The 72,089-nt window shown below is 33.5% G+C and overlaps 3 protein-coding genes across 4 annotated transcripts; 2 read left to right on the forward strand and 1 right to left on the reverse strand.

The window, feature by feature from the left end:
* The first annotated feature begins 1,854 nt into the window (after positions 1-1,854).
* On the forward strand, positions 1,855-16,051 carry LOC147407434 (squalene synthase 2-like). Of its 2 annotated transcripts, none has more exons than XM_086436006.1 (14): positions 1,855-2,198; positions 4,301-4,343; positions 5,132-5,221; positions 6,101-6,176; positions 8,504-8,573; positions 9,277-9,420; positions 9,537-9,641; positions 9,823-9,969; positions 10,857-10,932; positions 13,545-13,633; positions 15,452-15,543; positions 15,624-15,666; positions 15,745-15,819; positions 15,899-16,051. In XM_086436006.1, exons 1-13 carry the CDS (start codon positions 2,004-2,006, stop codon positions 15,799-15,801), a joined length of 1,227 nt encoding a protein of 408 aa, XP_086292132.1. In that variant the 5' UTR covers positions 1,855-2,003; the 3' UTR covers positions 15,802-15,819; positions 15,899-16,051. The 2 variants fall into 2 exon arrangements, with proteins under 2 accessions (XP_086292132.1, XP_086292131.1); XM_086436005.1 differs by having other exon boundaries at positions 1,862-2,198; positions 15,621-15,666.
* A 1,206-nt stretch (positions 16,052-17,257) lies between these two features.
* Positions 17,258-23,004, reverse strand: LOC147407435 (SH3 domain-containing protein 2-like). Its single transcript, XM_086436008.1, has 10 exons — positions 22,834-23,004; positions 20,788-20,910; positions 20,614-20,683; positions 20,334-20,485; positions 19,710-19,811; positions 18,451-18,651; positions 18,277-18,339; positions 17,986-18,138; positions 17,796-17,870; positions 17,258-17,534 (listed from the first exon to the last, which is right to left on the reverse strand). The coding sequence occupies exons 1-10, from the start codon at positions 22,891-22,893 to the stop codon at positions 17,418-17,420; spliced, it is 1,116 nt and encodes a 371-aa protein (XP_086292134.1). The 5' UTR covers positions 22,894-23,004; the 3' UTR covers positions 17,258-17,417.
* A 10,064-nt stretch (positions 23,005-33,068) lies between these two features.
* On the forward strand, positions 33,069-34,572 carry LOC147407436 (GATA transcription factor 5-like). Its single transcript, XM_086436009.1, has 2 exons — positions 33,069-33,521; positions 33,623-34,572. The coding sequence occupies exons 1-2, from the start codon at positions 33,093-33,095 to the stop codon at positions 34,256-34,258; spliced, it is 1,065 nt and encodes a 354-aa protein (XP_086292135.1). The 5' UTR covers positions 33,069-33,092; the 3' UTR covers positions 34,259-34,572.
* The last annotated feature ends 37,517 nt before the right edge of the window (positions 34,573-72,089 follow it).

Here is a 72,089-nt window from a genome sequence, read left to right on the forward strand (position 1 = left end):
GCTTGTGTGTGAATATAGAAGATTAGTGGCTATGAAATGCATTAATTTATTATAATAGTAAAGAACACTCTGCATTAATTTGTTGTGCTGTACTTCAATACTTGTACTTTAAAAAAAATCCATTAGTGTTCAAAGCTATTCTTAAGTTTTGGATATATTAGTATTGAATAACATCATAGTTATTCAATTTGATTGAATTGGCCTTTTGGTCGATTATTCGATTAAGAGTGACAGTTGTGAAAATCCATATTAACATCAAGTACTACGCATAAAAGTCGTTCCTTGATGTATGGAAATTAATTGAACCTCGACTAGTAAAATACTGTCAACTTAAATTTTGAAATACATGTGCGTGCAATATGCCACCAATTGATTAAATTTTGAGAACTGCTATTGGGGTGCCAATAGAAGCTTGGTCTATTATTTAGTTAGATTTATAGATTTTTTTGTTTAAATTTTATATGAGCCTAAACATAATTGTAAACAACTACTGAAATTGTTTCTATCAGTGCTACATTGTTTTGCAATGTTGAGATCATTATTTGAGCCAAACTTTGTAATGTTTCAAGAGGATGTTTTAATCTTTAATTGGGGGTGGAATAAGTAAAAGTTGAGGTGCTGATAGCAGTTCTCTAATTTTTTTTCACCATATTTAATAGAAAGGAACCCATATGTAATAAGAAATTTATCCAAATTTTCAATGAGATTCATTTGTGATTGAATTAAATTTATCCAAATTTAATTATTTATATCAGAAAATACAAAGTTGAATTGATTAAGGGTTTTGTTAACGTGTGCCCTGAGGGTACACATTAAATTGCAATAAATACACTTTGGAAATACAATTGAATTTTGTATCTAAAATTTCATTAATTTTTATTTTTATTTTATTATTGAAATACCGCCAGATTCCAATTTCCAAATTGTTTTAATAGCATTTTTAACATGTGTGCTTGGGGCACATGTTAACAAAATCCTTGATTTAAATATCAAACGACTCGATGTGATGGATGGCGAATTTTATAGCACAAATTTATCATATTCCTATAAACATAATTTTTGTGGGATATGTGTTTTGATCCATCTCCTTCACTTGAATCTTGAAGTGGACTTATATGCATTAACATTATGGTTTTAAAACTCGTTGTAGACCGAGATGTATTGTCTGAGTTAACTCGGTATTAGAGTTGTACGAGACCAACTTACAAAGTCACTTTTTTGATCGAGATTTAGGACTCACGTTCAAGTTTTTGATTTTTTTGAACAAGTTGTCTCAAATGTATCGAAAAACTCATTTGAGATGACTCGGTATCGGGTCTGGACGAGACGAGACATAAAATTGAGTTTTAAAATCATGATTAACACTCAACTTAATTGATTTTTATTACAAGATGATTTGTCACCGTTGATCTGGAATATCATTGGTTAGAATCCAAAGGATTACAGAAAGCATTTTGAAGAAGATAACATCAAACATTCTAAACATTCTGTGTATGAAAACAGTAAATTTGTAACTCCTGCAACATGCTGCCCGTGGTTCTTATTCGAATTGCGAAGAAACTATGTGGACCCACTTCACGTGTTGTATTGAAAGCACAGGTTTACTAGAGATTAGTGCAGATTTTCTAGAGCTTAATACTTTCTGATAGAGATTCGTATTTCTTAGAGATCGGTGTTGAATTCCTAGCATCTGAACCGTCTGTCTCTCCCATCTCAAGTCTTAACAACAATTTTGTCGCATTAGAAATTATGAACACTCTACCTACCTAACAACCATAATTTATTTCTTATAGTTTATAGTTTATACTTTATGAACAGTCTTTGGTCCTCTCTTCAATAGACCATTATCTATTTATTTAATTTATTATAAAAAAACGGACTTGTTCCTCCACCGCATAGACCACTAGCACTTACATCTCTCTCTCTGTTAGAGGTTAGAGATTAGAGATTAGAGATCTGTGTTTGGTGCAAGAAGAGAGAGAGAGAGAGAGAGTTGGGAGAAAATGGGGAGTTTGGGAGCGATTCTGAAACACCCAGATGATTTCTACCCGCTTTTGAAACTGAAGATCGCATCAAGGCATGCGGGGAAGCAGATTCCACCAGAGCCTCATTGGGCTTTTTGTTATACGATGCTTCAGAAGGTCTCCCGTAGTTTCTCCTTCGTTATTCAACAACTCGGTGTCGACCTTCGCAACTCTGTAAACTACTCTCTCTCACATCCTTGATTGATATTGTGAATTTTATTCAATTTAAATTAGTATTAGTTTTAGAGCTTGTGTTTGAAATTTTGAAGATTAAATAAATGGCCCGGAGGATTGTGTGGAAGGAAATTTGTGAATTTTTTCTCAAGATTCACAATTAATTTTAAGTTTGCGCTATTTTCAGGATATGTGAGTTCGTTTAGGTAATTCAGATTCGATTGAGTGAATTATTGGAAGATTGGGATTCTTGATTCAGGTTTATTTGGTTTTGTGGCTTGGAAGAAAATACAGGCTTCCTATTGTTCAGTTTTCTCTGGGAATCTTTAGGGAATATCTTCCCGTCTCAGCCGATTGTGGAACACTAATCCCAACAAATATCTGCTATTTACTTGATTCACTTTTTTTTTTTCTTCTTTTGGATCGTTTACTTGCTTGATTGACATAGATTGGTTAGTTTAGTTCATGTGAAACGTTTTATGAATAGAGTGAATTGCATGATCTTCCTTGTTATTTCTCTAAGTTTATAATATTAGAGGAATACAAATGATATATAAAACTGTAGAGAAAAAAAATCAACTATACTACCAAAAATGTGATTAGAAGCGAAGAGCAAAGCAAAATAATGACTAGTGAAGTACTACATTCAAACTAAATATTAAAACTAAAATACCATTCAAATTCACTACCAACACATAGTCAAATGTTCACATTAAGTCAAAGTCTGAAACAACCTATCAACTTGATGACAATTTATTATTATTATTTTATGTGATAGGGTGTCCCCACCTCCTTTGAAAGGGGGATTAATCCTTGTGGATATGCTCTACCACCTCAAATAAGTAATTATAATTCTTTATTATTATCAAGTGGGCTAGTAGATGCTCTGTTGAAATTCTTCATTTTATATAGATAACAAACATTCAAATCATTAAAAAAATAATTATGTTATATTAAAAAACAACACAAAACCTGGTTGACTTGGTCGAGTTTTCAAAATATTGGATGAGTCAATGTGATGAACAATTCACATTGACTATGTCTCCCACTTGCCTCAAAGATCAAGATGACTTGCCTGAGTCATCTCGGTCTTGGATGAGTTCTTAAACCATGATTCTCAAACTTGGGGCAGTTATCACCCTTCACTCTCCTTAATGTATTCCTAAAAAAATTGTTGACTTTTCTTAACTGCATGCCATCCTTTCATCATCCATCACCCTCCTTTATGTATCCCTCAAACAGTAGGTTGATTTCTCTTGCGCTTACTTTTTAATATTTTCTTTTGGTAACATATACGAGGGATCATCTTACTCAAATCAGTTTTTTTTATTTTGCGGTGTGTAAGCATGAAGCATTTTGTTTATTTTTTGGTGTGGAACTTTATGTCAACATATATATGTGAGCAAACTTGAAATAATTTTTGTATAGGTGGGATCTAGTTTGTAAGGGGTGATTGGTTTGCTGTTTTCGATGTATGCTTGAGGCCATCTTATCCTCTTTATTAATAAAAAATTTAATTTATCAAAAAAAGAAAAAAAACAGCACGAAATAAAAAAGGAAGCAACAAGGAAAGCAAAGATCACACAAAACAAAGAGAATTTGCGTGGTTTGGCAATTTGCCTACTCCATGGATTAGATTCAGATCAAATCACTATGTTATTGGAAAAAAGGTTGCAACCCTAGAGATCCCTAGCTACAATAACAATATATTCTTTTGTTAAGTACATTTTTGGGAACATCTTACTTCCTAGATTTGTTTGTTGATTTTTGTGTGTAAGCACAAAGCACTTTGTTTGTTGGTGGAACTTTATGTCAACAAATTTATTCTTTGGGAAGTACCTATGTGGCAACATCTTACTCCCATATAAGTTAGTTGATTTTGCGGAGTGTATGCCTGAAGTACTTTATTTATTGGTGGAACTTTATGTCAGCAAATGTGAGCATATTTTGATTTGATTGCAATCAAAATTAACATATACATGCTTGCATTGACTACTTTAGGGAATGTTGTTGTGATTTTCTGTTTTGAAGATGTTTATATTTTTCTTTGCATTGCATATCCTCCATGCCAATCCATTTGATTTGTTCTTTTCTCTGTGCAGGTATGCATTTTTTATTTGGTTCTCAGAGCTCTTGATACCGTTGGTTTGTTCCCGTTATCTTTGCCTTCATATTTTTCATGTGATCTTCTATAAAAGGCTTTGTGATTGATACACTTTTATTTTCCAGAACCAGGTTTTCTTCCAGAATTCACTTAGCCTTAGTTGTGCTTTATGATACTGTTTCCTGATATTATGCATCATGCTTTTCCTTTTTCAAATTTATTTGAGGTTTCATGCCATCTCATTTGAGGTTTTACATTGGAGTGTTTGAGTAATCTCTCCCTTCTATTCTGATATTGTATCCTAGTAAACTTTCTGGTGTTGACTTCTATGAAATCCATTTCAGAACAAGCAAGTTCCCTATACACCATCTAAACATCTGCAGTCCTTATCCTGCAGAAGCAATTCTCAAATAGTGTTTCACATCTATGTTTGTTTTTTTGTTTTGGTCAAACAATGGAGTCCTGTCAGTTTGATGGTCTTGATTATTAATCTCAGTAACCCTATACAAACCAAATTCCTCATTTGATAGATTTATTCTTAAATTGTTGGAATTGTGTCCTATTTTTCTTCCTGCTAGTGATAAACTGGCAATATGCCTTCAATATATTTATTTGAATGGTAGTTATTTGGTTATACTTCACTCTTTTCAAGCTGTTCCTTCTGATTTAGTGAAGTCAAACCTTATTTTGTATAGTTGACTCTTATGACCTGATTAGTAATAATTCTTTGGGAGCCATATGAATAACCATTTTGTATAGTTGTGCATGCAGTGTTTCTTGTTTTCATTTTATTCTTACCTTCTCATCCAACTCCTATGTTTTTTCTCAGAGGATGATACGAGTATAGCTTCTGACACAAAAGTACCTATTCTGGAAGCTTTTCATCGTCACATATATGATCCCAATTGGCATTTCTCATGTAAGCATTCTGGAAACCTAACACATAAGTAGTTTTTCTTGTCATTATTCTTCCTTGTAGTATTTCTGAACCATTCATTTTACAAGATATCATGTATTCTATTTTTCTGACTGGAGAGCATTTAGGACTCGTGGTTCTAAGATAAAAAAAAAATCACAAATTTGTTCGCATGAAGTTTTTTATTTTGAAATATTAAGTCTCTTATTTCTACTTGAAGCTAGAGTATTTTTTTCTTAGATATACCATAAGTATGGTCAATCTAGCACAGTGGTATGCGTGGTGGTCATGGATGAGGCGAAAGAAGCTGCAAAGTTCCCTTAGAATATATCCAAGGCGAAAAATCAAGCCATCAATTTATCCTAACTACTCAGTCTGACACATTTGTTTGTACAGCGAGAAAAAGAAAACATCTAATTGTCAAGACTCAAGACTCAAGATAAAGATTGATATATTCTTCCCGAAAAGGTGAAAATTGATAACTTGGATGTCAGGACCATCTGAATGGATATATTCTTTCTCTGAAAGGCCTCCAAAGTGAGATCCATTGAAGGTGGTTCCACCCTTTGGATTTACAAAATCAGAATGGCTATGTTGTTGATGGATCCTGTTTACTTTCAACAAGACAGATACATTGGATTTCCCTTATGCAGATTTTTTTTTTACTAGTCTTCATGAAGTAAGATATATTCCCAATGTGATTCCAAGATATATTTATCTATTTTGATTATATAGATTGAATTTTATTTTATTAGTCAAAGGCTTTCCTGTCTAGTCGTATTGTATCTACAAGGGGTCTAAAGCTAAGCAATCTTCCAAAGAAGCACAGTTCATGGCATGTTTGCTAATCCTAGTGTTTTTTTTATTTTTTTTGGTAATAAGGTGGCACAAAGGACTACAAAGTTCTCATGGACCAGTTTCATCATGTTTCAACCGCATTTTTAGAGCTTGGAAGAGGGTACTTTTCCCAGCACCTTTTCTAGTATTTGTTACAATTATTATGAGTTAAAACCTGATTAGATCCTATACATATAGATAATTATTATGAGTTAATAATTATACATTATATATATATATATTATATATATATATATATATATATTATATATATATATATATATATATATATATATATATATATATTTTTTTTTTTTTTTTTCTCTTTTCTCTTTTTTTATTTATTTTAAAGACGGACAGCTTAGCTAAGTGGTAAGACCTTGTGGAGGTTGTTCCCAAGGTCTTAGGTTCAAACCCCTTGAACCCCTTCTTATACTAAATGCTAACTGTTAACCACTAACCCCACCAAGCAATATATATATATTCCTTTTTAGTGATATTTGTTAACAGCCAAGGGCTTTAGAATAAGTAGAACGAAGACTGAGAATGTGGAGTGCAAGTTTAGCACTTACATCCATGAAGAGGATGTCCAGTAAAATTGATTTTCTATAATTCTCCAAAGCAATCAGTCTTGCTACCTTGGGTCTATTATACCCAAGGATGGAGAGATTGAGGACAGTGTTGCCCATGTAATCATAATTGGATGGTTACAATGGAGGCAAGTAGTGCTATGTGAGATGCATACTGAACAGATTTAAAGAAATTTTTTGTAAGGCAACAATTAGATCAACTATGCTTTATAGAGCTGAATGTTGGGTGGTCAAAAAGTATCATGTTAATATATTGAGTGTAACGGAGATGAGGATGTTAAGAGGGATGAGTGGAAAGACTAGGAAAGATAAAATTAGAAATGAATGCATTTGATAAATGTAGGAGTAGCTCCAATTGGGTGATAAACTAAGAGAAGGTCGATTGAGATAGTTTGGGCATGTTCAATGGAGCTAATTATCACCTCAATTAGAAGGAACATATAAGTTGAAGGTTCTAAAAGAGTGAAAGGAAGGCCTAAATGAATATTGATTGAGATTGCGTAAATGGATATGAACTCCTCTCGATGAGCTATCTTGGGGATAAGGCGTCGATGATGGTAAGGATGATTAGTCCTTTTTTTTTTTTATTAACGGGGATTCAAGACACACCCTGAGGTTCATGCCTTTATGTCTTTCATGTTTCTTTCTTAAGCATTTGTTTAACTGGGTTGTACATACGCATACCTTAACTAACAATTACAAGCAATGCATTATAGGTTTGTAGATAAAAACCCCTATATTGTTAGAAGAAAAACTGCAAAACTAGAACTCCTCACATATTGACATATCAACTCTAAATACATATCAACAAGAACATGAAAGCGACTAGCTATCATCTTAGCCTTTTTGCTGCATATAAGATTTTTTATCAACAGAACTGAAACAAAGGAGGTTGAGGAGGTCTATTGTGTGTGTGTGTGTGTGTGAGTGTGAGTATGTGTGTGTTTTTTCCAGGAAGGCGATTTAAACCTAGATCGTGGTATCAACACTCAAAGACTGGAACCAACTTAGCAAGCTAGCACCTTCAAGGAGGCCTACCTATTACATAAAAAGAAACAACAATCCAAACAACACTCAACTACCAATACAACAAATCTCACAACCTCACAATCTCTCTTTACACATAAACGCCCATATGAAATACAGCCTTAAATTCATCAAAAGATTACCACCGAGAAAAAAATTAGGGCTAAAATGCTAGTAATGATCTCATGGATGGAATGCTATCTCCCAAAAATATTGTGGGTATTTTGTTGCTTTTAGACGCCCTAACAAACATCCAAGGAACCAAAGTCTATTGAATCCTTTCTTTGAAGTAAATGCCAAGGCTGACAATGTTAGAAGAGAGATAATACAGACTTGGAAAGACTTAATGAATGTGGAAGAGGGAAATAAAATGGGAGCAAATGACTGAGCTAAAACGTATTGGATCTAAAGATGACTGACCGATTCGCTACTATGCTTGCATAGAGAACAAAAATGTACAAGAATAAAACCTGAGCTATGATATAGTCTGCTGTTAAAATCCTATCTAAAGCAGCCGATACTTTTGTTTTTGGTAAGCCAAATATTATTAATAGAAGAACAGAGGCTGAGATATGACCAACCCAAGAACAACTGCATGATACAATAAACAAAAGGCCACCTTGTATGGTACTCTGAGTTCTCATAAAGCTGAAGTTGCATCACAAATATGACACCAGTTGCATGCTTGTATCCATGTTTCATGAATAATGGGCTCATTTGGCTTCTTATGCTCAGATGGTTTGTGGTTCACGTGCTTACTTTGACATAATTAGTATGCATGGATGTTTTTTGGTTTCACTTTTTTAACTAATTTTTTGGATCCATTTTGCAGCTATCAAGAGGCAATTGAAGATATAACCAAAAGAATGGGTGCAGGAATGGCAAAATTTATCTTGAAGGAGGTTTGTAATGCCTATTTAACACGACTTATATATTGTGAATCAAAGGGTGCACATATTACAGGACTTTTTCATCTTTGTTTTGTATTTCTTCTTTCATATATTTGTCCTTGTTCTTATACCCGATGAAAGGTCGCTGGGGTGAGGATTCATCGTTGCATTTCTCATTCCAGCTAAACTCAGATTCATCAAGCTTTACTTCTTTGGCTGTTTATATAAATTATTTAGTGGAAACATGGGAGAGGTACCATGGAGGATCCTATGAATTGTTTCATGACCAGTTTGGAAGTTACAGAGAGTTTGAGTTTGTTATGCATGATTCAATGACTGCAATCGAATTCCAAGTTCAAACCATGAGTGCATAGTAGAGTTCCATTATAAGTAGCTGCACGTTAGTGGCTCTTCAAACTTCAAAGTGAATGAATCTGGTATGCACATTGAAAAAGCGTCAGTAGAGCATACACATAAAAACTTCCATAGATAATAATTTCTCTCCAATCAACTCAAACTATATATTTACCCTGCAGTATTTGTGACTTGAGCCATGAACACAGTTAAGATTTATTGATTATTAACAATTGGAAGCTACCTTTCAAAAAAAAAAAAAAAACTATTGGAAGCTTGCTGAGTCTTATCCAGCTCATCACCATCTGATACCGGGTATATAGTTCCTTTCAAGTGTATCACTGTTCTCCTTATATTGTAGGTAGAAACGATTGACGAGTACGATGAGTATTGTCACTACGTAGCAGGACTTGTTGGATTAGGATTGTCCAAGCTTTTCCATGCCTCCAGGTTGGAAGATTTGGCTCCAGATTCTCTCTCAAATTCAATGGGCTTATTTCTTCAGGTGGTGCTTTTTGACATAAGGCTACAAGTAACTTGTGTTCTGGATTGGTTCAAATCAAATTATCTATTGGATATTCTAATTCTCTCATGCTATCTGTTTTATCCCCCTAATTGCAGAAAACAAATATTATTCGGGACTACTTGGAGGATATAAATGAGATACCAAAGTCACGCATGTTCTGGCCTCGCCAAATCTGGAGTAAATATGTGAACAAACTTGAGGTGGCTTCCTATCTATTTTCTAGTTGAACTTTTATTCTTTCATATGGATCCGAATTCATTGATTCTGATTTGGAATTTTCATGTTAGGAACACAAGTTAATACCTATAGTTAAGGATTGAACGTCACAAATATCAAGGATATTTTTTGGATTATCATTTGGTTTGTTTTTGTGTAAGTCAGGACTTGAAATATGAAGAAAACTCGGTCAAAGCAGTGCAATGCTTGAATGACATGGTCACCAATGCTTTACTACATGTGGAAGATTGTCTTAAGTACATGGACGCTCTGCGAGATCCTGCGATATTCCGATTTTGTGCTATTCCTCAGGTGTCAAATCTTCCAACCTGAACAGTTTAGTATTTATTTTATTTCACCTGCTAAGTTGTACCCCAAGCTATAACTAAAAGGAATCCTACACTATCTAGTAGCAGATTGTGTTTCACTTTATTTTTTTGTTGTTATTTTGTCCCTGATTGAATATGACTGGTTCTGCTTGATGTTAATTCTTTGCAATATGCAGTAGCTGTATACTGGTCTATCAGCAGTTACTGGAGGTTGACATTAACTTTTAATTACAATGATAAAGCCAACCTAGGGCAAGATGGTTTCGGGGTTATATCCCCAGGTGATGCGGTTGAATTGCTATTTGCCCGTCGAACTTTTATAATCACTGTAGCTTTGGTTTTGGCACCTTGGAATTGCTGCGGCTTCTTTCATAAAGTCCATGATAGATTGGATATAGGATGATTTGCTTAACATTGTTTAATGGCTAAACCAGACCCCTTTTTCTGTATCTGCTTGAGATTCCACAGAGAATTCCTAGTTTTCCTAAGAAAAAGAAAAGCTCCATTTCCATCTAATTAGAACTTGAGTAATTCTCTTTGTATTCTGCTACAACTAAATATGCTTTCATTTTACCAGTAACTCTTTTGGATGTGTTAATTACATGGACTCTAGTTGGAGATGTAAGGTGGAACTTCTGTATCCCCCCTTATTTTTGCCTTAATAGCATCTTTCATTCTGTACCAAATTCCAAAATTACTTTATTATGAGAATGGATTAATACCAGAGTATGGGTAGTACATTTGAGTCAAGTTCCTTACATTTGGTAATATATCGTGGTCTTACATATGATTGTCTTTATTGGTTACTTATTCTGGGATGTTCTTAAGTGAAAATTTTCACATGAACTGATGTTGTGCCACTTGTACCAGATCATGGCTATTGGAACACTGGCTTTATGCTACAACAACATTGAAGTTTTTAGAGGAGTTGTCAAAATGAGGCGTGGTACGAAAACTATCTTCTCTTGGCTATTGAAACTGGAGGCATATTAGATATGATTTAGATCCAAATTCTCTGGTATTAAAAAATTAGCCATTCTGTTCAATGGGATTTCATGAAATTTTTGGTACTTGTCTTATACCTCCTCCCAGCCCACACCCCTTTAGATGGTATCAATTTTGAACTTGGTGTTAAAATCATATGATGCAAAGAACTTAAGATCTTATATTTTGTTGTGTATGTAGATTAAACTAGTTATTTTTTGCATTGAACTTTTATAATTTGCTCTTTATATCTTTCATTTTATGTTCTTCCACAATACAGCTTAATACAGTTATAGACAAAAGAATAGTGGAGTGACCTTGTAACATTGGCACCTATGGAAGTCTCCGTGTAGCAGTGCTTGTGACATCCTCTCATTAGTGTTATTGACTGTGCTTTTATGAGCTGGTTTTGTAGCTTGACCAGCTTACATGAATTGTTTATCCATTTAGTGTTTGGTTGATAATCTAGGATTCTGTGCACCTAGTTTGGTCATGGGCAATTCATGTCATATGACCTGCCTGGTTACCATAGTTGTGCCATTTGGGTTGTGGGTATAAGCTTCCGGTTGTTGATACTTTTGCTTGAACCAGTGCCCTAGGTGCCTAGGAGTGAGGAGCACTGGTGAATTCCTCACCATGAATGTAAGGAAGTAACTCACAAGTGTACAGATTGCATCTGGAGGGTACTACTTTTTATTATGGCTTGAGTATGTGCGTACTAGGAAAGGTGGTTTATTACTTTGATTCACCGATGATTCTATACCATATCGAATATTCAAGCTGGTTGATGGATCATTCTTTTTTTTTTTTGATAAATATAACTTGTATTAATTAAAAGAAGATAGGGAGGCTGAGATAACCCCCAAACAACAAGAAAGGAGAAACAACAAAGCGAAGAAAAAGAAAGCAAAAAAACACAAAAACAACAGGGGGCTAAGCGCCACACATGATTTCCCAATTAAAAACCAAATCTTCGAAGCTAACTCCCTCGAAATCTTTCTTCAACTTGGACCAAAGAAAGAGTAATCCCAAAATCTCTAAGATCACTGAATGAGACGAGCTCTCCTTGCCTTGGAAAACTCTGTTGTTGCGCTCTCTCCAAAGGCCCCAAGTAATAGCAAACGGAAGGATAGCCCAAAGAAGTCTCTTTCTAGAGAAAAATATATTGAATCTCCACCCCTCCAGAAGCTCAAAGAAAGATAGAGGAAAAACCCAATCCATCTGGAACCGAGATAAGAAAAACATCCATATAACTCTGGAAAACGAACAATGAATTAGAATGTGATTGACTGACTCCCCATCCCTAGAACAAAGAAAGCAAAAGTTTGGAGTAATCCACCCTCGATAGATCAAATTATCCACCGTGAGAATTCTACCCAAAGAAGCAAGCCAAATAAAAAAAGACACCTTAGAAGGAACAAGATTGGACCAAACGACAGATGGAGCAAACGAAGTATCCCCCCTCGGTAACAAGCAATAGTAGTAAGACTTAACAGAGAACTTCTTATCCTTTGCCTTGATCCACTCCCTTCTGTCCTGCTCGTTTTCTCTGACTTGGATAGAGTTAAGGAGATTTAGAAGAGATGTAACCTCTGTCAATTCCCAATCATTGAAGTTCCTCCTAAATCCCAAATCCCAAGAATCCGTGCTCCCGTCCCGAGTCAGGCATTGCCTTATGGAGTTATAATTGATGGATCATTCTTATCATTGAAATCATTACATTTTGAGTGGAGTGGCCGCTTCTCTATGTCCAAAATCCTTTCCTTGTGTTGTTGGGGAGAAATACATTTCCAATTTAAGATTCCCAATGCAAAAATGGGGTGAAATCTTTGAGGCCATACCTTATTTCTTTTCTTTTTCTTTTTCTTTTTTCTTGTTTTTTGTTGGGATTTTGCCTCTTTATTATGTGGAAATTTTAGTCTGTGTGTTCTCCCGTGACTTATGTTTAGTTGTATTTGGTTTGGAACTCTTCTTTTTGTTTACCACTTTCTCGTATGATTATTTAAATGAGTTACTAAAATTTCATGACATTAACTGAGGTAGGGTCCTGCTGTACTTTGGTTGGTTTACCTCAACAGGCAAGACTGAGGTAGGGAATAGACGAGAAAGAGTGAAAAACCACAACGATAAACATTATTAGAGAGAGGTTGTTATCTTATATCAATAGAGGCCTCACTCCATCATGTTGGACCATATTATTTTTATGTATCATTATTCCCTAGCCAATTTAACTTGTATAGTTTAATTGAAATGCATTTCCAAACATTGAAGCCTCTCAGTGCAATAAATTTTTTTGCACTATCCATCATCCACAACTACGCAGACTTTTTTCAGGCTTCTCAATGCGTTAAACTAATAAAAGAATGGTTGAAACTTTTATCAAAACAAGTTTCTTGAAATCACTTTTACTCTTAATACTGTGATTAATCTCAAAGAGATCAAAACATTATAGTTGTTGATTTTATTCTGTGCTATACATGAATGCCATGGTTATACTGAAATGAATATGACGATTTTGCATTAATTGGTGTTAATTTCTTCTTTTCTGCTTTGCTTTTTTTTTTTTTTTCCAAGGTCTTACTGCTAAAGTTATTGACCAAACAAGATCAATGTCCGATGTATATGGTGCTTTCTTTGATTTTTCTTGTATGCTGAAGTCCAAGGTATGATATTTCAGTATTTGAGTTTTTTGGAATATATTTTTCATTATTTACTAGCTAGGAATGTATATTAACTGCATATGTTTTACAATTGATATTAGTTTTCTGATCAGATCATTTTTATCCTCGACTCTTCTTTAATGCTGGAGAAAACATTTATCTATTCTAGATTTCAAATGTCCAGATGTACATATCTAGAATGCTCTACTTGGTGTGGAAATTGACAATTACTACATATTCCTTAGCCAATTGTTAGCAATTGGTAGTTTATGTTTTATTCTAGAATTACTTGCTGAAGTTATTGAACTTGATGCCAAACTGGGTCTTTCGTTCAATGGACTTCTGAATCAGGTGTTACTTGCCAACTTTCTAAGTTGGTGAAGCCCGCGACATACCACATACCTAGGTTCAAACCTGTCATCACCTGCAACCCCTATGATATAACAAAGGAAAAAAAAATGCCATGGTAAAGTTACATTACAGTAAGATGTAACATTAGATGGGTTACTGTGCACCGTATTACTTGTTATGTTGTAATATATTGTTTTGATACAATCTAGAATCCACATGGTTCATTGCCAATCCCAGATATTTGGGAAAGGTTTTGATGATGACAATCATGAACCTAAATCTAGCATCAACCTAAAGGGAAAAAAGAAAATTCAAAATGTACTGAAAGAGAGAACTAATACCTTCATGAAGAAAATATACTCAATTTCAAGCTTCATCCTCCCTAAAAACAGAAGGGAAATACTTTAATATTCAATTTCTAAGAACGAGTGAGTGAGGGAGGGAGGCTACTCGTTACAATCTTGACTTTTGTTTGTAGCATTTTGGATCATTCTTGAGTTCTCCTTCCAATGCTTACGTCTGTATTAAGACATTGGATTCTTCGAAGTTACTTTTGTTATTTTGTCCTAACACTGATAAAGAGACCCAAGAAGCCTTTGGTAAGTTTGATAACAAGATGGATTTTGGATCTAAAAGTTTCAGTGCAACTTGTTTTTCCCATTGAAAGTCTAGGCTCAAGAGCCCGAATATTTTGTAATAGCCCATCTTAATAAGAGGTGGACTGCACACATGTTGCTCTTGGAAAATAGCACGTTTGTATTTCTCATTTGCCAAATCATGACCCCCTGTGGAACAAACATCACACTGAAAGTCTACCTAAGACGTGTTGTGAGAGATTCAGCTGTATGCTCCTATGCTCATGCAGGAGTTTCCATGCATGTGGTGTCATCTTTGAGAAGTTGACAGCCACCCATGTGTCCCTGAATACTTTTTTGATAATTAACGCCAAGTAACAAGGATGAGCACTAGATATGTCTTGCATGTTAGATGATTTTTTTCAACACCATGTTCATTCAATGGAGTACTAAAAATGCATGTTCTACGAATTAGCTTTGATCACTAATAGATTACCAATAAAAACCAGCTAGTGTGGTCAAACTTATCATTTCTCGAAGGCTTGGGACTTTATTTCCATCATTTCCATTCTAAGCAACAGCTCCATTTTGCACTGAATATGGTATTTAGTTTGACAACACTACTTTTGTGCACTCACGAACTCTATTTGCATCCATAGAATATGATCAACACTATCATTGCAAACACTGGCAACGATGTGTTGCTAAGGGTGTATTAATAATTCATGGGCCATACTATTGTTTTTGTCAGATCTGTGTATTTGAGTAGTTCTTTTTTGCCTTTTTAACATGAGGGGCAGGAGAAATCAATTACAATAAAAGTTTTATTTACCTTGTAACATTTCATGTAGAAGAACTATTTTTGACACAGAACCATTCGAATTGACTATTGCAGATTGAAAATAATGATCCCAATGCCAACAGAACACAGAGCCGGATAGAAGCAATACAGAAGGTTTGCAGGGGCTCTGGTTTACTAAATCAAAGGTTTGTCACTATTTCTAATTCTTCTCAGGGCACATGATTTTTTAGGTAACTCTGACAATATTTTCTGGGATTTTCAGAAGATCTTTTGTAGTTGAGAGCAAGCCAAAATATAACTCAATTCTGGTAAATCCCTGCCCTAATTTATCTCCCTGACACTATTAACGAAGATTATGAGCTGATTTTATAATTATTTTGATGCAGATAATCATAGTCTTCATTCTACTGGCAATGATAATTGCATTTCTTTACACTAAGTGATCTGTTGATGCAGATCAGGTAAGTGTTGCTACCCAACATTTCTTTGTTTACTTGGGAACTATATTTATTCATGTCTCCGCTTGGTATTGGTGGGCAGGTGCAGGCGGCACAATTGCATCTGTCGTGTAATGAAATTTCAGTTATCGTTATATCGTACTCCATTTTGTATGAAGAAAAATATTTTTGTGTTGTTTTGACCTCTCCATTATCAAATATATGTGCCTGGTACTGTTCCTGTGTCTTGATACGACTCAGCAAATTTTTCATATTAACATTGAGATTCTGGTGCCACTTCTTAATAAAACACGTGACACAACATAAGCTTCTTGTAAATTTCTGTACAACTCGAAACAAGATAAGGTGCGATGTCAGGCACTACAGAATTTTGTGGCTTGTTCAACTGACGTTTATTTTGTTGTTGGGCTTGAATATGATGAACTGAGCTTGTATGGTAAAAGAGCAACAACCGGTTCATGTCATCGGAAGACATTATCTTAATTGGGAAAGACTAGCCTCAGACGAGTTTTGAGACCCTTCACCAAATGAATGGCCGAGTTGGGAAGTTGGTTCTAGAGATTTAAAAATGAACACTGATTTTCTGACACCCCCCTCTGACACATGCCTCCTGTTGTGGCATCTGTTAGAACCATGGATTATTTTCCTCGGGATACAGAACTGCACATATTTATGGGGATGTACAATGGTGTATCCCGAGGGAAAAATCTATGGTTCTAGCCGATGCTGCGTATGGGGGGGTGTGTCAGAGGGGGCATAAGAAAATCACTGACTCTTTAAAAAAATAATGGATCCATATAAATTCAAACTGATAAATTAGTATCGATCTGTATGAAACCTGTGTTTTTTCCTCTCATCTCAGCAGTAAATTTGATGGTGAGTGTTTGAGGTTAGAAAAGTCCTTAATTTCAACAAGTAATGCAAGCCGCAGGGATCAAACCAACTAGAAACCGTGTGTTAAACACCCAAAGTCATTGTTCGACTGGTAAGTCTCTTAAAACTCTCTTATTTCCAGATTAAGGAATGAAAATGGTGTTGCAGATTGGTAAATATAAGTTAAAAGTTCTAAATTGCAATGAGACTACAAGAAATAAGTTCGTATTAATCTCTCATCCCATCCATTTATACTATGGCTATGGAAAGATGCACCCATATGATAGCAGTGAAACCCTAGCCCCACTGCTGTTCTGGTAATAATTAACTGTTACTAACCAAGTCGAGGGTTTGTAAGATTAGTGGGTGAAGGCGAGTTTTGAACCCTACCTACAATGAACTCCTTGGGGGAAACCAAGTACTTTGTGTGGCAAAATATAAAGAAAACAAAATTAACAAGACCCCTTCACCCGTAATCAACTATGTATGCATATGTTAGATAAGTGTCGGACAGAATTTCCATCGCCTGAAAAAAAAATTGTGGCTGTAAAGAAAACCATGAAGAGTGTAAACTGAGAATCTTACAATCGACATCTCATATTGAAAGTATGTACTATTCAACTTAACAAGAATGAGCACAGACTCTTTACATCTGAGTGAATTTTAAAACAAAACGTACACAGGTACAAATGCTAATCTCATCTTTTGTAGTCAACCAAGCATAGATTTTAGATCACTTCAGCCATCTTGCTTGCAAGAACACGTTCCCGCCTTTCAATGTATCCAAAAGGGAACCAACCTGCCTTCCCTTTGCATTCACCTTCTGCCCAACCATTGTTCAATACCTGTTAAGAGCATGGATTGAGAAACAGATACAAATTTCATTCATTATATTTGTGAATCTGCTTAGTTGATTACAGTCTTTTCCCCTAATTCCTTAACTTCAGCTATTACTGCTATCACCATCTTTTGTTAAGAAAGTGTGATATGATATTATCTTCATTTTGATAAACATGGTCAACACGGGCACAATGGTACTCAAGATCAATGCAAATATTAAATATATTTTCAAAATGTAAACATGCAGTAAAGGCGTATCCAAAAACCTTTCGGACGACAACATGATCACCAACTAACAAATTCAGTTCCACGTCAGACTCCGCTTGGTATGAATGCATAACCTACACAAAATGAAGAGTAACAATGTAGAAAGTAAAGAGGCATTAACATCCATTATAGACTACATGATTTTTTTATTTTTCACTTTGATTATATAATGAAACACAAGACAATTACCTCTCCTAAAAAGTACCCCATGACATCTTTTGCTCCATCAAATGTTGAAGAGGCAAAGAAAACATTAACTTCTTCATACGATGGAGGTGGAGCCATAGGGTTGTCCACAACTGGCCTAGGAGAAGTTTCAATTCGTTGATGCTCCAATACCATCTATCAAACACAAAACATCCTGGTTAAATCATAACATTGTTGAAGAAGATTAATAGTAAACATCGTACTAGAGTGCGACATCGAAATGCAAAAGAAGAAGCCATCACTATGGAAGGACTTAGTGAACTTAGCCTACACCTCGCCTTCTAGATGATCAAGTATCTGTAGGACTCTCTGATGATAAGTGCGCTCAGATTCAACCTTCAATGCCAAAGAAAACCAACAAAAGTTTAGTTTCCTAAAATATCTTACATACAATTTTTGTATTTTATATTGCTTACATTAATAGATTTAAGAGTCATAATAACTTACCATGGCAATAAGTCGCGGTAGTGTTAACCTTAGTTGTTGGGCTTCAACAGCTGCCATTGCTGCTGCAGCTTCCTTCCCCAAGATTGCTACATTTGGCTTCAGATCCTGCAGTTTAGCTTCCGCAGCTTCCAGCTTTAAAGTGTTGTCAGCATTGCCCATGGTTTCCCTCACTTTTGCTTGCCGTTTGGAGATTTCAATAGCCTGCCTAGGTACAAAATGAAATATATAAACAGCATATCTTGGAGGAAACCGCAATCTGAGCTTCATCAATTATATAATTTCAATTAATTGGTAGAATATATATCCCAGATTCAAGTTATTAAATTTCGATTTCGATTGCTATTTCGGTCATCTTGAAAATGGAAATATTTCGACCAAACTATAATTAAAAATATTATGAAATGATAGAAATTTTAAGGAAGTTTTCATTGAAAGTTTAGAAAATAATAAAACATAAATGAAAACACAATCATAAGTCACCAAACTATAATAAACAACTATCTATCAAAAATATATATATAATAAACAGTCATATGAATTATATAAATGAAGATTAGTAAAATTTCACTACATGTTAGGCATGGTAACTAGAGTCCAGACTCCTAAAACAACTGTATGCTTATTGAAAATAAGAATAATAATATCCCATAACTACAAATACTTTAATATGTATCACTTCTTTAAACAAATAAACTATTATGCACGAATTATCACATTATTATAATCTATAAAAAAAATTCTCGCTTTATGTATAAATAAGTTACTTTTATATCTAACTATTAATTAGAACATAAATTATTGCATGTGATTACCATATGAATATTTCGATCGAAGTTTACTATTCATCGAAATATTTTCACCGAAATCTTGCATTTTTATACCTAACAGATGATTATTTTGGTCAAAATTTACTATTCATCGAAATATTTTGCAAAATGTATAGTGATTTCTATTGAATATATACATAAAGAAACTTTTGGTTAAATTTCATGCCGAACCTTGTGAAAATGGAAATATGTCGAAATTTAATACTATGCCCAGATTGTTTGTTCAAATCTCAGGTAGAACTTAGAATTGTGAAAAGAATATAAGTTGAACAGAAGAAAATAGTTTGATGAATTTCTCTTAGAAGACCAGAGTGGACATAAATTATGATGTGTGGCATTTGAAAATACAAATGGGTTATAACGTACTAAGTAAATATAGTAAAAGATAACAGGCATCTTGCTGAAAAGAAGTGTAACCATATCCAATTCGACCTGAGTTTCGGCTTCTTGTTGCATTCTATCATATCGCTGAGCAAGATGCCGTGCATTCTCCAAAGGAGCTCCCATCACCATTGCTCTTAATGGCTCTGCAACCTGGATATTCAAGGTGTGGACATCAAATGAGTTGATCATAAAAACAACAACACATGAAGGGGGGTGGGGGGAGTTGATGAAAATTTTGAGGGAAAGACAAGCATCCATAATGTTAGAAATCATGATGCCAACACAGGTCATCAAAACTTAACAAAGAATGTCAAAAACAAGATTAAAGAAAATTTTAAACCGAGGAAGTGGAAATTAGCTTGAGATCAATTGATGTCAAAGTGTTTTTTTCATCAAGAGTCTGCCCCAAGTTCATATAATTTTGCACTACAAGACCTTTTTGGACTCAGAAAAAGCATGTGGTGGAGTTCCTAGAGAGTAAATGAAGTGAAACAAAGGTTCATGACCTTCCTTTTAAGCAAGCAACTTGACTGATTCTCCACTTGATTTGCACAAAAAACAATAATTAGCAGAAAATATTCTTGTCGACCTAATGATGTCCATGGTGAGGACTTTCCCAAGGACTACTGACCAAAAAAAGATGGAAATCTTTGATGGAACTTTTGATCAAACCTGTGTGCTGAGGGCTTTCAATAAATTTCCATGCTCCTTTTCCATTTGTGAACGAGCTCGTCCATAACTTAAAGCGACTTTCGACAATGTATTTCCACTAGTACAAGTATTTTCAACACCATATTTCCTGCTATCTTCTGACAACTTTGTACCTGTTGAAAAATTGTGGTTTAAGCTTATAGCATGGAAATATTGAATTTATGTCAAACTAGAAATATTAAGAAGGATATCAAAACTAGTTATCCAAAAGAAAAACAAAAAGATGCCAAAGCTGAATTACCTATTTCAACTTGTTTGGATCCAGTGACAATGTAACCTTCGACACCACGAACGATATCCCTTTGAAAATGCTGAAAAGAGAAAAAAAAATCATTTAAAGGATGAGAAAAAAAAAAAAATAGACTTATACGTAAATGGAGTAAGACTACAAATATAAAAAAGCAGGTTGGACAACCTTGCCCACTCGGGTTGATATATAAAGCTTCTCAAGCTTTTGATGCTGCTGAAGTTCCACATCGTCAATAATTACATTATCCGAACCTCCATATCCCCCAGATCCAAACTGCTTGAGGACAGCCTAAAGAAAAGTTCAACATAAGTAAAAAGCATGTTGTCAGCAAAGTCATCAAAGAAATAGAATTAGAAACATGTTTTTACTGTTGAACTATAAAGTATAAATAATACAAGAAGCACTTGAACCTCGAAGTCAAATAACAAATAACAATTAACCCAACCCTTGTCAACTGAAGATCTTTATTTTTTTTTAAACCCAAGCATAAAAAAGCATCAACAACTGATTTTGGATAAGCGTGCTGGATATTTTTACATGTGTACCCTCCTAGAAGTATCACACCTTCAATTGAATGAAAGAACACCTTTCAAATATGTAGTGTGAGAGAGCCATGAACAATGTGAGAGCAAATGGGAGCAGATAAATGAGTTTCCAATTACAATTGGTTTACATTAAAGATCACATTTGAGTGTATTTGTTTGCTCTAGATATCAATGAAGTATATTGACATCCATGAAGAGGAATGTCTAGTAAAATTGATGGTCTAAAAATATCCCGAGTTGACAATTCTCATTAACTAGGTGTTTATTACACATAATAATAGAGTGATTGAAGAAGATGTTGCCCATAGAATCATAGCTTGAATGTTAAGGTGGACATACACTTCTAAAGTGCTATGCGACCAATGCATAGCGATCAAAATTAAAAGGAAGATGACAATAGGACTAGCTATGTTTTATGTAGTTGAGTGTTTGTGCACAAAACGGATAATGTAAATAGATTTGAGTGTAGTAGAGACAAGGGTGTTGAAATAAAATTAAGAACGTATGCATTAGAAAAGATGTAGGAATAACTCCAATCGGTGAAAAACTAAAAGAAAGTTGATTGAGAAGGTTTGGGCACGTTCAACAAAGGTTGATTACACCCTAGTCAGAAGGAATATACAAGTTGAAGGCTCTAAGAAAATGACAAAAAGGCTAAAAAAATTGTTGGTTTAGTTAGTGAAGGCAAATATGAACACACTTTACGTGACTTTGAACAGAATTGATTGGAGGAACAAGATTCGTTCAGCCAACCCAAAACCATCAGATAAGGTCATGATGGTGAATTGGTGATGGCAATGACAAGTACAAAATGCAACACATCTGATCACAATGTGCCATACCGGCATACCCAAGTCCACCTTCATTGGATAGAACAAAGAGGCAACTGAAACAAATCTCGCCATTCTGTCGTTGGTATCCCCAAAGAGCTTCATCAACAATGTTACTACAAAACCCTTTCTCCACTTATCCGTGTAAGTCATTCGCAGCAAGATTTCAGATTCTGGGTTTATTGAGTCATTATTAGGAATGTAGGATTATATTTATTTAGTTTTATATTGACGGCTGAGACTTGCCCTATAGTTTTAGATTTGCTTCTTGCACAACCATTGAGATTGCATAGGACTTTGGGGTTTATCATTTGGGGGAACATAAATACTTGATTTAACTCCATTCTCCAAAACTAATAAAATACAATTTCAAACATGCCACAATGAAGTTTTTCTCACTTGTTAGTACATTGTTGTTTTGTAATTGTATTTAATCAAACAAATTCAGTCGATGTGCAATATGATTTCGCGACAATGCGACTTATTTGAGTCCAAAAAAAGAAAAAGAAAACTCAAAACAATCCATAACATATAAATCTTGAATTTCTGACATTAAGGTAACATTCTCTAATCCTAAAAAATAAATCGAAACACCAAAAACTTCCTAAATCAAAGTTTTCTAGATACCTTATTGTGAGTATTAAAAGGTCATGTTGAAAATCAACTACAAATCATTTGATTGAGAGAATGAAGAAACATAACGAAATGAAACAAGATTCAAGAGAAAAAAAAAAAAAAGGAGAAATCTTGCAAGAAATATAAAGATATTTGAACAGATCTTACGCAGAGATCGAATAAAGTTTGGTGTTGATGGAGAGAAGAAGAGAAGAGAAAACCTGTTGTTGCTTGGTGACCTGTTCTCTTAGCTTCGTGGCTTGTTTCCTTATTGCTTCCATTCACGAATAGCAGAGCTTCTCCCGTGTCCGTGAGTGTGTACGTGTGAGAGAGAGAGAGAGAGGGAGAAAGTTTGAAATGTGGGAGGGGGAGTGACAGGACAGTCCTTCTGAACGTCTGAACTAAAGCGTGCAACCACGTTACATATCGCATATATGGTTTATCTGTCTTTTTCGGTAAGGCTGTCATGGATCGGATTAGACCCGAAACTGATCCATTATGATACGGTAGTAACTCAGGGTCCTGATCCATCGTAGCAGTGTTTGTGTTTGGTTGGCGTACAAGCTAAACAACGGAGATATTCGAATGATCCAATTGGTCTTAATATTTTTAGCCCAAGCTCGGCCCATCTAATAGCAAATCAAGCTGAGAGAAGAAAAAAGCCCAATGAAGCTCGTTACTGATCAGTTGGTTTGGCCCGCAAATTTTCTTAAGTGACTTCCTGCTAGCTCAAAACCATTGATGTTTCCTCGAGATACGAGTGAAAAGCATCTATACTTCTGAACGCACCTCCACCTCAGCTCAGTGTCAAATGCAATGTAGCATTGTTCTTCTTATAAACAAAAAGGTGAGATGTGCAAATGCTCATGTATTATAAGGGTATATTTGGAAATTAAAATATGAAGGAAAAGAACTTAGTAGATTACATACTAAAAAAAAAAAGATATTTTTTTAATTAAAAAAAATTAATCATCGTCATATATATAGGGTCGTGGGATTGCAATTTTATTGGTTTTTAACCAAAATAACTCATATTTGATTAAGTTTAAATAACCTAACGTAAATGTGAAGCCATTTGTGGGATCCAAATTTTGATGTCGACCCACTTCTACTCTGTCTTATCTCATTACAATAGTAAATATATAATTATCGTATATAATAAATAGAGTTTAGTTTGATAATTAAACATGACCCTAATACTACCTAAACCCAGTTCATGACGGATGGGTCAGACTATAACATGCCTCTTTGGCAGTCCTTATTTTTTCCCCTACATCGGCTTTTTAAATTAGTTTAAAAATCAATTTTTTTTCCATTTAAATAAGGAAAGTGGTATATAAGTCGAAGAATCAAAGACTATTTAACTTTTATCGTTAATTTGTAAATCACATTTTGATGAGACTAGAATGGAATGTTTTTTGTTGTTGTGTGTGGGTGTGCTTATTGCAGAATACTGTATTTCTATCCACAATATTCACATTTCTTGAATTTAAATAAATGAGAATACTATACTCCGTCTAGGAAATATACTTTCGTCAAACTGTCACATTTGAAATAAAGTTTATCCAGCTAGAGAAGAGAATAATAGTGTTTTAAAAACTAGTCTGAATCGAACAGTCAGACCAGGTTGGACCAGACCCGCTAACTTCTACAGGTCGAGTCAATTAAAAAAAATCCAATTTTACAAAAATCAATTGACCCATCGGGCTCAAGTGGTTCAACCGGTTGGACCAATGATCAAGCTGGGTTTGTGAAAGGTTTAGTTCAATTTTTTTTTGTGATTTTTAACATATCCTTCCATAATTTGATGAATATTTGAATTGCCCTTTGTGTTTTGAAATGTATGATGACTTGCCCCTTTACTTAAGGTCTACTCTTGTAAAATAATGGAACATAATCTAATTTTGTAAGATTTTAATTATTGGATCATTGAAGAAATAGCACTACAACAATCTAAAATTCATACTCAAACCAAATCGAAATACAAAATAAAACTTAAAAATATATTTATTTTTTGCTTGATTCATGCAACTCTTAAATTTCAATTCAAAATCAAAAGTGAAAAGTATCTCCTAAATTTCAAATTCAATTCCAATGAAAAAAAATTATCTTTTTAATTTTTTTAAATTCTTAAAATAAATACATTCTTTTATATATATAATTTATCCCTAAGACATTGGATCATGTTTTTAAAGTTGAGTAACTAGATTTTTGAAAGGAACCCAAAAATTTAATTTATATCTCATTTTGGGTCCAACCAATTTGAACTGACCCGGTTACTTGTACGGGTCAATGACCAGTCCAAATTTTAAAACTCAGAATATCATCCAATCTTCTTTATTGAGGTGACTCTTATTATTTCTTTATTTATGAGATTAATTATCACGTTTTAAGGACTAGCGAGGTTATTTATTTATTTAAGAGAATGTCTCCTCCAGAGAATAGAAAGGAAAAAAAATCCCTAAAAATCACGCACAATACAAAGAGAATCCTATAAGGATCCTTAGAAAATAGTGCATTAATTTGACTCTACGAAGACTCACCACCTGATTAATTCCATCTTAGTCCACATACATGCCTGTTGTAGGCACCATATATCTTCTATGGGACCCCAACCCCAATCATGAATGATGGTTACACTCATCATTAGGGTTGCCAATGGATCGGATTAAGTTATTTTCACATCTTTATTCAATTTTATATTCGATTTTTTACCTACTTATGTTAAGGATATTCATATCTAATTATTTATATATATTTTTTTAAGGATATCCGTATCCAATTTATACCCAATTTTCAAGTGGACATTCAAGTCTGATATCCTAATTAATATGAAGATGATGGAAAAATCTTAATTTTGAATTATAGATAAATTTTATTATAAATTTATCATATTAAATTCAAATAAATAGATATTCAGGTTAGACAGGACACATATTCATAACTGATTCTAAAATTTTTGGGATAAAAATAATTATAAATAAATTTACCTGAATTCTTAAATGGATAAAAACTTGTATCCTCGTAAGTGAAAATTAGGCGACCCATTTACAGCCCTACTCATGATCAATTTTAACGCTCACTAGAAATTTGTTGTAAAAGGGCATTTTTAGTAATTTAATAGTTAAGGCGGAGTGAAAATAGTCAAAAACAAATCACACGGCTTTCCGCCCGATCCATATCCGGTTTAATGTGTATGTGATTAAATGATCTGCATGTGATCGCACCGAAACGGGCGGTGTCCTGTGTACCAGATATCTATCCGTTAATCATGTGACATGATCGTGTGAACATCACCGTACGTGTCAATGCCACGTGTTGACTTGTGAACTGTTCGCTAGTCAGAGTGAGGCTCTTCAAACTAGCTGCCCACGTGGACAAGTTAGATAGGTGGCCCCATGCATCTTGTCAAACGTTCTACTCCGATGGAAAGGAAGTTTTTGAAAGACATTTGTAAAAGAAAATTACATGAGCATGTATGTATTAAGGAAAACGTTGAAGTAACAATAAAATTGACATGATTCTGACATTACTGATGTGGATGTATTTACGAAATCATAAATATTTTTCATTGAGATATTAGTGAAAAGTATATACGATTATGTGTGCACTTCCACATTAACAATGTGAGAAGCGATGTCAATTTTAATATAAAATGGTGGAGATCGTTTGACTCATGAGAAAACACATGATCCCTACCATTTCAATATGAAATCAAATAGTTAAGATTTATGCATATCTCAAAAATATTTGACCCAAGAATAAATCTCAACCATTGGATTTTTTAGTTAAACGGTTTGGGTCTTGTGTTTCGTCCCTGAGTCATTCTTCATAAGAAAAGGAATCATGAGTTAAGGATAAATTAGCAAAATTCCAAAGATAATTATATTGTCCGATGGTATTTAAGACACCTACAATCCAAGGAGAGGATTTATAGTGGGGGTTGTTGGGGGACTTGCCCCCCACAAGAGTTTTCAAATTCTATGAATAAGTGAGTTATTGTGACAAATTTTAATGGCGGATAAAAAAATCTATTACTATTGCTCCCAAACAAATAATAATAAAAAAAAAAAAAAAATTCCACTCTTAGTTGCCCTCACAACTTTTTTTTTTTTCTTTTTCATTCTTAGTCGTTCTCACACAAAAAAAAAAAAAAATCTACTCTTGGTAGCCCCACATGGGCAAAATTTTGGCTCTGCCATGAACCCATCATAATTGAAATTGTAGATTATTTTACACTAAAATTATTAAAAATATAAATCATTTAAATATTAATTATTTTTAAAATATAAAAGTGTCCTTGATTTACAATCATGTGAGATTTACTTTCTATTTACGTTCTATAACGACTGATCAAATTTGCTTGACAAAACTCATTAGATGTTTTTGATATATAAAATATATTATTCAAAAACATTAATATTTTTTATTTACTTTGGTATTTTAGAGTTTAATTGTGAAAAAATAAAGATAAAGGGCAAAAAGGGCCTACATGTTTGTTAAATTATTAATGACAAGCAATTTAATATTGTTGATTATTTTTTATATTCAAAATCACTAGGCATTATATTTATCTTTTTTTCATTTGACTCAAGATTTCTTGACTCCCCCCTCTAAAATACTCTCCTAACGTGGCATGTGTTAGAATCATAGATTTTCTCGAGATATACAATTTCATATCTCCATAAATATATGTAGGTGTGTATCTCAAGGAAATTATGATTCTAGTACAAAAGAGTAGGGGGGGGGGGGGAAGTCAAGAAATCATTATTCTTTTTATTTTATCTAGAAATAAATGAATCTCAGGAGTTGTTACAATTGAGGGGTATTTATGTCTTTCTAAATGTAAATAATATTTCTATAATACACAATTTTATGCGTCCAACGTCATCAGACATTATATTATCCTTTTGTTATTTATATTCAACTGGATCAAATGAGGGCAATTTTGTCATTTAAAAAATAGGTGGTTTAATTTGTAAAGGAAGAATTTGTGATGAAGTTTGAAAGTAAGTTTTCTAAAGAGTTTCTCAAGTTTAGAACACAAATTATAAATTGAATTTGGATTTGAGGTTTGCCACGTCAAAGACTCTTGTATTTTATTCTCCTAATTATTTATTATAACAACCCTAATAAGTTTTGTACAACCACCTCATCAAACAAATTATCATTACCACATTATCCAACAAAATAACAAATTCTCACATTTAACCTAGAAACAAAACTCTTCGTCTCCTCTTCAACTTCATTCGAAGTGTATATATAACAACGCATTCAAATTGTACATCTTATTATAATATTTCATATCTAATATTAAAAATGTTTTTCTTACGTATTCATTTTGAGCAAAAAAATATGAAGTAAAAAAGTATAACTACCTTTCTTGACTTTAGAGTTTGACCTACAAGTAAAGAGTTTGACTTATTAATCAATCAGATAAAACCTGAAATTCAATCTATCATGATCCGATAGCTTCAAATTTGGATTTCTATTAGAATTCAATCTGATAAGATTCCAATCCAATAGGTTATCAGATTGATTTTGTATCAACCATGATTTTATAGAGATCTTTCATGATAAAATGTGAAAAATATATAAATTATAATATATGTGGTTTCATACATAAACTTTATTTTGATAGTGTATTTCAAACCGGGTTTGACTTGATTCAAATCCGATTTGAATTAAGTCATATTGAAGGATTAGTTATGTAATAATTTATTAAAGTGTGTCGAGACACATCAAATCATTTTAATGTTGTAGCTATTGTATTTCAAATCGGATTTGACTTCATTCAGACCCAATTTGATTGTTATTGGATCATACTATAAAGATTCGATAAAAGTCGATCCAAACAAGGGTTTGATTCAATGCTTATCATATTGGTTTCAGGTCTATTCTGCTTCTTATCGAACTTGTCCCAAATAGATCCGATTCGTTTAAACAAGACTTTTTTTTTTAATTTTTAAATTTTTAATTTTTTTGGATTTTATATATTTAATAATATTGTATTTCACTTTTGGGTCAGAGGGATTTGACTCGTTTTGTACACCCACCAATAGAAGTCTGAATTTTAATTCTTTGAACCTTCTTTTAATTTTTTCACAAGTGGCCAACAACATTCTCTTATTATAACACACATGACATAAATTTGATGAGACCTTATGATAATAATTTGATGGGAGCTTGGTTTCTTTAACTCTCAACACACCCCCAACTACTTGGATCTGATTCATGATAGCACTCTTGTCCATTCTTTTTCTTTTCTTTCCTCTTTTTGAATATTGACTCTTTAGTTTACCTTGAAATCCTTTCATTGCCATCGTGGAATTTAGTAAGACCATTCAACGCTCCCTTAGTTGCCTTCTTGGACTCACGAATCTCTAAACTCTCTTCTTATCATGATATTAAAACTCATTTTTATGTCTTGATCATGAGCGAGATCGAGTTGTCTCGGATAAGATATTCGATTTATTTGAATTGTCTTGGATGAGATTACAAAATAATAATAAAAATAAATCTTAAAATTAGAACAAATCGTGTCTTTGAGATGATTGGTCAATTCGTTTTGTTAGTGGACGATAACGTGACAACTTGGACGAGGTTTAAAATCATATTTCTTATCAGTTAAATATGTTATAGATTTGTTTAACACTAACTTAACAACCATAAATAATGTTGGTGAGAAAGAATCTCATTATCTATGGCCACTGGTGCATTTAAAATAACAGTGGACTCTCGTTGGATAAGACTAAAGGTCATTTTTTTTTTTTTTTTTTTAAAGGCCAATATTTGAATGAGTCGTGATAATCTGACTACCCACTTGACAAATTCAATTGATTACCTGACATGACAAGTTTGGGAATCGTAGATCTGTCCTCCTCGAAACTTACAATTTTATTGAGATTCACTTTTTTTAATGAAAAAGTGAAGCTGTGTATCGCAAAGAGCAAGATCTACGGTTCCAAATTTATTACGTCAGGATAGTAGATTGAATTTGCCACGTGGGATAGTCAGATTGTCACGATTGTATTTGAATTGTATGACTGCAACATGCCGGTTGAAGCTTATTTAAAAAATATTTTAAAAAAATAGGTCGGCCCATTGTTACTCTTAGTCAAAGCTTAGGATTGCTTAGTAGCCAGTAAAATCACAACACGTGTTTGAAAAAAAAGAAAAGCATGAATGTGGCCTTAGTGGACTTGGGCTGGCAGTCGTGTTTTAATAGATTTATTTGACTTTTACATTGCGTAAATTTAAATTTAATTTACACTTTCTTTCCATCTCTCTAGGGCTGTTTATGGATCGGGTCCGGATTGGATCGAGATCAATTTGATACTGGTCCAAATAAGAATCAGATCAGACCCTTATTAGATCGAATTTGTAATTGGATCTGAATATTAATATTTATATATATAATCTAAGTAAACCTTATATATAGAGTGACGTTCGAAGGCCCTAAAGAGAGTCAAACATTTTTTCAATGTATGAGTTAGAGGTTTCAGAATGAACTGTTTTTTTTTTTTTGGTGAGGATCTCTATTATGAGAAGATCAACCTCATAAAAAATCAGCTCATTCCGAAACTTCTAACCCCATCAAAAGTGATTTGTAAAAATTAGACAATCCATGATTCTGCAACTTGTGTTTAGAGTTAGAAATTTCAAAATGAGCTGATTTTTTTGTAAGGATGATTTCTTCATCATAGAAATCATTGTAACAAAAAATCAGCCTATTCTGAAACTTCTAACCCCTATTTTCAAAAAATCATTATATTATTTTTTATTCCGACAAGGATCCAATCGGATATCTTATTGGATCAGATCTAGATCAATCATGTCTCGATCCGATAATATCCCTATCAAGGATAATATGTAGATAATATATAATACATGAAAGATGGTGAGTTAATATAATTTCTCTTTATTTACTGTTGATATGTTAAATATCATTTCAATTTGGGAGAAAGGAGAGGAGCCATGCATAAAAAGAAGAGAGAGACAAAAAAAAAAAAAAAAAAATCTTCATACAAGGATGTATCTATTACAATTTTGGGGTGGATCAAACCTTCTTTAACATGTGAGATCAAAGAGCAATACAAGAAAAATCACTCGATTTTTTCAATCGCAAATCCGAGTCCAGAATTGCTTGTACACCTTTCTCTCAATTTCTCTAAAAATTTAGAAGAAAACATTCTAATTCTGTAAAATCATCCCAAATATTATCTTTAGGATTATATAATATAAAAAAAAAAAAAAACTCACACACATAAATAACAATGTTTCCCATAAGGGGTGTAGCTCGGTGGTAAGGTGTAGTGACAAGAGTATGTTCCTCTTGGGAATGAGTTTGAAACCAAGTGTGGACTCTAAATAACCTGCTTAGCTGGAGTTGTGGGCTCACTAACGACCCTAGGGAGACTTGTGTTGTGTTTGGATGGAGAGAAGAGAAGAAAAAGTAAATGAGTTTCTCTCCATTTCTATTGTTTGGATTATTCAGTGGGAAGAGAAGAGAAAAGAAAAGAATTGGAGAGAAGATGAGAGAAAAATATGTAACTTTTTTTTCTCCCCAAAAGTGGAGAGAACTCCTTTTAAAATTTTTATAATTTCAAATTTGCCCCTAAATCTTTTTTAAGATATTTTAAAATTTTAAAATTGTCCCAAATTCTCTCCTATCAATCTAGACATAGTGGAGAGAAATTGAGTTCCTCTTCTCTTCTCTTCTCTCCACTTCTCTCAATTCAAATATAGCCCTAGTCTAACCAATGTGGGGACACTCCCTTATTACAAAAAATAAAAATAAAAATAAAAATGAAAAAATGACAATATCCAATTCCATGGCTCGTTTTCCACATTCTACCTTTTCTTGAACCCTATAAATCTTTGGCTTGAAGGGGCATCACATCTTTCATGTCCACCCAAATAAACCTACAAAAACTACCCAAAATGTCTCCAAGTTTTACTCCTTAAATTTGATGCAAAGAGAAATGGATTTCTAGAGGGTTGAGGGATTTTTTTTTTGAACAACGAGAAAAAATGAGGGTGTCAATTATAAATTCGATTAAGGTATAATTTGGACTCAACACTTGATTTTTTTCCTCCAAATTCAATCGTGTATAAACTTTTGGAAGTTTTAGCAATATACCTATGAAATTAGCGACATTACCCCGTAAAATGTAATATTAGATTTACCCTTCCTCCTCTCACCAAAGTAAACATTCTTTTTTATTGATAAATTAAGAATGAAATTTAATTCTATTTAAAATATCCTTCAAGAACTTAAATTACTAATCAAAATTTCAGTGTTAATTCATCAATGAATAAAAAGGACGCTGGCATTTGATAAGGGGGTAAACCTAATCTTTTATTTTATAGGAGAGTAGAGCTAATAACACCAATTTTTCTGGAGGTATTACTAAAATTCCCTAATTTTTTTTCCACTTATTCTATTATAAATAAAAATACAAGTTAAAAATTAAAAAAATTATAGTGTCCATCATCAGTGAAGATTAGTAGAGAGACACTCCCTAAGATTATTTGAGGGAATTGACGATAGGAAAACCTGTATATTTGTTCCGAATCGTATGAATCTCCATAAATTAAACGGTTTGTTTTTTGGTTTATGTCCAAGGTTGTTGTACCCAATCTTCAAAATTTGTTTGGCCGCCATAATATTTAAAGAAAATTCAATATCAAATGAGATTGGAAAATTAACACGATCACCATGAACAAAATCTACATTTTTCTCTAATCTATAGGCTATAAGTGCTCATTTCAATTATTTATTAAATCACAATATAAAGTGCACTTTTGAGATATACAAGTCTAAGTAGACAGATAAAAATCAAACGATGATATCTTAGTAATGAATAAAGCACATGGATTCTCGAGTACAACACAGTTTGCAGACATATTTCTCCTAAAATCAAATCCTTGTATGCATCATGATTGTTGAGCTTATATAATCTAACATTTCTATCTAGAAGTGTTGTACGAATACTCGTCAAATGCACATGAATTTGATATTTCACGAACACTTCTTAAGAAAAAGAAATTCTCATGCATTGCTCTGTAATTAAAGATCCTAAGTAAGATTAAATAAATAATTATAGAAAGTAAATATATGCAATTTACATCATCAAACTTAAATATAAAAAAAAAATTTAACAAATTTATGATTATGCTTTCACATGATCAAAAGTTAAAACAATAAAATTGGGGATGAACATCAAGGATCAGGATCGAGGAGGTAAAGGAAAAGGACCCACCCACCCACCAAAATGTCTTTGAAGGAAAATTCAAATCTCATCGTGGGATGGGAGGACTTTTTATAATAACTATTCCCTATGGTACAATTGCTCTTCTTCCCATCTCAGCCGTACGATCATCAAGCGTCGTTGTTTGTGAGATTAGAAAAGTCCACGTAAGAGTGAGAGAAACGGGGGCACTTGTTGCGCCCACGCACACTTGCAGCCCTTATTCAATGCCCTACCAAACTCTCCTCCTTTTCTTCCAATTAAACCCTTCTTCTTCTTCTTCTTCAACCTCTCCTCATTTGCTTCCCTTTCTTTCTCTTCCATCTCCATTAACACATAAAGAACAAATGGAGTTTGTCGAAACAAAAGCGTTGAAAACTGATTTCTTTTCAGAGATGGTTGTGAAATCGACCCCACTAGTGATTACTGAAGATTTGGGAACTGGAAATGGAGCAAATGGTGTCTCTGGGGATGATTTTTTTGTGGATAACCTTCTTGACTTCTCCAACGAAGGTGTTGACGAAGAAGAAGAAGAAGAAGAGGAAGAGAAGGATTGTTTCTCTGTTTCTTCTCAAGAACAGAGCTCTAACTCTTCCAGCGGTTTCTCTGTTAAGGATGATTTTGGGTCTGTTCCTTTGAGCGAGCTCTGCCTTCCTGTAAGCGATTTCTTTCTCAAAAAGAAAAGGAAAAAAAAAAAAAACGTTTTTTTTTTCTTTAAATTTATTTGGGGTTTTTCATCAATAATTTTTTTTTTCAGCTGGATGATTTAGCGAACCTTGAATGGTTATCTCATTTCGTCGAGGATTCCTTCTCAGAATTCTCTCTACAAGCTGGAAACCCACAGCAGAAAATCCAAACCCCAAACCAGAACCCATCTGAACCGGACACCAGAACCGCCGGTTTTCCATACTTAGTTCCATCAAAGGCTAGAAGAAGCAAACGTTCTCGAACCGGAGGACGAGTTTGGTCACTTGGGTCCCTTTCGTTGACTGAATCCTCCTCTTCTTCTTCTTCCTCATCTTCCTCTAGTCTTATCTTCCCCAACAACGGAGCGAACCTTGAATCCTTCCAATACTTGGTAAACCCTCCACCAGCGAAGAAGACTAAGACGAAACCGATGGAGGAAATCCAACTGCAACGAAGGTGCAGCCATTGCGGTGTTCAGAAGACCCCACAGTGGAGAACTGGTCCTTTAGGAGCCAAAACCCTTTGTAACGCTTGTGGGGTTCGCTATAAATCAGGTCGGCTCTTGCCCGAATATCGACCGGCTTGTAGTCCCACTTTCTCAAGCGATGTTCATTCCAATAATCACCGCAAAGTGCTGGAAATGCGTAGAAGGAAAGATACGGCTCAGCCTGAATATGGGTCGGCTCCGGCTGTTCAAAGCTTTTGAAATTTGGATAAAAATAGTTGAGAATCGGAAAAGTCAAACCCGGTTTGGACCACCCGGTTCGACTGTACATTTTTAACGTGAGTTAAATTAGCAGCGTAGTTGGTTCGTAGGATTATAACAGATTTTAGCGTTTTATCTTTATTTTTATTTTTATTTTTAAAATGGAGTCTTGTTAGTTAGGTTTTTTACTTTTTAGTGTCTTTAAATCCATTTATTTTCAGTGTTAAAGGAGAGAGAGAGAGTGTCTTAGCGACAGATTTAGATTTCTCAACTATTTGTTTCTATGAAATAGAAGAAAAACAGCTTTTGCTTTCTGCTTTGCAGTTTCGAAAATTTTCGCCTCTTTTACTTTGAAGGCCGTTACAATTGCAGGGACGAAGAATTATTAGAGAGAGAGAGAGAGAGAGAGAGAGAGGAGAGAGATTGGGTTTCTTTATTGTATTTTGTATCCTATCTTATTATCATGTGACGTGCTTGAGTGCTGGGCCTGCAGCCTGTAGGTTCCATCCACGTGCTTCCCATTTCATTTCAAACCTACTTTCCACCAAACCAGGCCCACCCAACACCAATACAAAAATAATTTCATAATTGGCTCCTGGGCCCATATTCTAATAATTCCAGGTGGCATACTTATGGGCCCACTATTCAATGAACATTTTACACTGTTTATGATTTGATTTGAGATATTTTCATGAACATGGTCCATGGTTTGGGCCAACCATGTAGTCGGCTGAAACTTCATCTCTTTCATGGCCCGAAGGGAGTTCTCAATTATCATCTACGAATTTTAAGAACCAAGTATTTATGAGGAATAACTGAACTTTATTTTTGAGATGATATGTTTCAACTTATATGGAAATTAGTATCTAATACTTTTTAGTTCACTTTACATGATTTTCATTTTCTTAAGAAGAAAATGTGGTAAAAAATACAAATCTACAGTCACAAGCTTGTAATTTCAATCCAGACAAGTTGGTTTCACTTACCTCAACAAGTATAGTTTTTTACCCCTTTTTGTAGGTTAAGCTTTCTCCCTCCTTTCTGATATAATCCCCTCCATAATACTTCCCTTGACATCAGACAATTGTGGCTATTATCTTGCATGATCACAGCCTCTATTACGAATCTCTAGGGAATTATTCTATGTCTGGTGTTGAATTATTCCTCCATTAATTTCTCTTCACATTTTATAAAATGGTGCAAGCTTGTAATAGACTAATAATAAAATGATAATGTTGAAGAACATAGTCCCCCAACTCTTGACGGTCCCATGAAATCAATCAAATTTCCGTTGTCCATTTCTAGCCGTTGGATTTAAGTATTTTTTTTTATGGTAGATGAACGGCTTGTTATTAAAGTCCAAAATGAAGAAATACTCAAATTCAATATCCCACAATTCAACAATCAGCCAAAATATTGTGTAAAGATCCACTACAAGGTGGGGAAGCTTGAATTCAAATCAACCTTTATGATCGATCCAAGCTTATTAAACTCCCGGATAACTCTTATTAAATAGATAATTGATTACAAGTAGTTACATAAGCACTCTAAATGATCTGATGTATATAAATTATTACATAACTAATTCTCTAATATATGCTATGAGATAGCTTCGTTTAAAAATAAAATAATAAAGAAAGAAGAAAATTTTCATAGAATTTAATAGGTTAGGTTTGGTACTTTTTTTTATAAAAAAAATAAAAAAAATAAAAAAACAGGGAGAAAATTTTCCTAGAATTTAATGGGTGATATTTAAAAAAATAATTAAATATAGAAGTCATTTCTGATCCTTGGAGTGTTCACCCAACCCAACCCAATCTTAAATTTTTATTTTTTTATTTTTTTATCTTCATTGTTGGACCACATGGCTTGTCTGCTCACCGCTTCTGGCTTGAGGTTGTGATCGATCGAAGTATCACAATTTCTTGAATGGCCCACTATCCAATGCGTTAGTATCCCAAGGGAAATATGAATCTGACGGCTAAGATTGTCTGGTTGGTGCAACTTGCAACTACCACTACCTTTTACTTGAAAGTTGAAAGTCCAAATCAGCGATGGGCAGATTAAAGCAAACATTGTATGGATGGATGGCCACTTTAACATAATGCTAATATAACGTGAGCCAAAAGTTTGTCGGGTAAAATAACATGTGAATGTAACATTAATATAATAATGAAAGGCACCACAATCATTAATGTGTATTCTTTACAGAGAGTTACTATTGCCGCACCAACTTTAACGCCACACTAGCGAATTGCAATTCTTTAATGATTTATATAAGAATTGATGTGACATTAGTAAAAGTTGGTGTAGCAATATCAACTCTCTTTTTATAAGATTTGCTAATTGTATTAAGAGTCGTGTTGGAGTGATCTCAGCAGGAGACACTTGATGTGGTGGCATGTGCATGTCCATAAATATATTTTACTCGTATCTCGAAGAAATGCATCTATTGGTATACGTGCAACACCACATCAAGATGTCCCCGTGTGTCCTTACTGAGGTCACTCCAACATTAATCTTATATTAATAGTCAAGATTTTTTGGTGTTTGGAGACAAATTATAGTTGACTACTAAAATTGAAAAACTTGAATATGATTGATTTTGAAGAGAAATTCCTAGGGATTTTTTATTAGAGAACGAGTAAAATGGCATTTACTTATATTTTAAAATTAATTTGCGATATGAACTTGAAGATAATTGATTTTAGAAAGAAAAATTAGGAAATTGTTTTTTAAATTTTAACGTGTAAGCTGGACTTGAACACACGATTTCGGAGTAGCTTTGCAGCGTGTCGTACTCATACCGACTGCTATTGGGAGACACCCAAATAAGGCTAAATGCATGTATTTATTTATTTTCTTTTTGTTAGTATAGAAAATAAGATAAAGGTCAAAGGAGGCATGTGTCATTAGCTTTAAAACAAGGGGATGCCTCAAATATTAATCAGTTTGATAGAGGGGTATCTAAATCAAAAATAAAAAAAATAAAAAATGAAAGGGGGGTATCAGGTTAAGAACATAGGAGGTATTTCAAATGTTTATAAAAAAAGTAGGGGGGCAAAAAATTGAAGGAGAGATGGGAAGGGGGGCAACACAGCCTAAGGATGTACGTTAAATATAGGGGTATCTCAAGTAATCAATAAATAATAGGGGGTTCCTACCTCACATACAAAATTGAGGGGGGACAAGTACACCCTCCGTATTATTATTATTATTATCTTTTTAATTTGTCTTGTATTATAAACTTGAATAAAAGTTATCTAAATTTAAACCAACAAAGATTGAATTCGCATTCTCACATATATCGATGGGAAAATGAAATCCAACCCAAAATCACAAAATCCCAATTTCTTCTCTCTCTCTCTTCTTTTTCTTTTTCTCGCTCCTTTGCACATGGTTTATCTTATCTCTTTCTCTATTTTTCTTTTTCTTCCTCTTTTTATTTTTATTTTTTTCAAGACGCAATCAAACATATTCTAATTTTCTTGTAGTCTTGTAGATGATATTGAATTGCTCTATAAAGTGATCATGTGTGAGATGGTAAAAGGTATAGTCAACATAGAAGACAATAAGAAAACATAGTTGGAGATCAAAATCTCATTACCCATATGTTGCCTAATTTTGTGTTTTTATCTAACAATTATGATATCAAAATGGATTATAATGTGGCAGGGACATCTAATAATTTACAAGCTACTTGTCTATAAAAGATAATTTTAGATTATCAAATAAAGAGAGCTCATTTTTCCCTCACATGAGAGTGTTTTCTTTCACACCCTCATTCTCTCCATTTTTCTTTCTCTAAATCCCTCATTTATTATATTCCTCTTCAATCTCTGAATAAATTCTCTTCTCAATTTAGATGGGGGTGTTGAATCTACCTCACCCTATTATTATTTTTTTCTTTTGTGTACATTTATGGAAAACCCTACCTGCATATTCACCCAAACAATTCTTAAAAGGTAATTTTATTTTATGTAGATTTTTCAAGAGAATCCCGATCGTCTGCACCTAGGGTGGAGGCATAAAACTCTCCTCCCACATTTCAATACATGCCACATTAGCCATATTTCAAGGAATTAAAGTCTAAAATATCTCATTTTTAAAATTCCCTTGAAATGTGACTAACGTGTCATGTATCGAGTAGTGGGATGAGGGATTGATTTCTCCACCGTGAGTGCATGCGATCCAGACTCTTTGCAAGATGTCTTACATTATCTCAGAAGTGGGCCAATTTTTTATGCTGCTACCTTGACCATACTAGAGTGTCCAGCTAATTTTGAGAGGATTGATCTTCTCAAATAAGAGTCCAAAGTGCACTAAAACCCTTATCTAAGAAACTACTATTCGGATTGGGATAAATTGTAAAATTGGCTTTTGGAGAGTCGATTTCAATGAGCATTGTAAAAGAAGTGTTATATTATATCTTTATTTTTATTCCCTATTCATGATTTCAGATTTATTTTTTATAACTAATGATTTTTGAACTCAACCTGACACCCCGACTCAAAACTCACTAATGTGTCATGCGTAAAGAATCGTAGATTCTTTTACTCGGGATACACAATTGCAGATGGCAGGTCGGTTGTATATCCCGAGGGACATAATCTATGATTCTTTGCCCATACCACGTCAGTGAATTTTTGAATTTCCTGGTCTCATTTTTTTTTCTCTATCCCACGTTAATGTAATACCTTTTTTTTTGTGTGTGGGGGGAGAGAGGGTAATAAAAATGGATTTTTCTAGCTCTCCATCAAACAGATGGCTCAGATAAGGGGAAAAAGGCAGATTTCCTAAGGCTCAATACTAGCTCTAATTTCTAGAGATTAATTTTTTTGTAGGGATTTTTTTAAACATCCCTGGGAGAGTCGAAAATAAACTCTCTACTTTGATATTGAACAAGTTTGATCAATCGAAATTGAGTGGAAAAAAGCTATAATTTGTAACTCAGTATCCATAACGCAAAATGAAGCACCCTCTAATAAGCACATGTCATAATGAGCAATTAACTCTATACCCAAGCCATGTAAAACAAGTCTTATACAATGTTTCAAAATGGACAAGTATTGGCATTTCTAAATGTAATACATGTAGAATAATGTGTGTACAACTAGAGATCATCCTCACAAAAAATCAGTCCAAATACAAGAAAAATGTGTGTGTATATATATGAGTCATTTTAGCAGTCAACTATTTGGCAAATACATTTTTTTTCTATATAGGTTAGTAATTTCAGAATGAATTGATTTTTCGTGAGAATGATCTCTATGATGAAGTGACCAGCTTAAAAAAATCAGCCTATTCTGAAACTTCTAACCCCATCAAAAGTAGTTTACAAAAAATGGATGGTCCATGATTCTTCAACTTATAAATTGGGGTTAGAAGTTTCGGAATAAACTATTTTTTTGTTGGGGTATATATATATATATATATACCTCACGTAAGGAAGGGTTGAGATTTAATCTTTCAATAAATTTCGAGGATTACTTTTGTATTTTCTCTCTTCCCTTTTCAAAGATACCCTTCTACTTTATTATCTTTCTTTTTCTAGCCATTTTTAATAATACATTTTTTTGTATCCCCCAACTTAATTAGATTTCCTCTCCCACCCTTTTTTCAATAATACTCGATAAATTTATTATTTTTCCTCTTTTACCCCCTTAACCCTAAATAAGATGATTGAGCCATAGATCAGGCAAACTCTAGTATGTGGATATATATGGGTCAAGATCAATAATCAACTATTTGGCCAACATATTTTTTCCTATATGAGTTAGAAGCTTCCGAATGAGTTGATTTTTTATGAGGATGAACTCTATGTACTCATTAAGAATCAACTTATTCTCAAACTTTCAATCCTAGTTTACTAGTTGAAAAATTATGGGCAGTCCCTTTTTTTGTATATCATTTTTGTTGGGGTTAAAAGTTAGAAATGAACAGATTTTTTGTGAGGATGATCCGTCCATCCAAAAAGCGTTGGCTCTTGATCTTGACCAAATATATATGGGAGCCGTTTGGCATCCTATCAAATGCCCTACACTTTGCCCTAACAACCACAGTCGTTAAATCTCAAGAGATCCAACAGCTCAAATCGCACCCCAATAACTCACATGTTAATTCAAAATTTCCAACTCACCCTCTCTCTTGTCATGTCTGTTTCTCTACAATTTTCTTCAACTCGACCCTTCTTTTTCGCTCTTTACAACTTTATTCAACTCTACCCTTATTCATAGCTTTAATGACTGCAATGCCCAAACCTCCTTCTCTCCCAGTTACTCTCGCAAATCACCAAACCCTAACCCTTAAGACTCTTTAATCGAGTGGCTAAGAGTTGTGGGGGTGTTGAAGAGCTTCCAATGAGGTCCGCCATTAATGACTCCATCAATCATGATGGAGTTGCAGGGGTTGAAGAGCTTCCAATGAAGTCGGCCATTTATGGTGCTAGAGCTTCGAATGTATCAATCATGAAGGAGTTTCAGTCATACCTCCATTGAGGTCAACCATTAACGATTCCATCAATCATGATGGAGATGCAGTAATTCCTCTATTAATGGAGAGCTTTGAATGCTTGCAAACAATACATAGAGAGAGGAGAGAGATGTGTTAAGCAGTCGAAGATCTCTGTGGAGAGCTTACGGAAGACGAGAGATAGATTTGCAAAGGGTTGATGGGAGAGGAGAGAAGATAGTTTTTTAGAGTCAGGTTTCTGAGTTTGAGAGAGGAAAAAAACGATATTTGTTTCGTGGTGGGGGGTCAATGTAATTTTCGAAAATTTTGAATTGACAAGTGCGTAAGCTATTGTGGCGCGATTTGAGTCATGGATCTCATAAGATTTGACACGTGTGTTTGTTAAGGCAAAAAGTAAGGTAAACATGCGAGTAGGAGTTTCGGAATGGGCGTATTTTTGTGACGATATTCTTATCATAAAGATCATCCTCTATCAAAAATCAGTTCATTACAAAATTTTTAATCATGTAAGACAAATAATAGATGATATATGATTCTTCAACTTGTAAATATTAGGAATTTTTTTTTTTGAATGGACTGATTTTTTATTAGGATAATCTTGTGAGAAGATTATCTTCATAAAAAATAAGTCCATTCTAAAATTTTTAATTCATGTAAGGGAAAACACATAAAACAAATAGTAAGGTGTCAAAAATTTATGATTTTAACACATATCACATTTGGAGAGTATGTCACATGAGTGGAGTGAGAAAAATCAAAGTTCTTAGATAAATTAAATTTTATATTATCATTTTTTTTTTTACATGATGTTCTACAATCATTCACACTCAATTTTTATTTATATATATATATATATATATATATATATCAGTAAGTTGGGGTTAGAAGGTCTTTTTTTTATATTAATCATCCATACTCTTGTACCAGAAGATTGTGCTATCCAATTCTAAATATTCCTCTAAATTATTTAAGGATATGATATTATTGAAAATTTCAAAAGAGATAAAAATAACAAGCGTGAAATGAAAGGATGGGAGAGAACCAGGTACAAGTATATATAAACTTCTATCACAAAGATCTTAATCCCCCTTTTTTGTGAGGGGTTCCAATAAAAAATCTCACCTTAATCCTGAAAAAAAGAAAAAAAAAAACATTCCAACACACTTTTTATTTCATTATTAAGCATTAAAGTGAGAGTGTCCGATTTCATGCACTCACAACGTCCTTCACGGCTTCACCCATGCAGTGAAATAACTTCACTTTTGTTTACGCTCTTGTGCTTGTGATGAATGCTCCCTCCTCCTCCCCTTGAGTGGTCTTCTCCACCACCACCACCACCACCTCCACCTCCTCCTCCTCCACCTCCCCATCCCCAACCTCCACCTCCACCTCCACCACCTCCTCCTCCCCCACCACTGCCACCCCATCCCCAACCATAACCTCCTCCATTTCCACCTCCACCACCTCCTCCTCCACCACCACCACCACCACCACCGCCACCTCCACCACCACCGCCACTAGCCCCTCCACCCTTTTTGTGCCTATTACTGCCCCCTTTTCCACTCCCCTTACCACTACCCCCACCTCCACCTCCACCTCCACCCTTACCACTACCACCCCCACCCCCACCCCCACCTCCACTCCCACCACCACCACCACCACCACCACCACCACCCCCACCCGCACCCCGACCACCAGCACCGTTATTATTATTGATTACAACTTCACTATTATATGAAGTATTTTCTCCAACTATGTCCACATTACTATTGTTTTGATGTTGGAGACGCGATGCACTTTGAGGAATGCCACCTCCCACTTCATCACTTGTCACCCCATTAGCCCACGATGGGATAAAAACAGTAGAAAGAAACAAGAGAACCACCGAAGCTCTCAATCTAATCTCCATTGCTTCTCATTGTCAAATCTAAGGTATACCACACCCTCTCTTATAGTCTTACCAGCTAGACTTGTTCCCCACATAATCGAGTACTTGAAGCTTATAGCCAACTCCATTAATTCAACACTTACAACTCTTTAAAGCTGCAAAAAAGTGGAAGAGAGACTAATAGTGATAAGAGATTCCTTAAGGCGTACTTCTTCCCCACCTTAACGCGTAGGCCGTAGCTGTGGACTCTACAGGTCTCCCACCACTGTTGCACGTATGCACGCACACTAGACTCGCCTCGGCACGCGCGCACAAGAGTGTATCTCTTCTCAGCTAATCTACTCTCTTGCATTTTTTATTTCTTAATAGCCGAGGGACCACGCCTATCTTTTTCATATAGACAACAAATATTCATACAGATAGCAAACGTTTTTTGTTTTTTTATTTTTTATTATACGAGTGGATTCATAAATTTTTAATCAAAAAAATCTTATTTTATAATTTGCATAGATAACAAACATTTTAGTCATTAAGAAATTAATTATTTTATATAAGAAAAAGATGGCTGATTTTCTAACTCAATCTCAAAGAATAACTCAATGACATGGCATGTGCACGAAATGTAATTTTCCCCTCGAGATACGCATTTGCACATGTTTTATGAGAATGTGCAGTTGTGTATCCTAAGGGGAAAAATCTACGACTCTTGCAAGGTCTACTTCATTTGAGTTTTTGAGTTACCCTATGAGGTTGAGTTACAAAATCATTACATTATTAAAAAACATTTGTTATTTGTATAAATATTTGTTATCTATATGAAAAAGATAGATGTGGTCCCTCGGCTATTAAGAAAATAAAAAATGCAAGAGAGTAGATTAGTTGAAATGAGATACACTCTTGAATACTTTTTTCCATGAAATCTAGAAAACTATAGTGTCGGATTGCTAATTTGATAATCCTAGTGGGCCCAATGATTTTGAGTAAGATTTAAAATCTTACTTAGTTAATTGTGCTAATCTCATTCATAAAGTAAGGTTTGTTTCATGACAAACTTGATAAAGTAAGGGAAATTTTATAATAAAATTACAATATATAAATCTACGCTTAAAATCTCTCATTTTATAAACTCAGCAGAGATAAATATAAGAATAGGAGAAATGTTGATTGTTGACCATCAACGTAGGATAGATGAGAGTGCTTTTTTTTTTCTCACTCCAACAGCCATTTGACATGTGGCACAAATGACATTAGCCAATTGTTGAATTTTCATTTTAAGGTAGTAATTACCCATTTTCAATTCCATGGATCAAGTTCAAAAAATATTTTTAAGTTTATTTTTAATATAAGATTTTTCATAAAATCTAGAAGGTTGTGATGTTAGATTGACAATATGGTAAATAAATGGTAATCCATATGGTTTCAATGTCCTATTTTAAGATTTTAAATCTTAAAATTGTAATTTTGTGGAAGTACGGGCAAAAGAGAGGAATTTTCTTTCTATTGTTGATGTCATTTACGCCAAATATCAAATGGCTGTTGGCCCATGAGCAAAAAATCATGAGTTGATCTGTACGTGATTGACGTGACAAGGGCACAAAACCATATATTTTTTCTTAGGATGCACAAGGAAAAGGATCTGTGATTCTCTGCCCTTGCCACATCAGCCACGTATGATTTACCATGTGCATTCATCATTAGTTAAAAATCATTCATAGATGATTTAGATTGACTAAATTCCCAAGTTGCGTCTGTGATTGGGTTGACTGGTCCGAGTTATCTCGGTCTTCGTTGAATTATAAAAGCACGCCCCCATCAATTATAACTACTAACCTACCTAGGTGGTGGACATTCAGCAGCTTCATCTTATAGATTTAAAGCGATCGAATCTAAGACTCTTTTTATAGATTGTTAATTAAACGTTACTAGACAATCGAAGAGATACTGGGTAGTGATCATAGTCATGATCACATAACTCCCAGAATTGAGGACTGAGAGGAAAATTGAAACTTTTTTATTTTATCGCTCCAATTGTTTTGGGACAATCCCTCTATCTGCATATTTGATAATATGACTCTCCAGGTGGCATACTCAATCGATTCCCTGACATGAACAAATTCGGGAATTGTAGATATGTACATCTCCGGATACACAACTACCTTAGGAAACATTTTTTATGGGGAAGTGCAATAGTATATCCTAAGGAGTACAGTTCTCAAACTTGTCATTTCAAGGAGCCATTGGGTTAGTCATATATCATGACTCTATTTAATTTTTGAGTCTTTGATGAATGCAAGTGGTTGGGACGGCTGATGTAGCAAGGGCACATAACCATAGTTTTTTTTCAATGGGATACATAAGAAAAAAAATATTGAAAAAGAAATGCAATCTTTAGAGTCAAGGAAATTACACAACTTTGCCTTCAAATGAACCTTTCTATGCATAAAACTTAGAATATATTTGGCTGTAATGGGAGAGGAAATGAACCTTTCTATGCCTCGCCACATGAATGGGAGCAGATCCTCTGTGGTAAGTATTTCCTTCAATTCCTTGTAGTGACATTTAAGGAGTACAGGTTGACATGTTGAAAAGAAAATCTAACACCACAGCCTTGTAGGGATTACAGTGTATATGAGGTTTTTTTTTTTTTTTTAAATTGAAAAAAAATGCAACTTTTTAAGCTTTATAAAGACTTTGAAAATGGACGATGCCTGAACTCAATTTTAAACTAATGAGATCTTGTGCATCCATGACTTGGCTCTTCCTCAACTGTCAAATGTCACTACAGGGAACTGCGTACAAGAAAAACTTACTATAGAGGATCTGCTCCCCACATGAATATGGGTCATGCATAGTGACATTAATAATGGGCCATATTTTGAGAGAGTCGCTTAACATTTAATAAATGGAGAAAGGATATTTCTATATAAGAGCATCTCCATTGACTATGCTATATTTGCCTATTTCGATTTTATTTTTTAAAATAATAAAGTGAAAAAATGTCATATTTGACTCATGCCTCACTAATGCTTGATCTCAAAAGAATGATATTGATTTGCTTTGAATGACAATTTGGTAAAAAAAATAATTCAAAGATAATATTTTTTATGTTTTCGATGACAATTTAATAAAAAGAATAATTCAAAATATACTTAAACCAATTTTGAGATATTTTAAAAACGATACCAAATATAACATTGTTTTTAATAAATTTCATTTTTTGAGAGACCATATATCACTTGCATTAGAGAATTTTTATGGGAGCTAATTCCAAAATATTTTGGAATTGTTACAAAAATTTGAGATGCTCTAAGTGATTGTAAATTTTTTTGCTCGCATAAAAGTAAATCTTGGATTTCATAGAATCCCAATCAATCAAGCTAACCTATATTTATTGAGGGCATCTCTTATTTACAAACTTACCTTAACGCAGTTTATATGTTGGATTGGTCATCCGGTATTTTGTGAAATCTCAAATTAACTTTTCTGTAAATAAAAAATCTATCATAAGTGAATATATATGCAGAGGAGTGGGCCTCACTCTTTTTACATGAAGTAGAAGATTACAAAATTCAAAAAAAAAAAAAAAAAAAAAACCTATCGGGACAACAACTCTGCATAAAAACCCAAAACGCAATGAATCTAGATCTCAAAATAAATAAAAAATTCAAAAAAAGAAAAAAAAAAATTTCACCTTTCAGTTTTAATTTTAAATTTAAGAACTTCAATCAAGCCTAAAAAGTACTTTTTTATATTATTATTTTTCCCCTAAATCTGATCAACGCCTTAAGTCTATAGGGCTGACGTGTGAATTTGCCAACATGGCAGTCCACATGGGTCCCAACGACCCTAAGTAAAATTTGAAATCTTTCCACGTTAATCACGCTAGCCTCACTCAAAACTAATTCATATTATTTGGTGGACTCCTAGATGGGACCCCACAGCATCTATTTCGTGGTCTTGTTGGTGAACCCACTGTATGGTTTGCGTACCTACCCAGGGCACAGAGAGAGAGAGAGAGAGAGATTTCTTTTGCTTGAAGAAAGAGAATCAAGGGTAAGCGTAGTGGTGGTTGTGACTTGTTAGTAGAATGATAACTTAGTGGAGTAGGGTAGACAACTGAGGGAAGGTGAGTTGGTGGTTGTAGATGCATGTTTGTTAGTACCACACTAACGACTTTCCATCATGATCCCATTTTCATTTTCCAAGATCCCACCAAAAATGTATGTAACCTTAGATCTAAGGATGTATACAATTTTAATAATAATTTTTTGATGCCCCCCTCTAACATACGCCCCCATCACAGAACCGTAGATCATTTTCCTTGGGATATACAAGAAAAAGATTTATGATTCTACATATCCTGGAGCAAATGATCCATGATTCTATGATGGGGGTGTATGTCAGGAGGGTGCTCAGATTATAACAACGCTTTTAATAAATCCAATATCTAAATGGTTCGGCTAACAATAATTTAATGCATAGTCCTTTTTGCCAACAACATTTACAGCACAAACATAATAATATATATATATATATATATGCTTCCCTCTCACTTATGTTATGTTTGTGCTGTATTTTATCGAAGATATTATTTTGGCGAAGGGATTGTACATCAAGGAGTTTTCTAGATTGAACAATTTCAAATCTACTTAAGAGGAAGTGAGATTGAGAGATTGTAACTCTAGCTAGTTTTTTTTGCTAACCAAGTGTCCGGGCCAACTTGTGCGCACCACGACTAATTTTGGAGAGGACTACCACAGCAACCCACCGTCATGGTCCCACAGTTAAATCATGAGAAAAACTCAAGAGGGGAATCAAACCCGTGACGTGCATCTAATCCACATTTCACATGCTCGCCCTTACCACTTAGGCAACCCATGGGTGGATTTTTTATATGAAAAAATTAAAAGTTCATCGTGTATCTTGTAGCCATAAATTTCTAGTTTCTAATTCTCTCCGTTCTTTTCCTATTGAAGTTAATTAGGAAGAATTTTAGGCTGTATTTCACGTTTTGCATTTCTTTGATTGATGTAGTTCTGGCGGATGTGCTACCTAGGAGCGGATTTTCCTGTAGTGATTTGTTCATAGTCTTGATTGAGTCACTTTTGAAAATCAATCACACCCAAATCCTCTAATTTTGTGAAGATAGATCAGATTTGGGGAAAAAAATATTTTCTTAAAACCATGATCAAATGTTTTAAAAACCAATGGTCACTAAACTCCTAAATCTAAACAAAATGAATTTAGTGTTACATTGAAGTGGTAATGTCTTGACGGCCTAAAATTTCTTCACAGAACTAAATGAAAATAATACTATGGAGGATCCGCTCCCATGCTCCCTATACAAATATCTTTCATTTTATTAATTCATTTGTCGAAGGTTCCACTAAATTAAGTGGTAAAGGCTTGAGGAGAGTTGGCCGAGGTTCAAATCCCGTTTAACCCATCTTCACCTCCATTAATCACTAATCCCATGATTGATTAGCAAAAAAATAAAATAAAATTAATTTGCTTAATTAGCAAAAGAAAGTGAAAGGTTTTGGTCTGGTTGAACAGCATAAATTATTTGTAATGCTCTCTCTTTATTTCTATTTTGCATTTTTATTTTGGTTGTTATTGTAATCTCTCGCACACTTTTCTATGATTTATGTATCTCTAATTTTTTGCTAATTTCAATCCTTATTATTAAGGGTCAGCCATATTAATCCTTAATCGTCATTTAATTTGATGGAGAGCCCATTTCCTCTGACAAGACACTTATTTTAATATATTATTTCTTATAGAGAGTTTATATTGCCACACCAACTTTAGACACCACCCCTGGATGTGTGACATTCTTTGGTATGTACATATGAATTGGGGTGGTGTTAGCAAAAGTTGGTGCGGCAATATAATCTCTATCTTAATCCATTCTATTTTGTAGTCTTCTCTCTCCATGTTTAAGATTCTGAACCACACACTTTGTTTTAAGAAACATATTTTAATATATCATTTCTCAATATCTCAATCTACTTCTTTCAAACTTTTCTCTTCCTTCTCTTTTAGAATCCTTAACTTACCAAAATATTTAATATGACTCACCAAGTGACACACTCAATCGACTTCATGATGTGATAAGTCCAGGAACCGTAGATCTGTACGTCTAGGGATACATAATTGCACTTTCCCATAAAAAGCGTATCCCAAGAGAATTATGTATCCCGAAACTTACATATCTACAGTTCTCGAACTTGTCCACGTCATGGAGTTGATTGAGTATGCCACTTGGCAAGTCATATTATCAGGACTCAAATACTTATTAACAAGAAGCAGCCCAGGCTCAACTCATGTCTTCCTTGGCAAAAGGCACCAATATTGTAACCTATCAAAGATTTTTTTTATACTTAAGTCAGTGGTACTTTAAGTACAAGAACAACCGAAAAGTTATCATTTTTATGGATTTCTTTACCTATATGAATCTTCTTTTAGGCAGATCAATAGGACTCTCACATGGAGTGCCCAAGGATCGATTTTTTAGTGAGAAGATCCACACAACTCTTGATTTCTATAACATATAGTTGAGATCAGGACACTTTAACGAAGAAGGAATAAATCAATCTATAGAACTAAAGAATCAAGTTTCACAATTAAATTCTTTGGATTTGTTCTCTCCTCTATGGAGGAAACAACTTCACGCCTCTTGTTCATGGAACCTTAGAACATCCAATGCCCCCATTTATCTCCAAAGAATTTTTATTGATCCTTTTCAATTTCATGCTTTGGTGAGACATATCATGAGAGGGTCAGTTCAAGAGCTCAAGTCTCAACTTAATCAAAGATCCCAATCTATTCGTATCTCGAGGTGCTTCGTGTCATCCATGGTGAAACAACAAAATATTTTGGACCACCCACTTCACAGTGAACTTATAGACCAATTTTTTTTTTTTTTTTTTTTTTCCTTTTTCATTTAAGGGTTAGGAATTTTAGAAGAAGTTGATTTATGTGTATCTGTTAAATGCCAGGTGAATAAAACTATGTAAGAATATGGTTTTTTTTTTAATATAAAGATTGAACCCATTAATAATGCACTTCATCTTAGTCCAAGAGTTGTTGATGGGCAAGGTTTCTGGACTGAATAACTGGATTTAAGTCAATAAGTCTAAGCGAGGCCCAGAATCAAGGGCCCAATATTTTAGGACCAAGCCTAATTACTTGTTTTAAATAATTGAACCTGGCTAAGCTAATTTTCATTAAATTAATTGCAGTCCTATACATTTAATTGTCTTTGTCGTGTTTATACATTAAGCGTAATTTCACTCTATGAAGCCTATAAATAATACCCAAGATTTTCCCCAAAGTTGACTGGAAGAAAAGACCATTGGACCCAACTGGCCCATTAATACTATGTGCTGGGCTTGATCCAAGCTATTGTTCAGTATTGGGCCAAGGCCTGGCTCGTATAGACTTCAGCCCAGGAACTTTTAACATCCCTATTTCTTGTACTCTAAACCATTCTAGGAAGTCATGGACACAAAGATTAACAATTTTGAATGGCTTTGTAATCAAAAGGGAATTGTAACAAGATATCATGCTACATCATCCACAGATGTAGACAATATTAACGAACAATATAAATTATGTGTCATTTTCTCTCTTTATTTGTGATTTGTATTTTTTATAATTATCATTTTTTTTCCGTACCGTACCCAATTTTATGCAAATAAAATGTTCTTGAAGTTATACTTCCAAGCTGATTTCATTAAAATATTGTTGAGGTGATAAAAGAAAAATACTAGCTTGAATGATGTTTTCATGTTTTGGCATCAAATCGAAATGGATCCTAAGAAAACACATTTCTGATCCCTAAGAAATCTGTGTTTTTTTCCTTACACCTTAACAGTATGTTTGTTCTTGTTAGAACAATAGTCCCACATCGCCTGTGGGAGCTCAATCCGTGCGGCTTAAAAGGAGAAGGCACTTAGCTTATGATATTGATTTATAGGTGAATTTCCGCCTATGGGTCTACTTCTGGGCCGTCCGTTGTCTGTTTGGTCTGGTTAAGCCATTTGACTCAGTCTGTGCACTCTGCTTTTGGGTTCCCTTCTCTGTTGACCATGGTTCAGAGGTTGAGTTAAGCCCATGGACCTAAACAGTTCCCTCATTCCTCTGGTTATAGATTATTAAAAAACAAAATTAAACTTTCAATTCTAATTAGAGAGAGAGAGAGAGAGAAAGAGAAGTGGATTATTATGCGAATCTCGAGGTGTGAAGATCTATACCCTCCAACAAACAATAGGAAAACGCGTTTACGCCATTTAGAGAAACAAGGTATTTTTTTAATTTTGGTCCTTTTTGTTTTTAAATAGTTAATTTTTTTTAAGCAATGTGTTTCAAATTGCGACCTTAGTGGAAATGCCACTACAATACATTGAAGATAAAGATAGGAGTTGTGGGAGGATTACAGTTGTATTTGATTAATTTTATTGCTTATTATATGGACTTTGGCAATACCCCACAAAGATATGGATATGATTTGGAAATATGTACTGTTTCATTACAAATTCAATGAACATTTTGGGGCATACAATTTGTTAATTATAGCTTCTTTTTTTTTTTTTTTTGGCACTATAAATGTAAACATTTATAAAAAAAAGAAATAAAAAAAGAGGGCAATAAATAAGGCCAGAAACTAAAATAGAGTAGGTTGGAATAGAATGCTCATTGTGAGTAATGATGTCACATGGGACATTAGGCATTTTAGCATACTGTGAGTCTGATTAATTAATTAGATAATCCTTGCATTTTTAATAGAATGATGGCCCCATGCCACACTGATAGTTGCATCCTAAAAAATGCAAGGATTTCATATATTGGTGGACTTTTGGCCTAACTTTTAGTGGACCTAAACACAAATATTTTTTTCCTTGGTTTCTAACTATTAGAATTGATGGTTTCATCAAGAGTTTAAAATCTTATTGTAAAAGTCTTTTCTATTCATCTCATCGTCTTTGGATATCAATATGGTACCTATCAAAAATTCTTCGATGCGTAAGTTATATTAATGTAAATATTATCTATCAACTTTTACTTATAACACACCAGTCTAAATGTAAATGTTGATTTAATTTCAAAATGATTGGCATGTTGAAAGTAATTGGTGTGCCAATAGAATCTCTCTTTATTTTCTTGTCAAAGATTTCCTTCTATTGTATTTAAGGAAAACCCACAACCAAACAAGCTGAAGAGTCTAGCCCAAGTTTAAAACAAAAGCTAACCCAAGTCTAGCACAAAATTCTCCAAATTAGGGGGGTTAGCCGATTAAATTGACAAATTGGTGAATTAATCGAGGACTCTGACTTCGTTGTGGAGCATGGTGACATTAATTTTTACCCTTCACCTTCAAAATTTTAATTCTTTCTACATTTCAAACGTTGGGTTTTATAGAAATTGAAAATGATGGATTTTGGTGAGAAACCCAAAAAAATATTTTGTTTAATCAGACCCACAAAATATCTTGAAATTTGTACCTGTATCTCTTTCATGGTTGTTGGTAGAATTGGACCTCCTAAAAATGGCTTACGACTAACACCTTGTACCATATATAACAGTAAGGCCCCACAATATGACACACCAACCCTGCCCATTATTATTTTTTCCGCGGAAACCCAGCCCAATAACCATAAATTACAATGAAAAATAATATAATCCAATGGTTGGACATCATTAATTAAGCCGATTTTTAGTAAAACAACAGTACAACACCACCAAAGCCTTATCTCAAAGTTTGGGGTTGATTAAACAATTCATGTTCCTACATTAAATTTTGTCCAAGTCAAATGTTTTATTATTGAAAGTGAGTTCATACCTGCTTTTATAATTTCATCATCATTCTTTTTAATTTTCCTCTCAAGTTTTTAGAATCGATCATTAAAGCATTTGAGACCTCATCAATCAAGGAATACACGATAGAAGGAATTGTTCTATCTTCAAACTTCACCTTCAACAAGTGTAGGTTTATTTTAATAATCTTTTTTTCTCCCGAACCACGTGACATTAAATGATATTTTCATTGAACATGTCCAAACCATCTTAATCTACTCTTTATTACTGTATAGGTTAATCAAAGAGCTGCCAAACATTCATTCATTAGTTCATTAGTTCATTACTTCATTTGAATATCATGGTCATTAGGACCTCCATTAAAGTAATAAACTAGGAATCAAAGTTGAATCAATCACTTTTTAGGAGATCTCACAAGTCAAAAAAATTGAACATGATTACAGGATGATTCCCTATTTCACACTGAGATTTGGTAGGTTTTGAACTTTAATTAAATGAAGTCTTTTTTATGATGTTGGCTATGAAATAGAAAATTAAGATTTAGTAAGTCTTCATTCACATCACGAGCTTGCCAACCATCTTTAAATAAATATATTCTTAAGAGAGCCACAAAGCGGTGTTTCACTTTTCCAGACTTGGAAATATAATAAAGTAGCTTTTTATTTTTTTCCTTCCTTTACTTTTGCCAATCTCAATATGCTTGATGTTGACCAAGCTTCGACAAAACCCCACGCATAGACAAGCTAGTTTTCAAGATGGTGATGGTGGTAGAAAATTAGGGTTGGTCGAGTACTTCTTGGAGTTTCGTAACAATAGAACTCCTAGTTCCCATTGAAGAATTTGTTTCTCATAATCTCATAAAATCAATTGTACAAAGTCGAATGATGACAATTTTGTAAATTATGGATGCCATTAATACATGTGGGTTCATGTGATTAGTCGATTTAAAATTCTATGAAATTTTAAATTAACTTTTCTAAAAGTAATTTTTTTTAACTCTTTTACATGTCACATAAAACATTTTCTGTTGCATTACCCATCAATTTTTTATTATTTTTATTTTTTATTTACTTTATAAACAGGAAAAATTAATTGAGTTGAAAGTATCTAGAACCATGGTAATAAAGCATTTATTATTTAATAGAAGTCAAGTCCATTGTAAGCCAGACTAGGCCAAAGTCCATAACCTCAGCTTGGATGTGATGGCCATTTTATGACTTTAGGGAATTTTCTTTAATTCATAAGGTTCTGAAGGCTTTTACAATTTTGTACAGTTTAGCATCTTTATAAACAATTATCGGTAGTATCCACATGAACATCATATTTGACAATCCAATAGTATGATCAATCACAAAAACCACTTGATTCAAGATTACTAATTGACTAAAAATTTGACTTCCATGAATGGTTCAAATGAATTGATATTTTCCAATAATGATATTCTTCTTAAGTGATACTTACGTAAACATGCCATAAGGGCAGATTTAGAGTGGGGGCTGTGGGGGCACTTGCCCCCACAAGAATTTTTAAATTCCATGGAATAATGTGCTATTGCGACAGATTTGAGCAGCGGATAAACAAATTTACCATTATTGTCCTCACAACTATTTTTTCCACTCTTAATTGCCCTCACAACTATTTTTTCCACTCTTAATTGTCCATACAATTTTTCTTTTCTACTCTTGGTTGTCCCCACATGAGCAAAATCCTGGCTCCGCCCCTGCATGCCAACTTTATCATGGTTCTTGGTTCCATGAGAGTCAATATCTCTCTCTCTCAAGAATTTCAAACCCGAGTGCTTGGTCTCATCAACCACCTCCATGATCAAGAAAGGAATTCACACTGATGCTTCCTCAAAATATCTTTTACAAAAAAAAGGGGAAAAAATTCATTCAAAAGTTCCATCATGATTAGATTTAGAAATCAAGATTAATAGGTCATCATGTACTATTGTCCCTTATTCTAGGAGATAAATAGTTGTGATTCCTCCTATTAGGTGGGTTAACCGACCTTTATGTAATTGGAAAACAAGCCTTTGTTTTCATATGAATCAAATGTTTAGCAACTCCATCAATGAGACCAAACTAATCAATTTCATCATTGAAATTTAGTGCCAAATCTGGTGATAGATTTGTTTTCTTTGAATTTGACAATTAACATAAAATAATTGAACACAGATTTCAATTGGATGATTCTGATCCGTGCTAGAACACTCTTGGTCGTGGAAAATGACATAATGCTTGTGAATCATGAGATAAGCCTACTTGTCGTGCGACTTTATATCAGTCATAATTCCCAAATCTTTACGAAAGCGGTGACTTGATTGGTACATGATCATAAATGTTCATGACTTGTACCATAGTTAGTAATTCTCTTAATGATTTGTAAATTATGCAACCAATACTGTGAAAAGTGAGTGATAAAATTTAGAACTCTAAAAATTATTTTTGTTTTACTATTAGATTTCTCAATCTTGGAGTGTAATTTGTTCTTTATAAAATAATTATTGACTATCATCCGTGATCTAAGCTTAAGGCTATTAATCAACAAATCAATTTTTTTCACTTTTCTATATTTCTTCTCTAACTAAAATGCATGGAAATGAATTTCGTTCTCAAAAATCGAAGTTATTTTTCTCACGTGTTAGATTGAAAGTCCAAATACTCAACCGTAGAGACAACTAGACAGGAGATCTCCCACGTGTGACCGTACCCCTACCCAGCAAACAACGGGCCGACCAAGATGACCACATTCTCAAACCTTCGCGAAGTGCTATAAAGCCATGATATCATCCTGAGGAAGACTGTTTGCTTATATGTAGTCCGTTAGATATGATCCTCATGATAGGTTACATGTACTCCTTAAGATCACAGCATCATTACATAGATGCTTTTCTGCGAGATACGAGTAAAAAGCATCTATGATTATGTGTGGGCCACCACATCATTTTTTTTCCACCTTTGTGTTTCCATTTGTGCCATTCCAGCATTTTTCGTAAAATAAGAGTTGTGCTAGAGCGACGTCAAGTTTGAACATCATATCGCACATCTTGACCTGAAAGTGTGTACAAACCATAAATATTTTTTTACTCGTGTTTTAATGAAAAACATCTATGATACACTTTCACATCTGCAATATGAAATACAGTTTTGAGGTCAGTTCGGTATTATTCTGATTTTAATTGTTACGAACCATGTATAGATGCAGCCCATGTGCCTCTTTGAAAAATAACCATCAGAATCAAGAGAATGCAGCTTCTTACGATTTTGATTGATGGACAAATAAATAACCATGAAATCGGGACCACAATGATCTCCTTGTCAATTAAAAAAAAAAAAAAGGCACGGACTATTGACACACACTTACTTTTACTCGCCATAAATAACAACCGATTTATTTTAAAACAAATAATAACTATTGATTTTTTCAATAATCTTTTATAAATACATACGGAACATTTTCAAAAAGGTTCTATAGTGACATACCGAATAGTATTAACATGGAATCTCGTGCAAAGAATTGTTTAGTGTGTAACTACCAATCTAAAGAAGATAAATTTGATAAAAATATATTGAAAAATATGTTATCATACATTAGGTATATATATCAATGCATTTGATGTATACGTATTGAAATAGCGTTGATGAGTTCAGTCTTGACTTACCAAGCGCATTTAAAATTTTGAAGAAAAAAAATTGATGCAAACAATAAAAATAAAAAAACAATTCTTAACATAATTAATTTGCAAAACGATTAAAAACATTCCAAGAACAAAAATGATGAAAATAAATGATAAAAAATCACTTTCATCTATCAAAATGCTTAATTTTATCCAATAATGGTAAAAAAAAAAAATCGAATTTAATGAATAATGTCCTCACAAATGGATCAAAACACTATCGCTTGAGGAATCTCTAAAGAAAAATAGATTGATTACGTGGATTCAATTGAATTTTGATAATATTTTTCAATATAGATGTTTCAGTAGATTTTGATATGCTTCGAAATAATATGAGGGAAAAGTCGAGTTTCTTCAACGTAGGTAGGTGGGTGTATGTAATAAAACATTATAAAACTTAAAAGGGTAGTTATGTATTTATACATTATTAACATTAAACGTTGTGTGTAACGAGCAAAAAAGTGATTGTAAATAGTGTATGCTGCCGTGATTCTTTATTCGTGGGAGTGTTCATATATACACACACAAACACACGTGTCATTACTCATTAATGATCTAACAACTGCCATCTGTACATGATGTTAACTTGTGCGGTGGAGTTGGGTTTCCATGTCAAGTGATAACTAATAAAAGTCAAAAAAATTAGTTGATTTCTGTTGAAAAATGTTAACCCGACTTTCTACTGGGAGTAGTTCTCCGTAATACACTTGAAATGGTAGAGAAGCCATGTTAGAAAATACAAACTAACACATCAGTCATGTAATGATCATAATTTAGATTAGATTTTGAAAAATAAAAAATAAAAAAATCTTTTTAAGCTACTTCATCAGAGGTATTGAAAATGAATGGTCAATGCAACTCCCAAATTTCAAATGTGGGATTTGGGATTTTGACGTGGATCTCTCTCATCCATTGAACAGCACTACAGGACAAAGAACTGTAAGTCAATAGGGTAGGAGGGACATATTAAATACATGGTTTTTAAACTTGGTATTCCGTCTTGTCTCGTTTAACTCCGATATCGAGTTGTCTTGAACGAGTTTTTCGATACATTTAAGACGTCTCGAGAGATAACTCAAAAAATTACACCGTGAGACGTAATACTTGATCAAAAAATGATTTTGTGAGTTGGTCTCGTTCAGCTCTGATATCGAGTTAACTCGGACGAGTTTAAAAATCATGATTAAATACCATCTATTTATCCCAATTCCAGACCCCCAACTCAAAAAACACCTAGCAACATTTGAACGTAAAACTATAAATTCGATCTCTTATATGTTGGGCCTAACTATTCTCTTATTGTACTATTTGTGCATGAAGACAATGTAGGTTTTCTTAGAATGATGAGGCCATTGCACAAACGGTGAGACCGTTGCACTCAAAACTGGTCCATTAATGACCACATTTTAGAGGGGCAAAGCAAGGGTTTTGTCAATTGAACGGGCATTATCAACGGAATTTTTTTTTTTATATTATCGGCATTATAGTACAAAATCCTTATAGTTTTAAAATTCTTATAGGGGCAAGTGCCCCTATCGCCCTTACAGTGAGTTCAACAGCTATCTTCATAAAGAAACACATTCAATCATAAATTGACAATGATACTAATGCACGCGTCTCGTTAACAATTGGGAATACAACAAAAATTCGATACTTGAAAAATTCGAGTTCTATTCGATTTGGGATTACAAAAAATTCGGTAAATGAAAAATAAGTGGCATATGCTTTATAAATTATTATACACGCCCAACTTCAAAAACTAAATTTTTTAATATTATAATGGTGATGGTCATGAAGGTGGTGATAATAATAATGGTCATGATAATGAAGTCATTAAAATTATTTTTCATTGGTTTATAAAAGAAGACCAAAATCAAAGGGAAAATTATTAGTTTAAAAAATTAATGTGATATCAAAAATAAATTAGAAGGGCATGTCATTATTTTTGAAAAAGATGGAAGGGACATGTGTCACTTAAAAAATGTGGATTCCTCAAAAAATTTATAGCGTGACTATTTCAAAGTAGGATTTGTCTTACATTATGGTATAATTAGTGATTTTTTTCAACCTAATTTTATAAAATTTATAGAAAAAAACTCATTTTTTTCTCTTTTTAATTAAAATACGTGAATTATTTTGAATAATTCAATAATCTAGGTGAACAATACTTTCTTTAGAAAGAAAATGAAAAAATCATGAATTTTTCGCAAATTAAAAAGGAGATTGCTAACTAAGTGCATGAGTCGATAAAGCTAGGGCTGGCAATGATCCGAAATATATCCAATGCTTGAATTGGTTTGATTAGAAAAAACATGAAAAATTATATTTTCGAATTGGAATCTTAGATCCGAAATAATTTTAAATCGGATTAAGTTGTACCCCAATCCATTCCGAAAAAATCCAATCCAATATATATATATATATATATATATATATATATAATATATATATATATATATATATATAGGGTAGCGTTCAATGGCTAACTTCTTGGTGAAACATGAGTTAGAAGTTTTGGAATGGGCTGATTTTTGGTGATGATGATCTCCTCACCATAGAGATCATCCTCACTAAAAATCAGCCCATTCCAAAACTTCTAACTCATGTTTTGAAAAATGTTTTGCCAAAAAGTTAGCCATTGAACCGGACTCATATATATATATATATATATATATATATATATATATATATGTGTGTGTGTGTGTGTGTGTATGTGTGATTCTTAATTTCATATAAATACATATAGAGAAAACGTTTTAGTCTTTTTGATTTCCCATCATATTTGTAGTTGGAAAATAGGTTTTTAAAATTTTATATGATTTTATATTTTTTAAATTTGTTGAACATTGATCATTTGAAAATTAGGTATGTCTTCGGATCGATTTTATACTAAGGATGAAATGAAACAGATCGGATTTGGTTAATATATTCATTTAGATCGGATCAGATATATGTTTACAAATTTTTAGATCGGTATTGCAGTGGTATCAATCCGTTCCCAACCCTAGATGAAGCTAGCATGCAATGATACAAGACTGCACATGCGCTCAAGAGGGTCTTATAACCCGTATAATATTGTCACAATTGAATGTGCCATGGCATGCAAAGGAGTTGTCGACCTATTAGATGGCATCAAACGACATATAATGACTAACGATCAATTAAGAGGATATTTCCAACTATTTACAAAAGTGATACGTACAAGAAGATTGGAAATTTATAGATAGACCAAAAAAATGAATAGTACTCAAATTTTCTTATGGAACAGCCCAAACTTTGTTAAATTACAAACCAATATGATTTTCATAGCCTTTAAAGAGGAGCCCACACAGATCAGGATAGGAGCAAATCACGTAGAAAATGGATAATGTATGAAGATCGACCGCACACAATCACGACTCTATTCTTATATATAAAAGAATCTACCTCTACATTTCTTTTTATCTTTTCAAATTTTATTTTTTATTGCCACCTGCACATCTTCATTGTTCATATAAATTTCCCCAAAAAGCCAAAACTTAGTCTTCCACTCTGACATTGGCTACCATTCCTGAAAACCTTATCATTGGCTTTTAGTACTCTTTGTTCAACTAGGTAATGGATGTTACCTTCCACTTTGGTGTACTTCTAAAGTGTTTGACCTTGTGGGCACCGTACCATGCTTTTCAAACCCAATTTCTTGGCTCTCTTCGGCACCTACCAAGTTCAAGTTGACTTAGACAAGTAATATCTTCTCGACCTAATCAAACCTTATTTAACCATTTTCAAATGAATTTTAGAATATAAATTTGTATTTGAGTAATATTTATTTTTTGTGTTATAAATTGAAATTCAACTAACATATACTTAATCACAGAGTATCATATAAATATGAACATTTAAATTATAAAAATTATTATTATTTTTTGATGATGGTGATTCCAGACCTGACTAGTAGGGATAAGAAAACGTGCCTCTTAGAGCATCATATCTCGTTTAAATTCTCGAGTACATGCAATACCCCATATATCATATAAATCAAGTAAATCGAGATAAATCCATGTGGATGGCTATTGAGAGAACTTGAACTCAAGATCTCTCATTTTTTGGTGGGATTTCTTGACCGTGAATTTGTATGATATAATGACATCTTGAATGAGTCATCTTAGATCTTGAACAAGTTGATAAAATGTATCATTCGCAATGATTATGTCAATTTTAGGTAAGTATTAAATTCATATCTCAACGATTCTTATATGTGAGACGTATTACATCATAAGCCTATTCAATTAAATTTGAAATGCCTCAAGCCTTGAGCTTGTGTTATATGTCTAAATATTATGTTTATGAATTATATGTTAGAAAAGGTAATGAACTATTAAGTTGTTAAATTTTGGGTCACGTTATAAAGGATACATTATAGCTTTTTATCCTTCAAATCTCTTCAAATTAGAAGTAAGTTAAGCAGACACTATTTGTGATCTATATGTACGAAAGTAAGAAATCCAAAAGAAGCCAGACACCAAAGTTGCTCAAACTTGATTTTGACCACCCATTTTGACATAATTAAGTTGTTAAATTTTTCGGCTGGAGCTTAGATTTTAGGGATGTAGTATAGCTTCGTATCCATCATAATCGTTTCTACGGATTAAAAGCAAGTTAGTGATCAAGCACACAATTTATGACTTTTACGAAAGCAACATACCCCAAAGTCACTTGAACTTGATTTTTTACTTCTCATTTTGACATAATCAATTAGTTGTTCAATGTTGGGTTGCAGTTGGCATTAATTACATTTGAGGGACATATTATGGCAAAATCTCTTCTACGAATTAAAATCAAGTTAGTAAGGCACCCCAATTATGATTTGTCCAAAAGTTGAAATTTGATTTTGACATCTCAATTTAGGAGAATTAAATTATTAAATTTTGGATTGAATTTGGTGTTACATTTGATGGATGTTCTTCATTTTTATTTTATTTTTATAAAATTTTCTTTCTTGGTTTAAAAGAAAAAAAAAAAAAAACATTTAAGAGATATATGTTATTTTTCTATCCATCAAATTATCTTCTAGGAATTAATAGCAAGTTGTGCGGGCACCCGACATATAATTGCTCTGAAAGTTTGAAGTCCAAAAGAGACATGATGGCAAAGCTGCTGCACAAACTTGATTTTGGCAGAATATTTTATTGGATAAAAATTAAAGATTTATTGAGATAAAAATGTTCCATTTTTAAACTAACAATGAGAATGTTCGTCTCTAGAATTACCTCTATCCGCTTGTCTTCACTACTCATAATCTAGAATGCATAAACTATATTTTTAGTTGATTTCATCAAACCTCCAACAGTTGATAGAAGTGCTTCTTGACCCCAGAAGCACTTCATACAGATTTTATTACCAAACAATTGATATTTAAATCACGATTCTTATAGAAGTGATTCTCACTTGTAGGAAAGCACTTCGATTGAAAGTAGAGTAGGCACTCCTTGATGGAGAGAATTTCACCCCCCATTAACCAACGTGTCATTCTTCCTTATAAAAAGTTGGTTCTGTAGTCAAACACATGTGGATTGAGGAAAAGTAAAATGAAAGACAAAGTGATAGGTGGGCCCACTTTGAATCAAAGCTACATCCAGCCAAAATCGTGTCCAAGCTTTCAGCTAGCCGATTTGGATTCCTTACCCTTTATTGTCCTACTCCATACTTTTTAGCTGAAATGTTCATGATTTTATTTTTTTTTTCTTAATAAAAAAGGATTATTAAAAACTACAAAAGTATTATTTAAATACCCTTAACTTTTGGGAGGTAACTTAATAATCCTTTTTTTTTTTCTTATTGTAATTTAAGTTCTTCTTGTAAATTTTTTTTATTTTATTATTATTTTTTTAATAAATATTAAAAAAACCCCCATAGGCATGTAGAAGATTACTAATTAATTGGACTGCCCAAAAGTTAAGAGTATTTAAAAAGAAAATCCACCCTGATGCATGTATTAAGTAATTGGCAGTATAAAGATACTCATCTGGATTTTGAAATATGTTCATGTAGGTAAAAAGAATTACATCACCTCCATACTTTTATATCAATGAAGATATTCTTTCTGATTCTTACAAAAATTCAAATTTGAGAGGATATCCCAGATCAAGATCATTTGACGATCAAGTTAGTAAGATCAAGAAGAGTTGTATTAGAGATCCAATCAAAATGTGTTTTACCTGTGTGATCAACCCCTTCTTTATAGATAATAAGAGTCCTGATTTAATTAGTAATATCGCCTTCAAAGATTTTGCAAATAATTGATATCTCCTTGATTATGTGTTGTAATAGAATTCATTCTAATTGTGATTGCTTAGTTAGTTTATTTAGGAATACTACTAGTATTAGAATCCTAGGATGTTTGACAATTTTCCTTCGAAATTTACTCCAATTTTCTTATTAATTCCATAACCTTTTGTTAACGACTAATCACTTAGTCATGCTCAACTCTCTTTTTCTTTAGTAGCCACGTGGAAGCATTTTATTGGTCAACATTATCAAACATAATCATAAAATCACACTTAGATACCACCTCTGTTTTCAAACTGATCGCATAGATTAGATGAAACTATAAACTCTCTATTCAGTACAACACTCAATAGCAAACACCAGAAGAGCCTAAGGCCAACTAGTACTCCTAAATGCACAACCACGCAACTGCAACTATTTCGAGGGGGTAAAACATGTTATTAGGGTGATAAACGCAAGATTGATTGGGTAGTCTCAAGCCATACAATCGAGTTTGCGTTCCCCCCTAACAAGACCAAAGAATAGGTGGAGCTTCTTGATTGTGGTTTTCTACGATAGGCTACTAAAAAATTATCGAAATAACCCCCTTTGATTTTGGTTACAAGATCACCATTTGCTCTCACACACAATTTGATTAAATACTTGAGTTTCTCAATTATTTCATCTTTTAAATTATTATAAAGAAAATACATATTTTTTATCCAAGAAGGCTTTGCAAAATAAATCAATTATCGAAGAATATCAGTTTTGGGAGAACTAAATAAATAGTTTTTTAGGAAAATAAATCCGTACTTGGAAAAAAAAAATTCAAAAGTTTTGCTCTTATGTTTGGAGTGATTGACCATGGGTTTTTGGGGGAAAAAAATTAAGAGTAAGGACTTGGGTATTTGTCATTCTCTTATAAATATGGGTATTAATGAATAGGCCAGGCGAAGGTGGACTAGTTCAAAATTTACAAAAACCATGATGTGGCCGGCTCATTGCCACTCCTGCTCACAAAAGTCTGGGTGTATGGCATCCATCAGTTTCAAAAGGAAGGGGCATCTTAATTAAAGTGAGACACAGCTCGTGTTTGGTGAGTCCAAGTGTTTACTTTATAATAATATTTTTTAATTGACATTTTATGAGACATAAGGCAACCGCTATTATTATTATCAGTTTTCCAAATCTTATGTAAAATATGTTTTACTTTGAAAATTACATTATTTATTTATTTATTATTGTTATAGTATAAATATAAATAAGAAAATACTAGAATGACACAAGGTATTTACTGCGATTCTCACAAGTTTGACGTGGGATGTGCACATAACCATAAATGTGTTTCCTCATGATACAAGTAAAAATCATCTCCATTTATGCATGCATCTCCACGTCAGACTTGTGAGAATTACAGTAAATCATGTGTCACCCCAGCACGACTCATATAAATATGAATTAATCTCAATCACCCAAGCAACCCTAATGATAACAAGGCTTGAGTGGGGGTGATAACTCTAGAAGAAGAGTATGATTAATATAAGAAACTTGTGGCCATTCAGTCGAGACCCACCACCCCTTAGATGAGACCTAATGGTGGTAAATGTCATTCACTAGCCCGAGTATTTATGTGGGATACTGAAAGAGATCTCGCAAGGGAATCGAGAAGAGCGCTAAGAGGAATCCTCACTCCCCTAGTAAAGAAGTTATTATTGAAAGTGTAATTCATATGAAGAGAATCGTCACAAATCCCAAAACACGAGGTCAGGCGTTACTAACACCACCACAACTTCTGAGAATTAATAGGGGAGTTTATTGAATTAATGGACAAAAAACCTACAAAAGCGAGTACAAATACAATTTAATTAGATTTATTGGTTGTTTCAAAAGAAAACGTAATAAATTTTACTTTAAGTATCAGAGATTTTTTGGTAGGTGCTCGCATGATGATCAGAAATTGAAAAGAAGGTTTAATAAGGATTAAATGATCACATCATAGATATTGAAATATGAGAAGAGACCAAAGTTTTCCCCACAATCATTACACCGATTGAATATTTCTTTTTTGTTTGAAAATTTCAAATTTAGATGTCATTTCAATTTGTGCCAACTAACTCCTTGACGGCTTTACCTAATTAAATTGATCGGAGTTATCTATCGTCGTGACCCATACAAATTAGACTGATAGATCAGATAAATTGGTAGAAGATAGCAGTGGTTGGACATGTCAAATTAGTTTGGTCTCATTCCCTTGCATAATAAACTAGACTCACTCTTTTCCTCATCATTTTGTTTAGGAAAATTATAGCCCCCACTCATGGCTGAGATGGAACCCAAACCTCAAAAGTCCTTTATTTGTTATAACAGAAAATTAATATATGTCTTTGCCAAGAATTTTACAAAAATCTAAGAGTAGTGCTGGGGTGAGACAATATTTACTTTGATTCTCACAATTCTGACGTGGACATGCAAACATAACCGTAGATGGTTTTTACATGTATTGCGAGGAAACATATCTATGGTTATGTGCACATCCCATGACAGACTTGTGAGAATCACAGTAAATATTTTTTGTCATTTCAGCATTTTCCAAAATCTAAATACCTAGGGATTTATGCCATAAGTGTACTATTTTGATCTTCTTGGACACCTGATACGTATGTTTTACTAGCAAAAATCTCTCCATGCGTAAGTTAATTTACAACTTTTTCATGATTTTTAGGACAATATTTATCATATTTACAATCCTGATGTCAGTATATTTATGGTGGATTTTCAATTAGACAATGTTCTAATACCCCCATTTTGTTCGAGAAAGCTTGACGGCTAATATATATATGTATATAGGGTAGTGTTCAATGGCTAACTTTTTGGCAAAACATTTTTCAAAACTTCTAACCCATGTTTACAAGTTGAAAAATCGTGGACCTTCCATTTTTTGTAAAGTATTTTTGATGGGGTTAGAAGTTTTGGAATGGGTTGATTTTTGGTGATGATGATCTCCTCACCGTAGAGATCATCCTCACCAAAAATCACCCCATTCCAAAACTTCTAATTCATGTTTTGAAAAATGTTTTGCCAAAAAGTTAGCCATTGAACGGGACTGGGCTAAAATTTTTGGATTGAACTGATTTTTTGTGAGGATAATCTCTAAGACGAGGAGATCATTCTCACAAAAAATCAGCTAATTCTAAAACTTCTAACCCCATATTTATGAGTTGAAAAAGCGTGGACCATCCATTTCTTGTAAACCACTTTTGACGAGGTTAAAAATTTCGGATTGAACTGATTTTTGGTGAGGATGATCTCCTCATCATAGAGATCATCCTAACCAAAAATCATCTCAATAAGAAACTTTTAACTCACATAGGACAAAACACATTTTAGATATATGAGTAGATGTATGTGTGCATGGATCCTGATCTTATATATATATATATATGGACGGTTCGAGGGATGTCTCACAAACCGGTTGAGAAACAAATGTTTTTGCTTCGTTGGATTTGGGACATTAAATGGCCTGGATTTCGTTTTAAAACAAAACGTGCGACTAGCTGGAAAACGTCTTTTGTTTTAAAAGAATTGATGTATTTACATAAAACTCTCTCAGATAAACAAAATAGAAAACTTGTTTTCAAAAAAGAAAATTACGTTCTATAAAGAAGACTACAAACCGAATTCCCCAACCAGAGACCAATCGCCCGCAGATCATAACCAATACAAAAAGCTCCCTCAATTTCTTACTACTATTGAGCTCCACATCTAACTCCACATCTCTTGTATCACTCTCATTGTTATTTTTCTGGTTTCCATCAATTTTGAGAGCCAACTCTCGACGACAGTCATCTAAATCAACGGATTTCATCATACATTGACCTTTGTGATCGAAAAGGATGGGCTAAACTTTGGAGTGTTGTTCTACTCCAGGAGCAGAAATCTTCTTATCTATCACTTATTCGAAAATTTTGATTCAAACAGTAAATTTTAAAAGTAAGAGTAAGAGAAGAGAGTCCTCAGCCAACCATTAAAAAAAAAAAAGCTTAAATTGCAGAGAAACAATGGTGGGTGGTGAACGGAGGGAGTTTTCTAAAAATACATCAATTCTTTTCAAAGATAGATGGAGTTTTTGGTAAATACATCAATTCTTTTAAAACAAAAGACATTTTCCAACTGGCTACATTTTGTTTTAAAATGAAATCCAAGTCGTCTAATGTCCCAAATCCAACAAAACAAATATGTTTCTCAACCGGTTGAGACGTCCCTCGAATCGTCTCCTATACATATATATACATATGGTCAGGATCCCTTGACTCTTAAAAATGACTCAAGAAAAAAACATATGATCCCAGCCCTTTAAATACAAAATCCAATGGTTGAGATATATCATCAGGATAAGTATCTCTGAGACTTGTGTTATCAAAATACTTATAAATCTCAATCATTGGATTTTTTTTTCACGAGTCATTCTTAAGGTCATGTGATTTTTTTCATGAGCCAACCCGTTAGGGAGCCAACAAGGAGCCAATGCTTTGTCGTCCTATATCGATTAGAAGTTTCGGAATTTGGCTGATTTTTGTTACAATGATCTTTATGGTGAGGAGATCATCCTTACAAAAAATCACTCCAATCTAAAACTTCCACAACTACAAAAATGGTATTTAATGACACTTGTGAAAAAGAGAAAAGATGACAACTTCTAAAAAAATTGTTATCTAAAGTCCTCTTTTAGTAGGGAAAAATTAAGGAAAACTTTTGATGACATTTTATTTTTTGATGACATTTTATTTTTTCAAAAGTATCACCTAAAGTCTAAATTTTTAATAACACTTTTTACAAAAACTGGCATTTTAAGTCTTCCTAAACTATATATGTGATTTTTTGAACAAACTGTCATCATAAATTCAAAACATAAAATGATAAATTAACAAGAAATCGTCAATTAATGAATTTTAATTTTAGCACCTAATATTGACTCGAATAAGTAGTATAAATACGACGATAGTTTTGAACAAACTGTCATTTTATATTCAAAACATAAGATAAAAATTTAACAAGAAATTATTATCTAATGTTATTTCAATTTTAACGCCTAATATTGGCTCAAATAATTAATATAAGTACAATAATAGTTTTGAACAAATCGTCATCTTATATTCAAATATAAGATGACTCGTTTAACAAGAAACCGTCATCTAAAATCCAAACCAAGAAAAAAAAATAGAAACATAAAAAATAAAACTGCGAGAGAGCTTTTGTTGGCCCCGCAACTTTTACTTATTTTAAACCATTCACTTATTTTCTATTTTTTTTATTGGGATGTAATTAGTGAAATGTGGGGTGCCAATAACAACTCTCTAATAAAATGAGAATAATTATAATACAAAAAAACAAAGACAATATAAGAGAGACAAAGATTACAGAGAGATTTTTAACCATTTTTCTTAATGAAAAAAAAAAAAAATAAAAAAGAATCTGAGAAGAGGGATGGGGTTAGAAGTATTGGAATGGGCTGATTTTTTGTGAGGATGATGATCTCATCACAAATGGAAGGTTGTGACGGAGAATGATATATTTAGAATATATATTAATTAGGATATTCTACATATGAGAATATTAATAAATTAGAATATTTGTATTATACTAGTTTCCATATCTTGGTTGATGTAATATTTATACAAGAGAATTAATAAACTATATTTTTCTAAGTAGTATTAGAGCCTAAGGAATATTGAGAGTATGCACAACCTCAGGTGATGGTGCCAACAGTGTTGTCGGACCTAAATATTTTCTTCTTCTTCTTTTATTATTGTCTTAATTTTCTATAACAATTAAAACCACACATTGCTCTATATCTTTACAAATCTTCGTAGTTGACACATTCATGTCATTATTTTTTTCTTTTCAAATCTAAAATCTCTCTGTAGACATCCCAAATTGCAGGAGTTCACCCAAGAAAAGATTTTCAAAAGTCTTATCCAAGTCCAAAGGATCAACAAAAACTCAAAAAAGTTTTGAGTGTGCAAAATCTTAATCTTTGTTCCAAATAAAATCTCGAAGGCCACTAATTGACTCATGGGTTCCTAATAAATGCCACTTGGCAATTTCTCATAGTCTTAAACCCATTCAAATCCATAACCTAAACCCATTCTCATTCCAAATCCATCTTCAATACTAAAGCCTATTCTTAAGCCCAAACTCACTCCTAAGTGTTCAAACCTCCAACTTATTCCAAACCTAAGCCCATTCTTATTCTCAACCCATACAAAACCCATTTTCAATCGTAGCACATAGATTCATGAAATTTCTAAAGGCCATGTTCTTACACCCTTCACCAAAAGGGAACGCTTGGCATTTTCTCGTAAGCCCTAATATTCAAGAAAGCCTCTCGTTGGTGTACCAACCTTCAAAGTTCATTGGAAGGTCAACTCCTTTAAGAAATGTCAAAGTTGTTATCTTTCAAAAGAAAAATCAACACAAAAAGTGCCTAAGTTCATTATAAATATTAACATTTATAGAGATGGATCACTTTGCTCTCGAAAAGTAAAATACTTCAAGTACAGGAACTTGTCACATGGCATTCTCCTATTAGTCCATTTCAAAAATTTGTCTCTACCCTTATTTTATTAGATATTTACAAAAAACTCAATACATGACACCTTTTATTCACGAGTCCAAAAGTATTTTTTAACTTTTTTCATTTGCCAAAGCTTTTTGAGAAAATTACATAGAAACCTCTCACTATCTGTCCACATGTCTTCTCTCATTTACTCGCATCAACATCTTCTTTTCACACACCACCCAAACACCATCAAGATCATGTCATGTGACATTTTTCTCGTGGACTTGGCCAAATGGCTTGATCCTATAGGTCCATACCAAATTTTATCACTTGTCCTTAAGAAAATTGAAAATCAGAAAGCATTTAATTGTACGTCATTTCCCAAAGTCTTTAGGGTTAGACCATTTTACCTTAAAAGTTTCCTAAAACCTCTATAAAAGATCCCTTGTCCTTTGAGGAAATCTCATGTTCTCAACCTCACTGTCAACCTTAAATTCTACAAAAATATCTACTAAACATCTTTTTCCGATTTATTTATTTATTTATTTATTTTTACTTTTTTTCTCTATTCACTCACTCAAACCCCACCTCAAAACACTATCTTAAAGACTTAAAAAGAAGAGATTATACAAGGTGGTTTAGGATAAGTATATTTTCTACTCTTTTTATTTGATTTTCTATACAGCCTTAAACACCATTTCCTACAACTGGTAAGTTGGATCTCAATCTTGGGTATGAAATGCTTGAGGTGATTTTACCGAAGCCTTCTTAACCCATTACAAATATCATAATGTATACAATACACTTACACACTCACTATATGCATGGAAATGATGAAGGCATGTGATATTCTCTTTGGGTGTTGAACAACTAATTTTCTAGTCATGGCATGCATGCATTTTAAGGCTAATGCATTAAGGGAGTTTCCACCATTGAATGTCCCTAAAACACTTAGGTCAAGATCTCAACTACATGTATATGCTCTTAAGGTGACTCCCTATGTCCTACAAAATTATTAATACCCTTTCCAAAAAGGGAATATTGTTTCACTCCTTGCACACACCCACTTCCCATATGCATTTTGTTTAATACTTAAGCATTTTTTTTTTAAATAGTCAAGTTTAACAATGTAATCACTTTAAGTGGGGAGAATGAGATGCCTAATATCTTTCATATTCTCTAATCGGATTTCCTTACCTAGACTCTAGATAGACCATACCTTTATCCATTAACGAGACTCACTATGATGCCAAAAAATTTGATTTTTCTCAAAAAAATTTCAAGTGGTTATTTATATCTTTTTTATAAAATAAAATAAAAAAGAATGGCGATGACTCCAAATTTCATAATAACAAGATTTTTCCTAGTCGAAAATCATGTCGCTACATTTTCCAATAAGGATTTTTTTTTTTTTAAGTTGCACAAGTTTACTTTATATGTTCCTAAAAGAAATCATGACAAATCTGATCTAGTGAGTCACTGACTCAAAAAAACTCAAAAATATTAAAATGTGATAATGATGAACTTCATAGACATGCGGTGACCACCAGAAAATTGGATTTTCGAAGATCAAAGAAAATATTACCTAAACAAGTCCAAAGAAATTATTCAATGAAACTAATAGTATATTTCTTCTTCAATTGTGAGAGGGTGTTAGATAATAAGATGAATTGTATTAAGGTGCATGAGATACACCGTATCATTACCTATTTATTTCATCACAAATGAAGGTTGTGATGGTGAATGATATATTTAAAATATATCAATTAGGATATTCTACTCAAGGAAGCATTGATAATAGAGTCACGTTCAAGGGCCAACTTTTTGGCAAAACATTTTTCAAAACATGAGTTAGAAGTTTTGGAATGGGCTGATTTTTGGTGAGGATGATCCCTACGGTGAGGAGATCATCCTCACCAAAAATCAGCCAATTCCAAAACTTCTAACCCATGTTTACAAATTGAAAAATCGTGGACCGTCCATTTTTTGTAAACTATTTTTGATGGGGTTAGAAGTTTTGGAATGGGCTGATTTTTGGTGATAATGATCTCCTCACCGTAGAGATCATCCTCACCAAAAATCAGCCCATTCCAAAACTTCTAACTCACATTTTGAAAAATGTTTTGCCAAAAAATTGGCCATTGAATGCCACCCTTGATAATATAGATTATTTATATTAAACTAATTTTCATAATAATATTTATAAACACACTGTTAGGATCCATGTAACATTCGTCCGTGAGACTCAAGATACTCACGTGAGCAATAAAATTGAAGATAGGGTTGTAAAACGCGGGACACATACAGCCGACCTCACAAAAGCACATCTTCACCTACTAATGGGTTTTAACCATAATTTAATTATTAAACCATTTCTTCTGGAGTCTTCACTTTTTATTATTATATTATTCAAAATCTAATGGAGTTCGGTGCTTGTATCAAAAGTTTGATACAGATATCCCAAAATCCATGCAAAACATTCTGAGGTTCGACAAAGATTGATCGAAATATTATAATATATAAGGTCAGTCGGCCCAAATGGTATCTCATGTATCATTTTTGTAAGATGTGTGCTTGTAACAAAGTTGTCTCCCTAGATGAACCTCTTATTACGTCACAGTGATGAATAAAATACGTGAAGGCAACGACAATGGATCTGATCCTATCTTAGATATTAATTAATTATAATTACTTATGATAATGACCTGACAATATCCTAAAAAATATAAGTAAAATCACTTTTACTTTGGAGTGAGATGGTGAACTAATCTACTTCAACGGGTGGGCTGTCCATGTGTCGACTGAGATAAGAACATGGACCATAAACAAGTTTAGAAACCAACGTCACCGATAGCAAATTGTTGTTTTAATATCCAACTTTAATATAAAAGAAGGGTAAATTACTATTTTGTAATCAACTTTTGATGAATTTTTTATTCTGATTCATTTTAATTACCCAAACATGAACGTGTAACGAATTTGAAAGTTTTAATAATTAAAATGAGTCGGAATCAATAATTCGTCAAAAGTTGATCACATTTTCGTAAATATCTTTAGAAAGAAACTCTCTTGAAAAATTGATCCTAGAAAATTGTTATTTCTCTTTTGATATCCGTCGTCCGCTAAACATTTAACGTCCAACAAAGTTGGACACTAGGAAAATCCCTCC

The sequence above is a fragment of the Akebia trifoliata genome, chromosome 3, assembly GCF_017979445.1.
Source record: "Akebia trifoliata isolate Shusen 1 chromosome 3, ASM1797944v1, whole genome shotgun sequence".
NCBI classification, from domain to species: Eukaryota; Viridiplantae; Streptophyta; class Magnoliopsida; order Ranunculales; family Lardizabalaceae; genus Akebia; species Akebia trifoliata.

Excerpts from the sequence above, each read along its gene's own strand:
- LOC147407434 (XM_086436005.1), top strand. The coding sequence starts at position 2,004 with ATGGGGAGTTTGGGAGCGATTCTGAAACACCCAGATGATTTCTACCCG. Across the intron at positions 8,574-9,276 it reads CAAAATTTATCTTGAAGGAG|GTAGAAACGATTGACGAGTA; the intron begins GTTTGTAATGCC and ends CTTATATTGTAG. Across the intron at positions 15,544-15,620 it reads TCTGGTTTACTAAATCAAAG|AAGATCTTTTGTAGTTGAGA; the intron begins GTTTGTCACTAT and ends TGGGATTTTCAG.
- LOC147407435 (XM_086436008.1), bottom strand. The coding sequence starts at position 22,893 with ATGGAAGCAATAAGGAAACAAGCCACGAAGCTAAGAGAACAGGTCACC. Across the intron at positions 20,486-20,613 it reads ATCCAAACAAGTTGAAATAG|GTACAAAGTTGTCAGAAGAT; the intron begins GTAATTCAGCTT and ends ATTTTTCAACAG. Across the intron at positions 17,871-17,985 it reads TGGGGTACTTTTTAGGAGAG|GTTATGCATTCATACCAAGC; the intron begins GTAATTGTCTTG and ends CATTTTGTGTAG.
- LOC147407436 (XM_086436009.1), top strand. The coding sequence starts at position 33,093 with ATGCCCTACCAAACTCTCCTCCTTTTCTTCCAATTAAACCCTTCTTCT. Across the intron at positions 33,522-33,622 it reads TGAGCGAGCTCTGCCTTCCT|CTGGATGATTTAGCGAACCT; the intron begins GTAAGCGATTTC and ends TTTTTTTTTCAG.